The sequence below is a fragment of the Electrona antarctica genome (assembly GCF_951216825.1).
Source record: "Electrona antarctica genome assembly, chromosome: 7".
In the NCBI taxonomy this organism is placed as follows: domain Eukaryota; kingdom Metazoa; phylum Chordata; class Actinopteri; order Myctophiformes; family Myctophidae; genus Electrona; species Electrona antarctica.
Window position 1 is genome coordinate 33,397,356 of NC_136812.1, and position 72,089 is coordinate 33,469,444.

Genomic DNA, 72,089 nt, shown 5'->3' on the forward strand with positions numbered 1-72,089 from the left:
TGACACCCATCCCAGCAGGCAGCACTGGCCCCCAGAACGGCAAGGCGGTGAGAGGTACGCTTCACATAACCACAGCAGAGGACAGGCAGAGGGGGGGGGGTGTCCAAGGGCAAAGTCACAGGCCACCCTTCTATCACTGATAGTGCAAAACACCTGGAAGAGTGTTCTCTCATAGCAGAAAATAGCGTCTGTCAATGCAAAAGCACCACAGGGCTCCGCGTCAGCATGGGGCTGACAAGCATGCGCTTTGGAGGTGAAAGTTCCATTTTGGGGTTTTCACCTTTGGAGCGGTATATGTACAGAGCCAGCTCAATAGGCAATCTTCCACTTTCCGGAGATACATTGGCTCGGATAGAACCCAGCGACCACCTCATACCGTATGGACTCGATAGGATGCTTCAAGATTTGAGCATTGCATGTTCTTTCTACAGCCAACCCAAGGCCAGCATATGGCGTGGAACACAGTGGCACAGAGTGAAGACAAGGCATAGAGAGCGAGAGGCAGGTTCTAGGCATGAGCTGGCATCCCTGTAGAGGAGCCCCGTAATTAGCAAGGCTAATGAAGAACAGGACTGAGACTAATGTCACCGCTGACCCCCGGAGCCCTCTTGGCAAAGCGAGAGGTTGGACTTCAACAGTGCTGTACATGGACCTACACTATAGCCATTAACCCTGACCCTGCACTCCCCTCAGGCTTACATCTGGTGCAGTACTGGACCAATACCAACTCTCAGTGGGCAGTAAGACTGAATACCCAGCTTTGGTGGGTAATGAATTGTCTGATAGCCAGCAGAGGAATCCCACCTCCGTTACGTTCGATATGGAGTTTGGTGCTATCTTTCCTGTAGCCTATTAGTATTTGTTAACTGGTGCAAGTACAAGTCTTTTCGTGTGTTTTGGTAACAGGTTGTACTCACTGAAGTCCCACTAGAATTAATTGGAGAGAGCATCTGAAACATCCTCAACTGTAGTCTTCACTTTATGTCTGCAAAACTATCCCGTCAGTCAAATAAATTGGTGTGTATATAGAGCATTGTCAGTCATAATGTGTTTACATGCACCAGCATTTAGAATGTTTTTTTTTTTTGCAGGTCCTCAGCCCAATTATGCAAGGTATAAATGATAAGATAATGATAAATGGCAAATAAGTCTGCAGAAAATGATTACAATTCACTTTGGAGATGAGGCTTTGGGGCTAGCTTTTAGAACTGGTTTTCTTGGGGGTAGCAAAGCAGTTGGAGATGAGAAAGGGGGGAAAACTTTTAAATAATATCAATCCTAGTCATTGAAGAAATCAGGTCAGATTTTCTCATTAATACATCACTTTAAAATTAGTTAGTCACTTTCTAATGCTCATAAAAATGCCACCATGCCAAACACTACCAACCAATGATCTGTGTCATACTTTCATCTGGTCCAATTTGGAGTTCTAACACTCCATTCATCGTGAAATCTGAAGGACAGAAAAAGGCAAGTTACACATCATCAAAAGCAGAGGTATAAATTATGCTGAAAGAAAGAAGTTCATAAAGACTCTTGCACTGTAGCACGGTGGGTGGTTATCACCATCTCTTAAACAATGCACATTAGGAGAAAATCCTCTATTCTCTACATTTAAATTTTTAATAGGCTACACGTTGCACTTCAAACGTTTCAAAGGACCAAACACTTTGCCGCCCCACACTTTAAAATCAGAGCACCAGAAACCTCTACAGTCAAAGTTTTTGAGAACCTTGTGCCACTCAAGACTCCAGGTCGTTTGAGAGTTTAATTAACCACATGAACTCTAATGTCACTATTCTTGGCCGAACATTCAGCTAAAAGTGATCACAGTGCAAATCACTGTGATGCATTGAGCTTGTGGATTGGCTAAAAGTAGGCTACAGAACACAGAAATGTACACTGAACTCTAAATGCGTGCGTGCGTGCGTGCGTGCGTGCGTGCGTGCGTGCGTGCTTGTGTGTGGCGTGCATCCCTGCCATGTCTATTTGATTAGATCTGCTTGTGAAGACGAAGAGATAAATATTGCATAAATGAATTTATTGTTTAATGTGAGCAATCAAATTAATTAAGGGGTCCACAGCTGTTGGAGGCCAATGAGGGCATGCATTTTTCAGCGTTACCACTTCGCCCTAAGATTTTACAATAAAATATTTCTGGAGGTCTTGGATGAATTTTTCATGGCTGAGTGGAGGAGATGAAAGGCGAACAGGGGATCCAGGGGACGGGCGCTCTCCGCTGCTGACACACCACAGAGAGGTGCATCAGCTCCAATCTTTATCAAGGACACGCGGCCAACACCATTGTTTTAATTACTCTGCTTGTCAAGCAGCTCACCATCAATAGGGGCTGTGCAATTGAAGGAGCTGGTGCATGTGGTTGGTTGAGGGGGATCACCTGTGTTGGATGCATTTTCACGTCCTCGCCCCTTTTAAAGAGGAAATGATGTAACGGTGATCAAACGGAGCTGGAGTCTGTTAGCACTGATAACACCTCCCAATGCATGCTGCTGCAACAAATATAACCAGAGAAACTCTGTTGTAGCACTGTGGGTAGAGGATAAAAGATGGACTATTTTTCAACTAAAACCGCCATGTTGGTGTCAGTAACACCAGACTCTCTCTTTTATTTTTCAATGCGTCGATTATTCAAACCATTTTTAGATGCATCGCATAGAATTGTGATGAATGGCATGGATTTGCATGCCATTGTCTATACTCACAGTGTAGACTTGCACTAATAAATCAGAAATGTACACAAGTTGTTCACCCCCCACACAATTTCATATTCAGCACGGATGCTGAGGTAACTAATTCAGGAGAGACATCTGTTCTGTGGGCAATGCACCAGCCATATTCCGCCTGGAATAGCATCCATAAACAGCATCCCAATGTTTTGGTCTGCTAGTGCTACTACGAGATGAGGAGTGGAGATCTGTGTTGGGAGGCTGTGGAGATCACTATTTAAAGCCCACTCTGATTATGTTCACAATATCTTGTGTCTGATTTCAAATAACCTCAGTGACCTTAACCTTACTTTGTTGACCGGGGAACCTCAGGGGTCTGTACTTGGCCCCCTCCTTTCCCTCTCTACACCAAATCTCTTTGCCTAAAATAACTTGTACTGTAAATTAACTTAAGTAATGCAGCTGTTTAACAATTATTCAACTCTTGAGAGTGTTAAATTGACCCAAATGGACCCACTTGGTTTCATTTTACACTTTCAAGAGTTAAAGATCTATAAGGGTTCATTTGGTTACCAACTCTCCATCTCAGCCATGGTAAAATCCATGGTAAGCTGGGACCTCGCGTGGCTTATTGCTTTTCTAAAACGGTTCCAAACATATAGCAATATTAACCTCATAAAACTATTCACAAAACTATTCACCGCCCACTTTGTCGAGTGGGCGGTGGCTTCCAGGCGTGTGTGTGTGTGTGTGTGTGTGTGTGTGTGTGTGTGTGTGTGTGTGTGTGTGTGTGTGTGTGTGTGTGTGTGTGTGTGTGTGTGTGCGTGCGTGCGTGCGTGCGTGCGTGCGTGCGTGCGTGCGTGCGTGCGTGCGTGCGTGCGTGCGTGCGTGCGTGCGTGCGTGCGTGCGTGCGTGCGTGCGTGCGTGTCAACAATGGTGGCGGCGGAGCCAATGGAGAGACGGGATGCAGTGTTGCCAGGTCCGCAAATTGTAAGCGAGTTGGAGTGCGTGTAAGTAGTGTGTTGAAAGGTATTTTTTGTGGGCTTTTGAAATATGCGGACTTGGCAAGCCACTCATCAGCAAGACTAACGGTGTCAGTCTGCCGGTCGCAAGTTTCACATATGTATTCATTACACTGTGCAAAAAGCATGAAATACGTTGGTGTATATTACAGGAAACTCCCTTTAAACTTTCCAACAAACTCCGGTAAACTCCCGAATTGTACCTGCTAAACTTGAGGTTTACGGGCAAATCTAGTGCCCATAATTGCCCGTTAACTCCTCTTTTCACGCAGTGTTAACCAGCCGCTTTTGCAAAGCTGCTGGTAAAAACTGAAGAGAACTCTTCTTAGAAGAGTAGCTTAATTAGCACAGAATCCAGTGAGTAATTTCAGTTACAGAGGGGTGGGAGTTTATAAGTTTTACTTCTTCTCACTCCTTTTCGGATATGCTTAGATTTCTTTCTTTCTTTTATTTTTCCTTTTATTTCTTCTTGCTATATTTTAACTATTTATTTTAATTGTTTTTCTTTGTGATGCAAAATGCAAGGAATTGTTTCTGTTTTATTGGCATATTCGAAATAAACATGACAAACAAAAACAAACAAACAAACCTTGAACCTTGAAGCTGCTGCCTCTCATGAACTCTCCCTTCCCATGGCACCCGCAGATGTATACTCCCCAATCCGACACAGTGTCTATCTTTTTATGTCTATAGCATGTACTGATATAGACATAACACTTGTTCGTTCTGTGTCATACTGGTTTCCCATGTGTGACACGCGGGTTGGGATCCAGGAGGTAAAATCTTGTGACCTTGGGAACCGACCCGCTGAAACACTCAGACTATAACCTAACAGACTGGAGCAGGTTCTGCATGTTGCTGCTGGTTGCTGGTAATGTTGTTCGGAGATCTATATTGAACAGAGAGGCAGCTTACTATAATGGACAGCTTCGCTCAGCACTTTGGAGAACCAATTGTTTAATTCTTGTATATTCTCACCGATCAATGTGTTCACTTCAAAGCGATGGGAAAACGCTCGCATCCAAAGTAGATTGATCAGTTCTAATACAAGTCATTAACATACAAGTTGTTAACAAGTGAGGCCTCTGTACTGTATCTAGAAATCAAGAGGGTCGTCAATAAAGCCAGTTTAGGACTTTTAACATCTTAAAACCTTGAGCACACAGTCACACTCCTCCACTCAAGAATCGGATCAACCTCTTTAAAACGTTCCCTCGATCTCTTGCCGTTCGCTCTCTCACTCTCTCTCGCTCTCTCGCTTACTCTTGCACCCTTAAAGGACTAGAAATACTTTGTTGTGCATGGTGATCTGCACTGAAAATAGCAGATCTACAAGCCCGATCGATCTACAGCTTATAGATCTGCTGTATTGGTGCGTGACACCGGCGCGCAACAAAGTATAAACCTGGCCTTACTCAACACTGCCACTTAGCTTGAAGGCTGTGCTTAAGGCATGCACTGGTGTACTTTACTTATGATAAATTTATAAGCCAAACTGTGTGTGTGTGTGTGTGTGTGTGTGTGTGTGTGTGTGTGTGTGTGTGTGTGTGTGTGTGTGTGTGTGTGTGTGTGTGTGTGTGTGTGTGTGTGTGTGTGTGTGTGTGTGTGTGTGTGCGTGCGTGCGTGCCTGTCTTGGGGGGGGGGGGGGGGGGGGGGGCTTGCGTATTACACCTTGCAAATAGCTTGGGTTCACTTTACCAAGCTGTTGGCGTATCCTTTTCATCAACAAAAATAACTCTTGATAAAGCAGTAAAAGCATTCTTGGAAAGTGAAAAACGCCATTTGAGCGGACGGAGCGAGGGGTGGGAGTGAGTGGACGGCGCGAGGGGTGGAGCGGACAGAGCGAGGGGTGGGAGTGAGTGGACGGAGCGAGGGGTGGGAGTGGGAGTGAAAACAGTAACAAATCAGCCTCAGACTTTGATAGCCAACAACCTCCCGCCCATCGCCCATCCCCACTTCCCCCGCCTTTCTCCACCCATGCCACATAACTACCACTGGGGCACAAACCCCCCTCCAAAAAAAAAAGAAAAAAGAGCTAAATCAAGGCTTTGAAAAACATACAGTGTCTTTAATAATTCATGCTTCCGTGGGTTTGAATAGCCTCTTTAGCGTAGAAATATGCAGTCTCCTGATATAAGATCAGTCCCTGAGGGGGATCCCTCTCCGTGTTCTTTATGGGGCTATACTGCAGTGTGCCCTTTCTTACCAACAATATGGGATGCTGCTTAAGATGCAAGCACCTGCCTGATTTCACCAGAACACGTCCCGTATGGAGCCCTGCGTCATGCAGGAACAGCAGCGTTTTCTTCCTAAAGACAGCATTTCCCTATTTTCTACATTAAGAAAGAAAGTAGAGGTCTAAACCTGCCTTAGCACACAATGAATCCACAAATTAAGTGCAAAGTTTTGCAGCAAGGCAATTATTGCTGTTGACTAGCATCTTTACTGGGGTTGTAGACTAACACAGGATTGTAAATATTTAACCATCTTTGCACCCAACACACATTCATATTTCATCAGTTTTCTTGCAGTTTATTCTCAAAGCAAAGTGTTGGACTGCATAATTATTTCAGTTTAGCATTTTCTTCCGACCTATTACTTTCATAAATACATGAATTTGAGTTATAGCTCCTCAGAGGGCTAATTTAAGAAAAAGGCTTGCATTAATTAATACGGAACTGAAGAAAATCCCTACGTGAAGCCTGATTAATACTTTGTCATGTTGCATACCAAAAATTGCTGAACTACAGACTCACAACAAGTCATCCTCGACACGTTGTGAGCTTGTAGATTTGCTATTTTCGGTGTGCAATGCCGTCATGTGACGAAGTAAGAATCGGGCTTAAGTAAGCTGTTGGTGGATATCAATGATGGTATTCACCTTCAAAGGAAATGGGGACACACATGGAAGGATGCAGTGATTCGAGTCGATAGTGTTGACTCTTGAGGCGAGCTGGTACGGTCCATATCTCTCAGCGGACGCCTCCAGAGAACAATGTCTCCATCATTCAGAGAGCAGTGTGAGCTCAGTTGCGTTCAGGCCTCTGGAAACTACTCCCAAGTTGTAGTTCTTCTTTTTTTTTTTACAATGACCTCAGTGGTCATTTGAAGGACTTTAAAAGACGGTAATATGGTGCTTTGCCATGGGAAAAAAAGACTATGTTGAAATATTAATCAGAGTTTCTCTTTGTCTACTTCAAATAGCACAGTGTATGTGACTTTAAATCTTTTTGTTTTGTATCCCTCCCTTTGTGTGTACGTCCGTTCTTCTCACAACCCATGCTTGGAATAATGAAATAAATATCGAACTGTTTAATATTTTAGTGCCATCCAGGAGTAAAGTGGAAATGTTTTTCTGCCAGACCTTGTTTTTTTTCCCCCTCTTCTCTTCACAAATGCATTGTGTGCAGCGGCCGGCCCAATCCATCACTCTGCGTCTGGCGGGAGAAAAAGCACTTTCCCAGGGTGTGTGTTTTTTAGTTCTGCCAGCGCTGCTGTTTCAGTGGGCACCCGGGAGACCTCACTGATGGACACTCTGGTCATCACAGGCTGGGAGCTGGGGGACTCCTTGCTGCATCCCCTCCCCCGCCGCCCCCCCCGCCCCGTACTGTTCCACCTCACCTCAGGTTTTCACCAGCACCTTGCTTTGTCCCAGCAGTGTTGTCGTTGCACACTTCCTCTCTGACAGTGATGACTGTCGTACGTGGCTGAATTCTCCCACGCGGATATCTGGCCATGGGAGACCAGAGGCACGTGGGGCTTTGCGCTTTCCTGCCGACTCCGAGTGTCATGAGCAATGAAGCGCAGATTAGTAAGTGCAAAGCTAATTGGACTGTAATGGGTGACTATTATCACTGACAGGTGGCAGTCACGGCAGATAACAGATAACAGATGATAATGTGGGTTAAGCCTGATTTATACTTATTTGCGCTGGTGTGTTGCCCACCGAAAATATGAGATCTACAAGCTCACAGGGCATTGCGCTGTGACACTTTGTGAGCTTGTAGATTGCCTGTTTTTGGTGCGCGACATCCTCACACAACTAAGTATAACTCAGGCTTTAGGGAGCGCTCTGAGAAACATCATGATATGTAGAAGTAAGGAAGGAGGGGGCTCTCATTAAGGTGCTCAGAACAATTACACAGAAAAAATCTATTCAAATTGAAGCGTGCTCCACTTTTACAACCGACAAACTGAGATTTGATTTCCAAAATGCTTTCTCGTTTTCCTCTACACAAAGAAGCCGGCGGGGGAGAAGGTGCTATCGCTGAAGAGAAGTGGGCTGGAAGGCAAATCTAGGTGAATGCGTATGTTCTCCGAGTGCCCCTGGGTCTTCCATGGGTAGGTAGGATCTGACAAAGAGATCTGTACAGGAAAAGAATCCTCCACTCTGCTTGAGCATGGGAAATTAAGCCAAGATAAAGATTCTATCTTAAACACTCCCCCCCCCCCCCTCTCTATCTCTCTCTCTCTCTCTAGCTCTCTCTCTCTCTCTCTCTCTCTCTCTCTCTCTCTCTCTCTCTCTCTCTCTCTCTCTCCGCAGTGGCAGAAGAAATTATCCACTGTACCATTAGATAAGCCCAAACAACCCTCTCCATAAGACCTCCAGTTTCCCATACACTGCAGTCCCAGCTTAGTGTCCCTCGGGTGTTTGTTCAAAAGGAAAACTCTTCGGTGCCTCCGGGGGATGTTTAACTCATTGCAATGGCAAGTATTTAGAGAAAGCTCAACAAGTTTGAGGGCTGTCAGAGTGAGTATCCAACTGTCAGACAACATTGTGTCTCAGAGGACCCCGATGTGAGGTAATGACGAATTGCATCATTTTGACAAACCCACCATCGATTAGAACTATAGGGCAGACGGCGAGGTGTTTTGTTTTAATTTGAAACACTGGTGCTAAGTGCATTAAATGATGCTGATTAACTAAGATTACGGCTGCAGTGGAAATGTGTTTTCTGTTTTGATATCAAGCGTAAATTGCGGCAGAGCAAACAGCCTTTTGAGTAGCTGATGAATAATTGAAAGTCAGTGGAGGATACATCAATGAAGTGGTAATGAACAATTTTTTTGTGTGTGAAATATCTGATACTGAAGTCTGTCACTCTTCAAACAGCCTGGAACGTCTTGCTTTGGGGTTAAAGCTTGCTGTACATCAAACACATCTGATCAACTGATAGTTATAACAAAAGCAAAACAATAAGAGCTACAAGATTCCAGGATTTCATTCAAAAAAAGAAAAGAAAAAACATCATTCGTAGTACAACTCAATAAATGTATTGATATTGGTCCATGCAAAATGAAATATCCCATTACAGTGGATTATTACTTATAATTCCCTGTCTTGGGGCTCTCACAGAAATCATTTCAATACTAAGGTTATGGTGCCCTCTATCTTTTACTCAGAGTAACAGAAATCATCACTGGAGAAAGATTGTGATCACCTGAACTGCTTCTTAAATATATGAGCATTATTATTTTGTATTTATTTATTTTAGCAACACCAGTATAGTGTATGGTAATTGTTCATTTGTTTGATTCACTGCCAAAATGCTAAGGACAACAGTGCAAACATTCCATTTTTATTCACACATAAAACACTTGTTTCCACCAACCTAATGCAATGTATTTATTTATCTATTTTTTCTGTTGTAAATAATGTATTATTTATTACGTGTGCAAGAAGTGGTCCATCATATTTGAATTTTTATTTACATCGGTTTCTGCAGGTCGCCGCCTTCAGGCTAAAACAGTGTCTTTTGTTTTAGCTTTTTCTAGAACTGTTGTGGCATGTTGTGTCCACCCGGAGTACCGTTGACCTTCTGTGAGGCAGCTATCTACTTAAAGAAGTCCATTTTCAAGGCCTGTCTTGCTCAAATCAAAACTCCATTATAGATTTTACCTCCAGGGGAACCCAGGGCTCACAAGGTCCTTGGCAATTTTACCTGAGGAAGAAGCTAAAAGGATTGGAATCTCAGAGGTTTGGTGAAGGGAGAGAGTGTGAGGACGTGAGAGGGTGGGATAAGACACCCAAGGACCTGAGCTCTAATCTTTCTCTGCCCAGCAGGGGGCAAAGCACAGCAAAAATGGAGGTTTAGAGATGGTTCATTGGCCCCAAACATCAGAGCCCACAGGACTAGGAGAAAGCTCTTGAATACAGGTGGAGATGAGTAGACAGCAGGGTTTGTCGTAAGACAGTGTCGCTCGCCGAAAAGAACGATTTACCATTTTAAAAGCACTGTGCACCGACGGGCAGCACAGCCACACAACTGTTATATAGCAGGGGAAGTTGGAATCTGCCCATGTCACAGCGGACAATCAATCAATCAATCAATAAATTTTCCAGTTGTAAAGAAAAAAGAAAAAAGAAACGATCCGGGCACTCAAGGTTTAAAATGAGGAGGATAGCCTTTATTAAATTAAAAAGGCAACTGCCAACATGTTTCGACCTCACCGGTCTTCATCAGGGCAAGAAATGAATACATTTTCCAGTTGATTGATTGATTGAATACTTTATTAGCAGTTTGCAGGAAAACACAGGAAAGTACAGCTCGATACAATGTCTGCTAAGAGGATTTAAACCCCTATGGCTTGGTTCCATTGGGGACCTGTTGTACTCAATTCATTGAAACATGACAAATATATAACACTATGCAAAAATCATATAAACAGTTGAAAATCAAAAATAAATGTATGTACAGTAAACAGTTCGAGGGTAGGGGGGTGGGTGTAGGCTTTTACTTTTTATGGGGGCCAGTTTTGAATTGCAGCCACCCGTTTTAAAGGAGAGTATGGATTTACACTCCTTTAGGAATGTTGGTAGAGCTTTCTACATTGTTGTGGCATAGCAGGAGAACAAATTTAACCCCTTGCTTTAGCAAAATCTGGGTTGAACGTGATCAGTGGAGCTCCTTCTGGTGTAGCGATTGTGGACATAGTAGTTTGACAGTTACATGGGTGTCTTTGTGGTGTAGCGTATCTTGTAGACCAGGCCCATTGCAAGTTGCTGTACTCTGAATCCATTTAACATGTATGAAAGAACAGCACTTCACTCCCACACAACCATTGTGTACTAACAAGACAGACGGAGGCCAAAGATGCAGACAGATCACATCAGGACATCTGTCACTTCACGGCAACAGACTCCTTAATAAGTGACAAGCCTTCCTTCCCCGTGGGCACAGGACACGGGTGTCTCAAAAAGGTGGCAGGGCAAAAACAGCCATCAAAATCACACTGTGCCCTTTTTTTCCCCTTTAAAAAAATACAACATGTCCCAATTACAGCCCATCACTTGTGATCCATGCTCTTGATTATCTTGCTGGGCAGGAGACATCAAAGCTGCCAACTATGGGTGTTGACCATGGGGTTGACACAAGTGTCACAGTTTTAAGCAGGACCCAAGTGCACAAAAGAGTAGGCAGGGATTATGGAAGGAACAGGACACACAGGCACAGGCAGGATGCACCAGGAAGAGATTGAATAATGTCATGCTACTGTGTGATTTTGGGGGAAATAGGGAAACATTCTGTGAAAATTGCCAGATCTGCAAGCTTGTAGATCTGGCTATTTTCAACAATTTGGTGTAGAGGCGAAAAAAATTGGGTACAGACCACTGGACTCTGGTCATGATGAACAATCAATACAGGTGTAACACATGACACAGATGAGGGGGTGGCGGGTGGGTCATGGGGGGAGGGTGACGGTCAACCTTTTATCGATCAGAAGGACTCACTTGAAAAATCTTAAAACGTCCACCCAAATCTTGAAAGCGTTCACCCATCCATCTGACCACTTAACACATAAAGCACCAATAAACGTAAGCTACGTTAATATATACGTAGCTTACGGATATACGTTAATATACTTCATAGTATATATGTACAGCATAGTATAGCATATATGTATAGTTTATATGTATAGTGTCATTATATAGATATGTTCTAGTTACGTTCTTAGCTTACGCATGTTTCTTGATAAATGCATTTTACATATGTGATGCATTCCCATGTTTTTGTTCTTGCTTAATGTAAATCGCTCTGGATTAAGAGCGTCTGCTAAATGCCTAAATTGTAAATTTAGGCATTTAATGGTGTTTCTGGTCAAAACAAGGTTTATTCAACGGCCGATAGCCGGCGCTGTGATAGTCACAGTCAGGTTTTTTCTGCACCCAGCGAGAGATCAACAACCGATCAAGACAACACAAACACACACCATTATGTCATCGTATTAGTAACCAGTGTTAGGTGTAACGGCGCTATTAATAACGGCGTTATGTAACGAGACTGCTTTTGTTGGTAACGGAATAACCTAACGAGTTAGTTTTGCAATTTAGTTAGTTAGTTACTTAGTTACGTTTCCAAAAAAGTTATCTCGTTACTATAATGTGTCCCTGTTCATTTTGTCCTTCTGTGCGATTTATCCTCCCAAGTCCCAACGTGTAATGTGTATACTGTCTATACATCCTGCGTCTACTACATCCTGTACTGTATGTTCACTTAACACGGCAGGCGATAGGCAGATGGAATTTTAAATATCAATCAATAGATTGTGTTCTGGCTTGGATCAATGGAACTGTTACTTATGGGGGTGTGTGGGGTCCTTGATGATCCTCAGGAATTCCCTGAGGATCATCAAGGACTATAGTGGTCAGGAGGTGCACGGACATCCACAAGATGTGTGCTCGAACAAAAAGCTAAAGAGAAGGGGTAGTCTGGGTAGTCTACAATGCTCCCCAAATAATTTATTAGGCTACCAAATAGCTGTAAAAAAAAAAACACATAATCAAGGACCCCACACACCGTCATAACAGTCTGTTCATGCTGTTGCACTCAGGGAAGAGGTATAAGAGCATCAAAGCCAGCACAAGCAGACTAACAAACAGTTTCCTCCCCCAGGCTGTAAGACTGCTAAACAAGTCAAAACTATGAACTTTACCTGCCTAGTATTATACGGCCTTGTATGCTGAATGCTGATCTAGGCTTTTAAAACAGAATATTTTAGATGAGTTTAGTATTGTTATTGTCTCCACGCACACAAGGACACTCCGTCCATGTTTGTGTGTGTGTGTGTGTGTGTGTGTGTGTGTGTGTGTGTGTGTGTGTGTGTGTGTGTGTGTGTCCGTCTGTTACCAGCTAATCTCCGGCACCGTTAACCCGGTCAATGCCAAATTTTGCATACACACTCCCTGGATGCCCCAAATGAACCTCTGCCCCAAATTTTCCAGAACGGCCTGTTATAGCACGACCAGGAGGCCGACTTTTGTAAACACACATTTTTTGATATTACTCCTCCAGATTCTGTCCAAACATCCCGCAAATCGTTACACAGTATCTCGATAGTCATGTGTTCAAGACGGATCTGTCCGATATTTCATATTCCATCCTAATTGGCTAACATTGGTTTCACATTGGCCTGTTATAGCGCCACCAACAGGTGGATTTTTGCAAAACACATTTTTGGAACAAAATGCCTCAAATCATCCAATTGCCATCCAAGGCGTGAGAAGAAATGGCACCCTTTTCACATTGGCCTATTATAGGCCAATATCATTGGCCAACCTGACCCCGAGGGGGCACAGGTCTGCCACATGATGTCATGATGTCATGTGGCAGCCAAGTCTATGGACTTTTTTTGTCTTAGTCATGCCCTTGTGACATACAGAAGCAAACAAAGGCGCCTCTCACTTCACACAAGTGTGATTTTTTTATTTCTGTGTATTGTGGAGCACCCCTAACCTAAGTTTTTCACAGTGCATGTACTTGTACAACCTTGTCACAATAAACCTCTTGAATCTTGAAGTAACGTGTAAGTTCTTTGTTATTGGTACTGTATCACTATGACAACTTTTTTATGTTAAATGTTATATTATCTTTTACATTTTGGTGTATGGCTAATTATTTGGGGGCCACAGATGGGAATCACTGCTATACGCTGAATATCTGCAACAATGACTGGGGACATTTCTTGATTCCAAGGAAACGGAAATAATGATTTGCATCCAACAGAGGCTGCACTCATGGCATGCGGTGTGTTTTTTTCTCTCGGTTGGCCTGACAGCATGGCTCTAACTAACAACCATATACTGTCAGACCAGGTCACAGTCATATGCCCCGTCTGTCTCACCGCCCCTTAGGACCTCATTCATATTCCATGTTCCGTCGTACGATGGTGTTGCACTGCGAAGATTGACGATCTACAGTACAACAAGCTCACAACACAGGTTAGTGAGCTTAGATGTCCACTATGTATGGCATGTGATACCGTTGTACGATAAAGTATAAATTGGGCATAATGTTCTCTGATGTTTTGCTCCAGAAACTTTTTAACTTTAACCTTCTTTAAAAAGTTTTAACCATGTAGGATTCACTGAAATCCTACATGTGTCTAATGTGTATTATTAATATAATAATAATAATAATAATAATAAAAAAAACACACACACACAGTATGTACATTATGTATACTGTATGTCTCTGTACATCTGTCTGTCTGTCTGTACGGCTGTAATGCACATAACTCGAGAACCGTTCCGTTCGCCCCACCAACTTCAAATTTGACACACGCGTTCCACACACCCCCAGGGAGTGCAGTACCTGGTGTCAAGTCTGTCGGACCCACGGTTGTCCAGAACCTAACCTAACCGACAACCTTTCACTGTTTTTCCCACTGTGCCATATTGTATGATCTGATACTGGGTTTTACCAGTTTGTTTGTGCCATGTGCCATAGTGGTGTTGAGGACATAGGCGTATACTGGGCCATTCATTAATTCAGTGCATTGTTTGGGTTTTGTTTGCTGTGATTATTTTCATGACTTTGCGTATTTGTAATGTTTTGATTGGTATATTTGCTGTGTATATTTAGTTCGGAGGACCCAGTATAGGCCACGAAGACTTACTTTATACCACCTGCCCTTGGGCTCAGATTTCCCAGCCATAATAACCCCTCTTCCGTTCTGTATTTAATATATGTTTCTACATGTTGAAACTGGACACTTGTTGTAAACTTGTTACATCAACCTCTGGTTCTGTTCATTCTGAACTTGGGAAACCTTACCTTGTTCAGTTACATTATCCAACATACAACTACATTAGCTTAGCCGTAGGCATGTGATGGTCATGGTCATGGTCAAGCAGCACCATAACATATTTTGTAATCTCAACTAGAATTATTTTGTTTATATTTGCTGTAATATATGTGTGTACTGGAGTCAAATAGTAATCATAATTGGCTTAATCTGGCTTAATTTGATTTTTGCTTTGATTCTCAACAAATTTCATATTGTGGTATTGATACTTTTACTTAAACAAAGCATTTGAGTAGCTACTTCTTCCACCATTGCACCACTGGCCATAGTTGAGAACAGCCAGAAATATTTTGAGTAGATTGTAGTAACAATGCATTACCACATGAGGGCACTACTTGCCAAGATGTATTACTGTGTAATGGATAGAAACTCAGAAGAGTTTCATGTCCACATTAACTGAACATTAATTGCTTCATTGGTATGGTTTTAATTTCCCCACTCAACCTATAACTGAAAATGCATTTTCTGTTTAATAAAGAGCTTGAGAGACATGTCGACTCGTCCTGTTATTGAACACTCTAAAGCTATTTGTACTATCAGAAGTTAATTTAACACTTAACCAAATCAATTATTTTTCTATACCTTTAATTCTGTAAGTGTAAAACTTATGGGTCACTTTTTTTTACATTTTCAGACTTAAATTAACATAACTATCACTTCAGTAATTTAGAATGATTATTTATTGTCTCTCATCAAGCAGCTATAGGTTTGTTGCAAATTTCAAGCTAAACATTTCTACAATAAGTGGGATAATAAGCCTTTGTGCATCACAGATGTGCACGCACGCACGCACGCACACACACACACTCACACTCACTCACTCTCTGCAACCATGCATTATTAGTTAGGAATTGGATTTTCTATATTGAATACACAGCTCCCCTGAAGGTGAAGTACCAAATTGCTTCAATAAATACATCATTGCAGTTAGATATTTTGTTTGCAATACACCGTTCATAGATTTATAAATATTTTTATTCAGTATGGGATACTGAGGCATTTTTAAAAGGATATTTGGAACAATTGAACATTTACATTTGATAAATACAGTGCATCCCTTGTATTATAAAAAAAATACACAGCAAGACATTATTTGTGTTTGACAAGACATGATTATACTCAAAATGTGTGTGTTGCGTAAACTGTGCTTGTACCAAAACGGCAACAGCTAAATAATATAGTGTGCATAGCATAAAGAAAATATTCTTAAAAAAGAAAGTCTTATCATCAAAATAAGTCATTCACATTTTGAGAAAACAATATTTCTTTCCACATAAACAGAGCAAAAATAAATTAGGCTATTAGCATATCCCATATTGTAATAAGATGTGATCTACACAGTATAGGTTCCTCTCCAATATATGATAATTGTAGACCTGCAAATCTGTCACAATAGTGCTAACATTAGTCAGCATCGTTGTTACATTGCTGAAGACCCCATGAAATACTATTAACCCTTGTGAAGTTGTGTCCCTCCCTATTCTGAGAATTTCACTGTAGATGGGCAAATGTCGGCAAAAGATTGTTGTAGACGAAAAAAAGGAAGAGGTCAAGGTCAAGGATAGACCCCTGGGGGACCATGCAAACCAAGTATATAGGATTTAGGTTTAGAGGTCAGTGCAGGTGTGGTGATGTTTGTCAAGACCTGGATGTGGATGTGTGCAGTGATGCCAAAATACACTTAATGGTTATGGAGGCTAAGAACAGTGACTTTAACCTTGAAGACATGTCCCCAGTGCACTGCCATGACCTTTCAAAGAAAATACCAAAGGATGTACCCAAAATGCAGACCGGGTCATCAAAATCTCATTGGTTTACATTGGTTTACAAACTAAAAGCATTACAGTGCAAACTTAAATACCTGACTTTAAATATATGACAGACATACTTTCTGTTTTTGTTTTAACTGAACAGGAAGTTGTCAAACATTTGTACATGCTGACCATTTTCTGATTTCTACTTTGAAATAAAATGACCACAGTGTTACTAGCCTAAAGATATTTTCCTTTTCATTCCAGAAAAGCCAAAAACGAAACATGAGAATGTTTTGTATGTGTTAAGCTTAATGAGCTAACACGCAGAGTTTTAATACTCTAATTGTTCTCAATAATATGCACCAAATAGTGCACACAGACTTTCTGTATAGACCAAAATCTTAATGTTTGTAAACAAACGAGTAGGGGTAAGGTATTTAGGGTGGATTTGTTGCATCCGGTCAGCCTATACTGCAGCAGTAAACAGGAAGCAACTTGAACAACAGATTGGCAATTATGCCAAAATCATGCTGTGTTTGGGGCTGTACAGCCAAATGCTATGAGTGTCATTTATGGATTGAATTAGGCCTAGGGCTTTATCCGTTTTCATGCTTTGAGTCTAAACACACACAGGCATCCCACATACACACACCGAATGCAAAGTGCATTGCCGCTCCTTGCATTCATTCAGTGTTATATGGAGATAATAAACGTGGTCAGCCCTCCGAAGAAAAAAAACAGAAAGAAAATAAGAAACCTGTAAACACACATAAATGCTGGTCATCTTGATATAATAATTTTAAAAAAAAGTTAAATTATTTATGATTATACCATGGATAATACTGCCCCGGTGCAGTGATCAGGCAGCAATGTCAGCATTATCCACCCAGAAGTAAGCTTGTGTTGTGGTGACGTAATGATCTTTTGGTCTATTGAGTGCACAATGTTTTAAGTGCATTTAACTCTACCAGATTGCAGAATGAAACGTCAATGTTCATTTTTTATTTACTCTAACTACTTTAATGCATTAATCATGAGATGGAGCAGGAGGATTCACTCACTGTCAATGAAAAACATTCATTAAGCATTAAACAATTAAATAAAGCAAAAATGTTATGTTTGTGAAAAGATGATACAACAACATTTCCACTACTACAGTATGATGTAAAGACTGTTGTGAATGTAGTGAGATAGTTAATTGTTAATTACATACTCATATCCAAGATGAAATGATTAAAAAAGAAAACACTCAATTTTACAGATTACAGGAGTCACTCGTATTTTTCACACAAGTAGGAAACATGATTTGCTCATCATTAGGGATGACGGGATGTAACAGTATAAAAGTACACAATCTACCCTTTAGTTAAAATGTATTTTGGCCCATTGAAAAAACAAACAAGCATTTGTGTGTTTATTTGAAAGTCTCATTCACTGTAACATTTACACATACCTGTATAAACGCAAATGTTAATTTATACCATGTCTACAATATTACAGGGAATGGATTATAATTTAGTTCTGAATTGTGGTTGACTGATATGGTGGGATACTTTTAAATGTTATACCGTTACATCCCTACTCAACGCTAGCATTAAAACATGGATATAGTATCAAAGTAAAGTACCAGCTGCTATGTGACAGCTACCTGGTATGCACAGTGCTACCACCTCGCCCTGAGCAAAACTTTTCTTTTGCATACTCTAGCATGAAATAATGAAAATAGCTTTTCCTTGATGTACATTTTGTACAATATGAAACTCTTGTCTGAAACCTTTGTGATCCAATATAGGATGTGACTACTGCTGAACCCCTACACTCCATTTGCAATAGTGCCATTGGATTCCTGATTGATGCCCTCCTTCACCTCCTGCGGGAGTGAGTCAAAGAGATGGTCTTCCACAATCAGGCCGTTCCTGCGGAGGAGGTGACACTGGCCAAGCTGGACCGGGAGTCTGTCGAGGCAGTTTACCTTCAGTTCCAGGTGTGTCAGCTGCGTGAGTTGGCCAATTTTCTCAGGAAGGACAGAGATACAGTTGTGGCCAAGGCATAATGTCCTCAGTTTGGTGCACTTGAACAGCTGCTTGGGTACCACCTCAACTTTGTTGCCTGTGATTGCAAAATGATGGAGATTCTGGAGAAAGCCTATCTCCAATGGTATTGCCACTATTGAGTTATGACTTACATCCAGGTACCTTAACTTGAGCATGTTGAATAATGGTGAGGGCAGAGAGTCAAGTTTATTGTGTGACAGATAGAGCGACTCAAGGTTTTTCACATGGCTTATTGACAATGGAATGGTAATGATGTTATTGTGCCAAAGTTTGAGGCAAATCAGCCTTTTGAGATGCTGAAAGCTGATGACCTCTTCAATGGTGCGAAAGTTATTGGACTTCAGATCAAGCTCCTGCAGGTTGGTCAAACTGAAAATGGCATGAGGGATTCGTTCCATGTCACAATTGTGAAGCTCTAGCTCTGCTAGGTTCAACATTTTCTTCAAACTGTTCAACACCACGAGTTTTGTGCCATCATTATGAACCACCAACTTGACCAGGTGAGGAGAGAGATCAGTTATGTTTGTCGGGATCTTTGTTAGGTTGCTCTTGAAATGCAAAATCTTCAGATGCTTGAGGTCTCTGAGAGACTCTAGTCCAATCATTTTGTTGTTTTCAGAGTTCAGATTACCTACTAAATACAGTTCCCTTAAATTCTTCAGCAAGTATACCCAAGTGGGGATCTCAGCAACATCCGTAAATTTTACGTGAAGGCATCGTAGATTGTCGCGAAGAAAAATGAATGCGCTCTGCTCAACTTTAGCAGGACAGTGATACAAGTGCAGCTCCTGGAGATTCGTCATTTGTGAAATCTTCACCGTTATCCTTGCCTCCGGGATCAACTCCAGTTTGAGGATTTCCAAATCAGTGAGGTCAAACACGGCTTCCGGCACTCCAGACAGCATGAAGAGATGAAGCTCCAACTTATCCTGAGTGTTACGGGTAACATGTTGCCGCAGTTTCTCAAAGGACCATTCATGGTTCAAGCTGATCTCCCGTAGCTTGTTTTCACTGACTTCAGAGAGGAAGACGCCAAAACGCTTTGAATACAGCTGATCATACTGATCCACCATGTGCAGGAGGAAAGCAAAGTCATTCTTAACATCGGGAATGTCACTGAAGCTGCTCTCCTCTCTGACTTTTTCAAAGGAATACTCCTTCAGAGGTCGCCGAAAGAGCCAGAACAGTGTGTATATACAGACCATGCCGTAGACACATATGAGAGCAATATAACTGACCAGAAGTTTTTTTAACATGAATGCCATGTTATGGGTGCATTGAAATTTTGTATATCCTGTCAAATGCTTTATTTCTGGTTCACATACATGGTTGAAATCTATGGCAGCGACAAATGTCGTTGTGTAGCACAGGATCAAAATGAACTTCACTGTTTTAATCACAGATTGAGCAACATACAGCTTGTAAATCGTGTCACTGTCCTCTACATGGGTGCGAAATTTCCTCACTTTTTCAAACAGAGCTTTTGCCTGCTCACCATCTTTTCTATCCAATATGGTCATGCATGGAACTTCCCCCACAAGCTTTTCGCTCGAAAACTTGACCTCAGATTTCACAAGCTTTGCCGCGGATTGGTTTGGACTTCCCTCTTCGCTGCTTGTTGAGAAATGCTTTGGTAGGAAGGAAGCACCAGTCAAGCGCTGCTTGTTCTCCTCCGAGTCCTCACATGCGGTCTCTGACAAGGCTTTTGTCGTCCAGGGTGACTCGAAACACTTCCCCAAAATTGAGACAAAATGTTCTATTTTTGAACTTGTCTTTGGATATTTAAACCAGAAGTTGCTGCTGACCATTAATACAATTGTATGGATTAGAGCAAGGTATGGGAAGTATTTGGAGTACCATGGGAGGGCAACATGGTAGCACATCTGATTAATGAAAACATACTGCTGGAAATCCAACTTGGTTCTGACACCTGTTGGGAGTGGCTGCCCAAATGTATCTGATGGTGTGAAGTGGATTTTATGGACAACACTATCTGCCAGGTCATTAGCCATGAGGGGTTGTGCTTTTTCGTGCCTGGCTATGGTTTCTTCCTCCCATGGGCCAGCAGCTTGCTCTGGCCCATCAAAACTCTGCTCCAGGACAGGAAGGCAAGCCACCTGGTCTTTAGTCAATTGCATTGTTCCAGCAAATATCGCCAACATCAGCATGACGATCCCAAGATAATCCATGAAGACGTCCCACCATGGTTTCAGTATTTTATACGTTGGCTGGATATCGTTCAGAGAGGCAACTTCTGTGAGAGTGAACATCCCTGGAAAAGAAAGTTGTTTATTAGATGGTGCAACCCATGTGATTAGTTTATTTTTAGGGACTTCGCCCATATATATATATATATATAACTTTGCATGCAGCAAAGTTCGAGTTCGGATGCGGGCTAGCTTCAGGGAGGGGATAACCTATTTTTGTGAGTGTGACCGTGTGCCCCATCATGATTAGCACTTTCATAACTATATATCTATAGTCATCTAGAGATGTTAAGTTAACAGATAATACAGTGATTAGGAGGACTAACTGAGTGCTGTAGGTATGTATCCGAATACAATCATTGTAGCCTAATGCATTTATTATAGGAAATGTATTTTATATATATATATATATATATATATATATACATACATACATACCGGTATAGATATATTATATATAATCCTCAATTTTCTAAATGTATGTGTTTATAAATATATTTGATTTGAATGTCCCAACTTATCGCAGAACTAAAATACATTTTCTATAATAAATGCATTAGGCTACAATGATTGTATTCGGATACATACCTACAGCACTCAGTTAGTCCTCCTAATCACTGTATTATCTGTTAACTTAACATCTCTAGATGACTATAGATATATTTATGAAAGTGCTAATCATGATGGGGCACACGGTCACACCCACACAAATAGGTTATCCCCTCCCTGAAGCTAGCCCGCATCCGAACTCGAACTTTGCTGCATGCCAATGCCATATACAGTACCTCTCTCTCCCGCCCGCGGCCCGCCCTCCCTGTTTCAGTGTTTCTTTCTCTTTCATTGAAATAAAATAAAATAAAATAAATAAGCAAGAAGCGCTATTAAGTATGCATGACAAAACATTATACGATTCCTGTCCCTCATGTGGGCTGGGCCACGACGATAGCAGCAAAACACAGTGAGTCAACATGTACAGTAGATCTGGCTACACTGACTGCACCCTTCAGCGACACTTTTAATAGCAAAACTATTAAAAGTGCCTTACAGAGTCGAACGTAATCGACGCAAGAAGCACTTAACTACGCAACGCCTACTGATAGATGCACATCTAACAAGGCTGCTTTAGACAATATATAATCCATGAATGATGAACTGATTAGATGTATGTCCACAGTCCACATATAGGCTACAATAATAGGCCTACTGCAGCGATTCGAAGAACTGGAGGCAGAGACATGGATAACAGTTCGAAGCCGTATCTGGATTATACCATTAATAGTACATTCATTGAGACAACATTGAATTGCCATGCTATTTTTTGCGCATTGTTCATAGTGAGGCTTTTAGCTTCGTTGTAGGTTTGTAGCCTAGTTTAGTCAGCTTCCACATGCACTAATGTTGCTGTTGTGATTTGTCTGATCTGTAATATACGTAAATGTAACGTTATAGATAGAAGCCTAAACGTACCTTATCTTGATGCAGGACAGTTATCTCCAGATGAGTGCCAAACAATGTGTCTTCTTGTTCGCCTATATCCCATGATGTTGCGACGACGCCATAATAAAGCCGTCCTTTCTTCTCATCAAGTGAACCGTAGGCCTAATGGCCAGGCTGGTAAGCTGCTTTAGTGCTTCCCCCGCTCCTCTTCAGATGGTCGGGTCCGCTCGAACGAGGCTGCGGAACAATGCAGCCGCCCGCTGCTGCAGAAGACCAGCTGTGGTGGAGCCGAGCGCACAAGCTATTTATGGCCATGTTTTGTCACATATCCAATATAAATCAGCGCATAATTTCATTCATTGCATGCCATTGCCATAGCCTATAGTGCAGGATATCGATAGGGCGATCGGCTAAAACAACCATAACAATGATTTAGCTTTTTTTATGATATAATTATGTTGCTGTTGGTGACCAACACAACATCAATCGAGGATGACCGTCCGTCATCATTAGATTGGAAAGCACTTTGGCTCAACTTTTTTGTTTTTTTCTATCAATTCAACTTGTCTGTAATTGTCAAATCTTATAATCCTATTTACGTATACCGGTACTACTAGTTCAGCACCTGCTCTCTTTCAGCATAGGCTATAGTGTGTGTGTGTGTGTGTGTGTGTGTGTGTGTGTGTGTGTGTCCATGCCCATGCACGCAGTCAGCAAGCTAAGTCTGATATATATATATATTTAATTCTTCATCAATTACCTGAATCAACAACATTCATTTATTTTCTTAAACTGTTTATAAAAATACACAGGTTATTTTTTTCAATACACAATTTGTCTGTACACTCAAGAACTGATGCACAACACCAGCTTACTATTCCCTTTTACCCTATTTTGGCATAAATAGCAGCTTTTTATAACAATTATTTAACCAAGATATTTGTTTTGAGTATTTAATCCTGATCATCCTCACCTCTGAGCAATACAAAAGTTTGTATACAAAAATCTGTCCAATAATATACAGCATTATAGTGGCCAATTTAAGGCAGAGCTGAGGTTCTTCCAAGTTAAAAAGAAAATGGGGTGGGGGGAGTTCGCTTCTCTGAGCGCAGATCTCTGTCTCTGTGTCAGGCCTGCTCGGTATAACTCAGGGCTTTGTCAGTAATGGAGTGGGAAATAGAGTTTGTAAGACACAGTGTGCACCTGTTCCTGGTGCCCCTTATGAAAGCATATGTTGCGTTCACGATAGATGTTTTTGTAACAGATAGGACCCCCACACATTTCTGAAGGCAATTAAAGGTAAATAAAAAACCCTGTTTGAGTCATTGTCACACAAGACCATCTGTGTGTAATTTGGTGGACAGACATTTTGGCAACAAACACTGACACTGATTTGTAGCATTTCTGGCACCCCCTATGGATGGAAGTGAACTCAGTTTTGGAGCAGATTGGAGTGGCCTTTTTTATTTTTTGTAAAGCTCAGGTGCACGAGCAACCTTCCCCTGAGCCCTTCCTGCATGGCCGACCCGGAACCGATCGTGAAACTCACGAGTCACGACGCACCGCCGTCCCACGGTGGGTAGAGCCCCCAGTCTCCCATGTCAGAAAAGTCTAAAATTCTTCAAAAACATCCTCTGGTCGACCGCCGGACCCCATGTGGACCCCCGGTCTGGGGGCCCAGCAGTTTTTCCGGGCTTGTAGATCTTCCATTTTCGGGCGATACCTTCAGCGGAAATCGTGGTGCCATGCCTGGGTCTGTGTGTCGCTCCCCGGGATAACTGCGGCTGAAAACACAGAGGGGCTGTCCGAGAAAGAAATGTGTTTTCAGCAAATCTACCTAGTAACAATTCTACCCAATGATATCTTTTCAATAGACCAATCACAGCTTGGTTTACCGACGGTGACGGCCACTGGTGACGTCACTTGTGTTCCCATGCCCATTGGTGTCGCCATGCCCATCCTCCAGCGCCATCTTTGCCTCCAGTTACTAGTGTCTTGCAATTTCTTGCAAAATGGGCCACTGCTACTTTGGAAGCCAATCAGAATGGCATCTGAAAAATCTGACCAATACGTCTTGATCACATGAAAGGGATAATGTGTAGCCTATTGATTTGTATGAGTTTTGGATAATATCTGTAGCAAAAAGTGTGTTTTGACGGAAATGGTAAATTGCAGAAAATCTTGTCAGGTGGAAATGGGCATGGCCTATAGGGCGAGTTACATCATGATCCAAGGAATCCCTTGATTTATTTTTTTATTTTGTTTTATTTTCTGTTATTTTATTGTGTTATGTTGTATAATTGTGATATGAGTTTGAAATAAAGATCGAATATCCTACCTATGGTTGAAGAGTTATAGGCCAAAACTTGAAGCTGCCTTATAAAGCTCAATGAGGCCAATTTGAAATATTTGTTTCACACCGATCAGTCCAGTGGTGCCAGAGATTAGCCGTTTATAGACATAAACACAGACGGACAGGGTGAAAACATGATCTCCACCTCCCGGGCGTTCCGGCCTGGTGAAGGGCGACTGTGGCTCAAGAGGTAGAGCAGGTCGTCCAATGATCCATGGGTCGGCGGTTCGAATCCCGGCTCCTCCTGTCTACATGTCGAAGTGTCCTTGGGCAAGACACTGAACCCCAAATTGCTCCCGATGTGCTGGTTGGTACCTTGCATGGCTTCCGCCGCAATCGGTGTATGAATGGGTGAATGTAATGCACAATCTATGTAAAGCGCCTTGGATAAAGGCGCTATATAAATGCACCATTTACCATTTACCATTAAAAAAAACCAAAAAAAAACCTGATGATTCTCTCTAAAAAAGTGAAAATGAATACTAAGTTCATAAATAACAATGGCTGACCAAGAGTAAGCGTCCAGCTTAATGAATCCTATATAGATGCTATACATGTAGCTACAAAATACACATATGACTTATTGTCCTCCATTATGGAGTATTATTTAACAACTTACATTTCCATTAATAATAGTCTACAAATAAGGTTGTGTAATTCTGTAATATGATAATCAGCTAACCTAATGCCTATGACTAGGCATCTCACTCTGCCTTCATCATCTCCCTGGTGTCTGAAGGCAACGTCTCAAACAGTACATCTTCCACTATAAGGCCACTACGCTTTAAGGCCCGACAGAAACCAAGCTCGGCAGGCAGAAACTCAAAGTGGTTCCCTTTGAGCTCCAAGTGAGTGAGCAGAACTAGATATGAAATCTTTGGTGATAATAAGGACAACATATTTTTGCCAAGCTTCAGTGTTTTGAGCTTTTTGCAGAAGAAGAGCTCATCTGGAAGATTTTCAATTTTGTTGCAGGCGACAGAGAAATACTGCAGACTCTGAAGGACTCCGATCTCTGGAGGGATGAATCGAATGTCATTGTTGGACATGTCCAGGTAGCGCAGCTTGTTGCATAAGAACAGGTGTGAAGGCAATATCTCAATCTTGTTGTGGCTGAAGTACAGACGCTCTAGGCTGCTGAGCTTTTTGATGTGCTCCGGAATATACATGATGCTGTTGTGCCAAAGCTTGAGGCACGTGAGTTTACGAAGATGCTGGAAGCTCAAAATCTCCTCAATGGAGCGGAGGTTATTTTCTTTCAGGTCCAGCTCCTGCAGGTTTGTGAGACTGAAGACAGCGTGCGGAATGCGTTCCAGATCACAGTGCACAAGCTCCAGCTCTGTCAGATTCACCATTTTCTTCAGATTGTTCAGCATGACGAGTTTAGTGCCATCGTTGTATACGTACAACCGTTGCAAATGGCTTGAAACATCCACAATAGACTGGGGGATCTTGGTGAAATTACTCTTTAGGTACAGTGCCTTCAAACTCTTGAGCTCACGCAATGACTCAAGCACGATATTCTTTGAGGCGTCAGGACTTAGCGATCCAATGAGGTACAGTTCCTCGAGGTTCCGCAGGCAGTACAGCCAATGTGGGAGCTCCTTGCTGTCATCAAACTTCACCCGGAGCACTTTCAGATTCTCCTTGAGGAAAGAGGTAGCCGCTGTGTGCAGCTTGACGCAGCATTGATGGAGGGACAGCTCCTGAAGGTCCTCCAGTTTAGAGATGGATGCAGGGATGGTGACGTTGTTGATGATCTCCAGTTTCAGTGACTGGAGCTCTGTCACCTCAAAGATGGTACAAGGGAGCCCGGAGAGCATGAAAAGCTGAAGCTCCAGCCTGTTGTTGGAGTTTGTCTGCAGTCTCTGGCGCAGCTTTTCCACTGTCCAATCATGGTTGAGATTGAGTTGCTTCAGTTTGTTCTCGCTGACTTCTGACAGGAAAACCGCAAACCTCTTTGAATACAGAGGATCATACTGATCAGTCATGTGCAGCATGAACGCAAAGTCATTCTTTACGTCTGGAATGTCATCAATGCCCGTTTCCTGCCGCACATACTCAAAAGAGTACTCCTTCAGGGAGCGGTAGAACAGCCAGTAGGATGTATAAAGACTTGTGAGTCCGTACACAGCCACAAAGCATAGATAGCAGTAGGAGAGCTTGGAGAAGAGATGGGCCATGGTGTGATTGCATGAGAAATGCTTGTAACCCGTCATGTCCTGGATGTCAACATTGCACATCACAGTGATCTGCACCTCAGACACTAAAACACTGTTATACGCAATAATGAGGAGAAATTTAAGCACCTTGAATACCGTCTGGCGCACATACATAACATAAAGCATGTCACCCTCCTCAACGTGTAAGCGGAACTTCTTAACCTTTTCAAAAAGGGCTTTCGCTTGTTCCCCCTCTTTTTTATCGAGAGCACTCGCTGTGGGTTTGTCAACTACAATCCTGTCTGGGACGGACTTGAGTAACTGTGTCTTGTCTGTACCGGCCTCGCCAGTAGGCACGCTAATGTTGGCACTATTGGCACTGTTCCTTTTGCGGTCCTTTTCTTCAGGGTTTTCTCCGGACACTTCGGACAGGGCCCGCGTGGTCCAGGGAGAGTCAAAGCACTTGGCCAGGATTGAAATGAAATGCTCTATTTTGGAGCTGGAGCCAGGAAACTTGAACCAGAAGTTGCTGCACACCATGAAAATGAGAGTGTGTATGAGAACCAGGTAAGGGAAGTACTTGGCGTACCAATGTAAGGCCTTCTCATAGCACATCTGATTGATGAAACTGTATTGCTGGAGGTCCAAATCTGTTTTCAGGCCTTTCATTTCTTTCAGCAGAGGTAGATAGGACTGCGAGGGCAATACGGCCTCCATCTCAGGTTCTGTGTTCTCTGGAAAAGGGGTGGTTTGGTTTGATGAAGACACTCCCTGAGGAAGGCATATGATCTTGTCTTGCATTACCTAAAATGAAATGAATGCAGATACATTAGGTTAGGTAGGGAGATTAATTCAAATCAACATCACAATTATTTCAAACTGTTGCCTCACTTACATACGTTTAATTTGAAAATAGCAGCTCTACAATCTCGACACATTGTGAGCTTGTAAATCAGTGAAGTGTTGTATAATGCAGGGCTTAAGTGGCTAATCAGAGTAAACAATGTAGTTGTTCATAAAATAAAATAAATACATCGTATGGATTCCTTAATATATACAAATTTGAGTAATCAATGAATCTACATTAGCAAGATTAAGTCAGTTATTGGTTCTACATTTCGGTTTTGATATATTATTTTTCGGTTAATTTGCCCAGCCCTAGAAAGACAGAAAAAGGTACACTGGGATATAACATTATCAGCCACAAGGTGGCATCAGTCAACAACAAAAACTGGTTGTTTGCAACACAGTCACATGTAGGCCTATTTAGTTGTAAAATAGACTGCTGATTATTCTCATTCAAGTACTACAATTAGACTTACAATGACATTTTATTAAACCATTAAGCCATTTTGACTACTTTTATATTTTCTTATACATAACTGACCACAATGTGGGTAAATATTTCTATACATCTCACTAAATACAACCAGGGTTCAGACTACTAAAGCAAAATCTAATTTGCCAAATGAAACCATTCTGCAGCAACATGACGCCATTAATTGAGTGGATAAAGCAGTACTGCAGCAGTGGTGCAAATGAAAATAGCAATGTCAGGTCGGTTCAGGTCTCTCCGGAGCAAAGTAAATCAGCAGAATTTTACAAACTATGGCTTGCTCTATCTCTTTCTGTCTCCTGCTAATTATGTTGGTCAAAAACAGGACATTTGTGTCAAACTGTTTAGCTCTGTGAAATGAGAAACTCTAGCTCCAGGATAATTCCTGGAAATGCGATAATTACACATACATAAACATTATCTGTTGAGTAAATGTTAGGTTTATCAGATGTCTGACATAATTGCACACTGTTTACTGACCAGGATGAACATATCCAAACAGTGGCAAGTTCAGAGTAAACTCTGTGGGCAACAAAGGAGCTCTCCACCATGATGTATATATAGGCTAATGTCACTATGTCAGTAGCTTTGTATGACATTATATTTAGGTGTCATTTTGAGAATGTATGCTGCAGTGTGGCGTGGTGCAGCTGCCAAAACCCCTTCCTTTCTCCCACAGTTGTGTGAAGTTGTGCGGCAGGCCAATGGCCTTTGGAATCCTATGTTTATGAAAAGGGGGGTGGGCGGGTTAAAGTTTCCGCTGGTAAACTGCCGCTACAGTGCAATGAATGCTTGCTACAGTACACTAAGTGCCAGATTTGGTCCACACACACAGGCCCAGTGAATGCAGGGACTCTTACTGGATTGTGGGTGTGTATATATCAAGACTGTGTCAATGAACTGAATATATCAACTCTGGTGTGTTGTGCTGTTAGAAAATCAACAACATATGGATACTTCGGATTGCAGCTTGGCAGACATACTTGGTCTTGGACTAGTTTAAAGTATTTAACTACTTTTGGAGCATGGCTGCGCACCAGCCTGACAGTGTGTCGTGGGTTCGAATCCCAATGACCTTTGCTGCATGTCACTTACTACCTGTCTCTCTCTCCCTGTTTCCGGTCTGTATACTATAAAGGCAGAAAAAGGCACAAAGAAATCTTTAATATTAGCATGCCTAATTTGCGTAGCTGTTTTGTTACACCACGTGACACAATTGTAGCGAACCAACCACTGTCCACTGAAATCTGGGATGTTCATTTTTGCACCCGCAAGGGTCCATTTTGACACAATAGTGTACTTAAAAGTTCTAAAGAATAGGCAGGATGGGTGGAGTAGTTACTAACCTGGAGGGTACAGCCAAACACACCAATCATGAGCATCACTACAGAGAGATAGTCTGTGAAGACGTCCCACCATGGCTTGAGCACTCGCAAAGCTGGCTGCTGATCTGTAAACTGACGGAACTCTGTCACAGGAATCATGATGCCTGTTGGGACACATATTTCAAAAGAGGACCATTAGACTTTCTGGGAACAAAACTGTTTTAGGAATGGGCTGGTCGAACACCCTCTTGCATTGCACAGGGTTAAAATTGTACAAAAGGAACTGGTTTGCTTTGTTTATAAAGTTCTGCAGGGAAATCATGAGTGGTGTATCTCTTTCTTGAGAGGGAAAATATTGACAAAGTCTATAAAATAGTAAAACATTTTACACTGAAGTATTGAATTAAAATGGACTTACAATGCACATAAGCAATGTTGCATTTACATTATTTCACCTTTGATACTTGAGAGGAGTGATATGGATAATATAGTGTAGACCTTTATAGGTCCATTAATTTTAAATCAAGACTGGGGATGTTAAACTACTGCTGGTGATGTTATTTGTATTGTCAAAATATATTGCTTTACAGTATACACAAATGTACAAATTATAATATAAAATAATGTATAAAAATGTCCATCCATCCAGATGCCAACCACCCGTCTGAGAAAACTCATTTCGGCCGCTTGTATCCACGACCTTATTATTTATTTTATATATATTTTTTATCCCATGATTTTGTAACCCATTTTTCACCCCTGTGTGATCCTGGGCTCTACACACCTTCCGCCAACCTAGTCCCCATATATGGGGGACATGGGGAGAGAAACGGACTTGAACTCATGCTTCCTTCATGCCTGAGTGTCCAAGTTGCTCCTTTACACCTGACAGGAGGGAGTTTCCCTGGTTGAACGTAGCGTTGGAAGGAACACGTTATTCCAAACAGTTCCTTTCCCCTCCATCAGGCGCCCCGGCTGGCAGTTTAGAGACCAGGATTATTGCATGTTTTTGTGTGGGTACCTACCCTAGGGGACACGGGGAGAACATGCAAACTCCACACAGAAGGGCCCTTTCGCCAACCCCGCCTCAGGTATGGGCACTGATGACGCAGAGGAGGAAACACACCGCCAGCACCCACAGCGTCCCAAGCGGGAATCGAACCCAGGACCTTCTAGCTGCGAGGCGACAGCACTACCAACTGTGCCACTGTGCCCCCTGCGACCTTATTATTTCAGTGACCATAGGTGAGAGTAGGAACGAAAATTGCTCGTTAGACAGAGAGCTTTCCCTTCTGGCTCAACTCTCTTTTCGTCGCAAAACAGTGTGGTACAGCGACTGCAATTCCGCCTATGCCTCTCCGATTCTCCAGCTGATCTACTATTCAATTCAATTTTAAACTACTCAATTAGCACAATCTAACTCAAACTGAATTGAAACACTATAGGATGAACATTTTCATAGTTATATAAAATGCAGGAGATCATTTGAAAAGAAAAGTAGGCCTACATTACTACAGTTGAAACATACACATACAGTAACAGTACAGTGTGCTGTGGCTCAGAAAAAACCCATTACCTCAATGACAAGAAACTTGGTATGTCTTAAAGTTACAATACAACACAACACATTTTAATGAATAAAGGTTATTTTAACCACTATATATTGTATGTTAAATTGTTAATACAATATATCTCACACATCTGTTGTCAGGTAGTCAATAAAGTTTATCATCACAATAACCTTAGGAGAGGTAGACGGACATAGAACGTATGTATTGCAGTTAACTCAAACTATAGTCATGGTATCAACACAAACTCACAAAGTAAGACTGTTCACCCTGACCTATAGTACCAGTGTTGTTTTTGGCGGCACATTTTGATTTTAGTTTCAGTCAGTCTCTTGAAAAGTTTTCATTTAGTTTTAGTCACATTTTAGTCAGCTGGAATGTTTTAGTGTTTAGTCTAGTTTTAGTCGACTAAATATCATACGATTTTAGTCGACTAAATCTACAGTTGATTTAGTCGACTAAAATGTATTTTGTCAGGCATTGATGCCGTCATAATGACTGATTTTACACTTGCTGAAAATAGCCGATTTACAAGCTCACAACGCGCAACACGTTGTGAGCTTGTAGATCTGCTATTTTCAGCATGCAACCAAGTGTAAAATGACTTATACTGGATCGCTTATGTCCACTAGTCCCCGCCTAACATTTTAGTCTAGTTTGTATTTGTTGACAAAATTGTCAGTATATTTAGTCTTAGTTTTAGTCGCCGTAGCTTAGTTTTCATTTAGTTTCCATTTAGTTTGTCAGTGAAAAAAGGTAGTCGACGAACTTTTTTTTGTGGCTGACAGGAAATGGGGAGAGAGATGGGGGGAAGACAAGGCTGTCAGGATCGGGAGTCGAACCCGCGGCACACTGCCAGACTGGATTACCAGCCAAGGTGCCTGGGCCATTGAGCCATGGCCCAGGCCTCGACGAACATTTTTTGTCATAGTTTTAGTCGACGAAAACAACACTGTATAGCACGTATTATTTATTATGATGTCTCTAAGAAAAGTTCAATAGCATCTTTATCACATACAGTAGTATTTTCACTGATCTATTGTCTATTGTGTGACTATTTTTAGCACGGTAATTTCCACCAGGAATCAACTTAGGGTCTAATCATAATGATGCATGGTTGGTTAAAGCCATCACTAAGTTACAGTATAACACTCTTATTCTCTACCAATATGTGACAGTAGTAGATTGAGAGAATGGTCCTTCAGCCGACTCAGCGCCGTCGCAGCTATGTCCTGAGAGGGACTCCGTTATTGACTATATTAATATACACTATTGCCTTCAAGCTACTGATAAAACTAACTTTTATTGAGTATACTGGATGGTTATGATTTTATTATCTTAGTGGTGTGATCGAATACTGGACAACTCACCCCGGTGCTTGCCCGTTTTTCCTCCCGGAATTTTCCCCAGTGAGGGGGATAACTTTGTAATATGCTATTGGCTGTTTGTATTCTTTTTGGAAAAATATAAAAATATACTCCTGTGGAAAGGCTATATTATTTTACTTATATTGACCCTATAAACAATTTAGTATTATTATTTAGTATATGTAAGGTTTTTCCCACTCAAATGGTCAGATAATCCCCACATAGCCTACAACAACTTCTGTGAACAGACTTCACTGTAGTAGCTTTTCATAAATATATTTGTACTTAGGCTGTCTGCTGTCGTGAAAGTTTATAGTTAGAGAAATTCAAAGTCCAGCTGTCCAGCCTCTCCCACCCCTCACTGGGGAAAATTCCGGGAGGAAAACAGAAAAGGGGTGAGTTGTCTTGTTACCGTGTGATCAATCCAATGCAGATCAGAAGAGATTGTGTACAGTGACTCAACAATAATATGCGTCTCTGCTGTCCCTGTCTTGTTATTGTCACTCTCTGTTTCTGTGCTCACCTTTTGTAATTTGCTTACTACAGTTGATGGTAGTCTATCATGTTTCCAATATCTGTGTCTGGTCCAAGTTAAGTAATTCACTGGCAAACCTGGCACATAAACGTGGTCAAAAGTGTATTGAATGGCCTGGGCCGTGGCTCAGCGGTCCAGGCACCTTGGCCGGTAGCCCGAGTCTGAGTCTGAGTGTGCTGCGGGCTCGACTCCCGATCCCGACGGCCTTTACTGCATGTCACTCCCCCATCTCTCTCCCCCATTTCCTGTCAGTCTATACTGTCTAGACTGTCCCTCTATTAAAAAAATATATAAAATAAAGGTGAAAGCCGCAAAAAAAAACATTACAAAAAAAGTGTATTTAATATAATATAGGCTATTGAATATAGTTTCGCAAATATGACTGCATCAAAACAATAGTATTACTGATAACACTGTAAATATTACAAAGCAAAAAACATTGGGAGTGATGATGGGCAGCTTTGCCCTTTGACTGCCAAGATGACCTTTGATTATTTCATTAGTCTACTTTGTCTTGAAAACCTTGAAAACTTGGAAGAATATAACAATAACTCAGGGGATGTGTAGACAATTGTTTACTGATGGCTTTCATATACTGGTTTATGTTAATACTAGGCCCGGTTGAGCAGTTTTATGGAAATTTGTTCAAAATGTGAAATTATTATTGTGCTCTCTATGTTGTCTTTATAGTGACCAGAGGAAATTACTTCTTTCCACTGGATGAGTCAGCTTGAAGCTGACCAGAGCTGATCCTTTGTGCCCGTCGCGTCGCTGTCTCTTCCTGACAGGAAATGTTGCGAATCTCAGATATCCAAAAACAGACTGTTACTGGTTCACACCCAACCAACCCCAAGGACACAAAACCCTGGCCAAAATAGGCTTATTGAGGTTATGGAAAAACACACTTTGTTACATGCCCCCGTGTCAATTCAATTATTTTAAATATAATTCAATTGACTTCTCCCCAGCTGAAACAAAATGCGCACATCAGTGATCGTCGCACGCCACATCAGCTTCGGCAACTTTGTATACTATGCATGGATGTAGGCTACGGTATAGCTTCCCTTAACGGTGAGGATACATTTAAGGTGCGCTGTATCATCGTTCGCAGTCACAAAATGCTTTACAGTTAATTGTTTATGGTAGCCTACAAAGCCGAGTCTAGTCTATAATATCTAGCACCGTCAATGACAGTATATTTTCTCTGGAGCAGATTGGCAGTTGACAGGCGAATTCTTAAAAATATTAAACCTCTATGGCAACAACAACGTTACATCTCCGCCGAATAAAGGCTATACATCACATGTCGAACAAATGAGCAGCGTGCTCACTGCTCACTGCTGACTGCTCAATGAAGTCTACATCATAATCGTAGTACAGTATATGCTTTCCATTACTTACATGAAGACCGTTGAAGACGTCAGCCAGAGTTGGGAAACGGAGCGGTCTGTTCCCAGGCAGGCAGGGAATAGGGATTCTTAGGGCATGGTATGTCCTCCTTGCGCGGTCCCTTTTCCGTTATGTCCGGATGGCCTTTCTCATTCTCAAATCTCAATCCCTCTGTGTTGGCATGTAGGAGCTGCGCCACCAGGGCGTGGATTTATTCAGTGTGGACCAAACGAGAAACTTTTTTGGTTAAGTAAGTTAAGTTGTTTATGTTTTCAATCTCAGGTGGTCGCCTGAAAAGTTTTGTAAACACGAATTTAGCATGTAACATGTAGGCTATAATAATAATAATAATAATAATAATAATAATAATAATAATAATAAAAACTAGCACTATAGTCACTAGCCACTATACTGGTGGCGCTATAATAGGCCAATGTGAAAAGGGTGCCATTTCTTCTTACGCCTTGGATGGCAATTGGATGATTTCATTTGGTTCCAAAAATGTGTTTTGCACCTGTTGATGGCGCTATAACAGGCCAATGTGAAAAGGGTGGGATATATTCCTCAGCCTTTGATTGATTGATTATTTTATTAGACAATAACAAATGCAAAACAGTACATGGTACAGTCAAAGCACAAATTGGTCCAAAGGGATAGCACAGAAGAAAGACCTTGCTGTCTTGTTTCCATTCGGGTCCCATAGTAGGAAAGTCCGTGAAAGATTTCACGTAAATTGCACGCTGCGTTCATGATTTGAGGCTTTTTGTTCAAAACGGGCCAATCCTGCAAACTTTGAAAGCCAATGTTAGCCAATTAGGATGGAATATGAAATATCGGATAGATCCAGCTTGAACAAATTACTATAGAGATATTGTGTAACGATTTGCGGGATTTTTGGACAGAATGTGGAGGAGTAATATAAAAAAAATGTTTTTCAAAAGTCGGCCTCCTGGTGGCGCTATAACATACCGTTCAGGAAAATTTGGGGCAGAGGTTCATCGTTGGCATGCAGGGAGTGTGTGTTCAAAATTTGGCATCGACCGGGTTAACGGTGCCGGAGATTAGCTGGTAAAAGACGGACGGACACACGGACGGAGTGTAAAACATACTCTCTCCCCATGCCTTCGGCCAGAGATTAGCTGGTAACAGACGGACGGACGGACACACACACGGACACACGGACGGAGTGCAAAACATACTCTCTCCCCATGCCCTCGGCCTGGTGGAGACAATAATAGGCTAGAAACTAGAAAAAGTGCCCATCGGGGCACAGGTCTCCACCAGGATATTAGTTGTGACATAAAATTTGGATTTAGGGCAGGGAGGAGCACCACAGAACAGAACAGAAAGCCTTTGACCGGGTATGGCATGCTGCGCTGTGGGCGACAAAGAGGAAGTAACATCAGCCCTAACCTTGTCAGTGTCATTCAACACCTGTACAACAAAGCTACCAGCGCAGTTATCTACAACGGAGCTATCGGAGACTGGTTCAGGACAACAATTGGAGTGCGCCAAGGATGCCTTCTCTCACCCATGCTCTTTAACATTTTTCTGGAGCGTATAATGACGGATGCCCTGGCAGACCATGAAGGAATGGTCAGTATAGGAGGCAGACCAATCACCAACCAGATAGTGTATACCGATTTGCGAGATGTATGGATGAAATGTGGATGAGTAATGTACAGAAATGTGTTTTGCTAAAATCGGCCTCATGGTGGCGCTATAACAGGCCGTTGTGGAATAATTGGGGCAGAGGTTTGTCATTGGCATCCAGGGAGTGTGTGTGTGCACAGTTTGGCATCGGCCGGGCCAATGGTATCGGAGATTAGCTGTACGCAGACGGACGGACGGACACACACGGATGGAGTGCAAATCATACTCTCCCCATGCTTTTGGCTGATGGAGACGACAATAAATATAGCTCCAAGCAACGTTAAGACGGGACCAAGCTATAAGCCCTTTTAGGCTGCTCAACAGTGCCACTTTAGGTCACCCAGCGGTATTGCAGCTGTTCGTACCCAATACTTACAGACAGACAGACAGACAGACAGACAGACAGACAGACAAGGCATGAGTTATGCTTGTTCAAATTGCCTGTTATCGCGGCTTGCAGCTATATTTGTGTACACATTTTCACGTACTCCCAGCAGAAAATCAGGTTTAAGCAAACTGCTTAAACTTAAACTTTTTCAAACTGCTCAAAATGGAGGAAAATCTGAGGGCAGAGCTGGCTTACTGGTCAAAGTGACAGATGTGTTTCATAAACATGTGAAGCTCCATGTGTATAGTATTAGGCGCAGAAGAAGAATTATCACCAGTAAGACGCCTGAGGTGGAAGCAGACTGATGGGCGAGCGCTGGTGCTTTGGCATGGGGGGGCCAGATCAACATATGGAATGAATTCTGTACTGGCCATACGTATATGGAGTGTGTCTTGAGTGTACAGGGTTTGATGTGGTCAGATCAACATATGGAATGTCAGCTCCATATGGAGATCTAAGGGTGGCATTGGGGGCAGTGTCTTCAGTGTACAGGGTTTGATGAGGGCCCAGGTAGGGCCGGGCCTTAATTTTCGGGCCTGTTGAGAACTGTTTTCGCCGGCTGCCGTGCGCAGCTACACTACTAACTTTGGGGCAGGCCCGTCTAGAGTTTAAATGGACAGGTATCAGTCAAAAGGGAGACATCGAAGAGGAAGGATGGATGGGGAAGGATCAACATATGGAATGTCAGAACAGGTCAGCTCCATATATGGAGATCTAAGGGTTTGAGGTCAGATGTAGAGTTGCTACCACGTGTTAGTGGGACAAGAGGCTGATCTGGTTAGGCTACGTGCTGTTGGGTCCAGAGGCCTCTGGCCGCGGGACCCTGTTATGTAGCCGTTAGCACCACTTTAGTGGGTTATAAATGGTAAATGGTGCATTTATATAGCGCCTTTATCCAAGGCGCTTTACATAGATTACATTCATCCATTCATACACCGATTGCGGCGGAAGCCATGCAAGGTACCAACCAGCACATCGGGAGCAATTTGGGGTTCAGTGTCTTGCCCAAGGACACTTCGACATGTAGACAGGAGGAGCCGGGATTCGAACCGCCGACCCATGGATCATTGGACGACCTGCTCTACCTCCTGAGCCACAGTCGCCCTTGTTGGGGGGGTTTCCCTTGTCTCACTCGTAACATATATAAATATTATGTGAGGGAAGAGTCCTGAGTCAAGACCGAGTCAAATTATGTGCGGGACCAAGACGAGACAGAGTAGGAGTAGGCTACATGAAAATCTGGACTTGAGTAGCCTACTAGTACAACACTAATTATAAAACAAAAAACACAAATATAATTCAAAAATAGTGAAAATAGTTCACATCATGTTGCATTGTGAGCGTTGTGAGCTCCTGCGGCTATTTTAACTATTTGTCATACAAAGAATTATAGCCATCCTGGATTAATCATGCATCCTTATTTTCTTCCTTCACTATCCTTCTGCCTCAGCATTCTAGGGCATTCAGCCAAGCATGGATTAATTCCTTTCTTGACACTGTGCAAATAGTTAAATTATTATGGAAAATATATAAGCTTGATTATGGTTAGTTTAGTAATGAATTCATCATCCATAATTCTTCTTTGATTTCATATTTTATTAATTTATTAAAATATCTCATTAGTTTTTGCATATTACTGCTGTCGGGCAGAAACCATGATATTTTTCAGGAAATGAAGAAAACCTTATACTGTATTTTTAAAACAAACCAAGACTGCCTCATCAAAGTTGGTATTGTGATTTTATATATTGTCAGATTCTTGTTGAGAGGGGATGAAGTTAGCTGATAGTTAGCAGGCATTTTGAGGATCCAATGGAGTTAGCTGTTTTTGTCAGAAGCAGGTTTTAATACTTTTCATTGGTTCAATATTTTTACCAGCGGCTTGAAAAACGCTGGTCTATGAAAGCCCATGAAAAGATCGACATGCTAGTCGACATGCTAGTCTGACGAGAATTCTGACTGGCTGCCTCGTCTCTACGCTTTTAATATGCCATCGTCTAAACGGTCGCGCGAGCAGCGCCACCGCCATGATGCCTCAGAATTATTCTGGCTAACTCATTTCAGCATAACAGTCATTTCAGCGTAACAGCGCAGCGCAGCAAAACAGTGACACCTGCTGATTTAATGGGTAACAGTAACACATTTGAGTCTCAGTCCAGACACTGTAACCCCGGACCCCCACGTAGATTACCGCGGACCCTGCGGCGACCTCCATGGGGACCCCCGTTGGACCCGCCGATGCGCGGACCCCCACGATATTGACACATATGAGAGATGTTCTTTAATAGGCCTACCGTATTTCCTCAAATACATTTCTTCCTTCAATAAAAAGCCGCCCCCCTATTAATTACCGCGGGTGGCGTTGAATTAAGCAATTACAAATCCTCCTTCTTTTATTAGCCGTTTTCTTTTTTTTTAAGTGAGCGTTACGGTACCTTCGCTGCTGTCTGCCTGTCAGCTGTCACATCAGCGTGCAGATGCCGGGCTCGCGCACAACACATTGAACACAACAACAAAGTGAACAAACTACACATTGAAATTACATCTACCCTTAGACAGTGACTAGTGAGTAATGGAGGCAAGCTGTTTGACGCGTTCTGAGCTTGTAGATCAGCCTTTTTTGCAACGAACGTGACTGCACGTTATTTAACCAACACACAGACGTAAAAGGTGTTCAATAGCATTCATTTATGAAAATAATAATAATAATTGTAATAATAATAATAATAATAATAATAATAAATGTAATAATAATAATAATAATAATAATAATAATAATAATAATCATAATTATTATTATTATTATTATTATTATTATTATTATTATAAATTATGGTTGGTTTCTGCTGGACACTTATCCTTCTAAGTGTGCTGTTGTGTTTTGGTACAATTTGTATTCTCAATTTGTGTTATTGTGAATTCCAATGGCAACCCCTCATTCATCCAAATTCACAATTTCAGATCATACGTCATTCCCCTACACACTGCCATGTATGGTTATAGGAGAATGGTCCAAACACTTTCAGTTTTGAAATAGTGTGTGCTTCTTTGAGAGCCTTGCATGTGGGATCATCACTTAGGCGTACAAGGTGGAGCATTCACTGAGTGTTGTGAAAACAATTTCTGCTTCTCTGGAGATCGTGAATGATTTAGAATGAGTTGCCCCATGTGTCTCGAGAAGAACTGCTGTGGTAGGTGGAGAATGAAGTCAAACTGTAATTCGTAACATCTGGCATATGTCACTGAAGTTGTCCTAATGCATTAGGCTAAATCAAATGAGTCTAAAAGATTTGCATTTCATTGATTTATTTATGTGACTCGAAACCATGATCACATGGTATGAAGCACAAACAGAACATTTTCTTAATGTTACTTAAATAGCACTTTATGTAGACATAGCACTCTATAGTGTATACACTTATAGATAGATATTAATTAGATAGATATTCCACTGTTCCACGGTTCTTAAGCTTATGTATGATTCATGATGACTATTGTTATGTATTTGATGTACTACCATGTTTTTTGTACTTTGAGAGCGTCTGCTAAATGCCTAAATTGTAAATTGTTACTTAATATTCTTATTGTGTGTGTGTGTGTGTGTGTGTGTGTGTGTGTGTGTGTGTGTGTGTGTGTGTGTGTGTGTGTGTGTGTGTGTGTGTGTACATTGCTAGGCACGACAGAATTGTTGACCTATTAGCTAAGGACATAAGTTCATATGTTTCATCATCTGCCAAAATGTATAAGCACTCACGTGTTTCAACTGCCATGTTCATGCACAATAATGAAAATGATGCCTTTTCAGATGTCACAGCTAATACACCAGATATTGTTGTTGTTGATGAGGACAGTAGAGAAGTGACCATATTGGAAGTGGCATGTACATTTGACCACAGTCTGGAAGAGGCATTACTTACCAAGGTGCTTAAGTACCAGCGTCTTAAGGATGCTATTATACAACTTGGCTACAGATGTAAACTACTTGTGTTCATATATGGAAGCCTCGGTAATGTCCATAAATCAGTCGTGAGGGGCCTGCAGATTGCAGGCATGCCCAAGCCAAGAGCTAAGGCATCGGCAAAATTCTGTTCAGTGTCTGCAATAATTGGCAGTCGCCATATATGGAGAAGGCGATGCTTTCTGTACCCGTGATCTGTATCCTGAAGCACTTGTTGTAGAGCTTTTTTCCCCAAGTTTGCGCATCCACTATTGTTTATGTTCAAGAAATTTCTTGTAAAATGTGAATGCAAATAAAGATGTTAAATGTGCGTGCGTGTACTTGACATATATATCACATGGTACTGTGGTGCAACAGTATGACAAGAACAAGATGTGATATGAGCAGCAGTAAGCAGTATAGCCTTATTAGCCTAGTATCAATTTCTTACAGGGCCATTGTTTCGTATTGTCCAGTGACCAGCTCCAACTGCAAGGACAGTACTGGTCAAGGGCAGTGGGTGTGTCCTTAAAATGTATTTTGGAATGGGAGGAAAAACCCCACATAAACACAGGGAGAACATGCACCTTAATTCTTGCTGGGATGATACAGTGATAACAACTGAGCCACTATGCCACCTCCTGGCTGTATGCAGATATGAGTCTTATCATTACTGTGCCTTCTGCAAACATAACCACTTTATGGTCTTCCCTGTTGTGTGTATGTCATTCCACAAGAAAATGTTCAAAATATAAAAAATATATATATATGTTTCTCAAATAGGCTTTAAGTGGTTACTTAGCTTAGTCTGTAGAACTGCAGTAGTTGGTGTGTGGATCGAGAGTATAGAGGAGAGGGAGCATGCAGCCTCGCAGTGCCTAGTCTGTTCTGAGTGTTGTTAGATACTTTCCCCCACCTCACATTCTGCTTCCTGTCTGTCAGGAAGTTGGTCCTCCACTGACAGAAAGGTTCAGGCATGGGCTGGAGCTCTGGCACAATGGTGTTAAATGCAAACTCCTTGCATTTGGAAACTCCTTGCAAAGTCCTTGCGTCCCCATTAGAAGGAAGTGCAGGCTTATAGGTAAAGCGTATCATCCACTGACCTATTAGGCCGGAAGGCAAACTGCAGGGGGCCTAGCATAAAGTCTGTGATTGCCTTTAGACTGGAGAAGCCAGCACAAATCTTTCAATCTTCAGTTATGGTACACATCACCAAACCACAACCTCCCAAAATGTTCAGCTGCTGGAGGCATATCATTCATTCCTGCTGACATTGAAGTTGGTGACCCATTTCTAGACAGCTTGGTGTCCTCTGCAGATGTGCCAATGAGCATGACCTTAATATACTGAATATACTATAGCTCAATGTTCGACAAATTATGGAGTCACAGACTTTTCCGTTTACAATTTTTTGCAGACCCCCTTTGCATGAAATGTGCTGACTATAGGCCTATCTGTTCAATGTACGATAATATTGCAGCAAAGAGTGTGCACTGTGGCTGCATTTATCTTTTGTGCTGTCAAATTGAAACTTGACAGAGTGGTTGCTGACACAAGGTGTCAAGGAACAACAACCAATATGTTGAGTGCATCCACACTTATCACTGTTTTTGATTGATTGGCATGGAAATTCAACAAATAGGCTGGGATCTGCACGAAAGGCATTGATGGCCCACTGAAGTGTGTGTGTGTGTGTGTGTGCGTGCGTGCGTGCGTGCGTGCGTGCGTGCGTGCGTGCGTGTGTTATGGAAGTGCAGTGTGTTTAGGCAGAAGGAGTTCAACTTCAACAAACCATGTCTAACCCAGATTCGGCTCAAACAAGGGATTAAATTCATTTCGCTCCTATGCCACCAAAATGTGAAACGTCCTACCAACGAGACTCGCAGTGTATAACAGAGGGAGCCAATGCTGCCTATACTACTAGTGTAGCTATCCGGTCAGTTTTGTCCAACGCGATTACGTGAAACAGCATTTCTGCGCCTGCAGTAGGCTACTACAAAACAAAAACATTGTAGGCTACTTTTGTGTCGCACATGGAAAGCAATTGAAAAAGACCATGCCTATAAAGACAGTTCCCCTGTGCTGCTGTGCATTACTAAAATAATAATAATAATAATAATATGGGGGAAAACAAAGGCAAGGGGGACAACGGAGACAGCCAGCGCCTGTTTCACCTGACACATTATGACTATGTCATAATTTCTTGTTACTTTCTTTATATGATGATTTCCTCTTTTTTTCATAGAAGTGTACATATCTGTATGTCTTTAAATGTTCTGAACTTCTGATGAATTGAAAATGGAGTCTAGCGCTTTTCGGTCTCATCCTCAAAGTAGCAGTTTTTGTATTGACCTGTGCTTTCGTTTGAAATGTACCCATTCTGCATAATACTGTGAAATACAAATTTCAATCAATCAATCAATCAATCAATCGTCCACAAAACATATATTAAATATTTAATATCTATACAATGTAATTTATAAAAATGTAATGTCAAATTTCATTAAACAATGGAAGTTGATACTCAATACCACATTTTATATGGTAGGCTAAACAATTGAAACATATATAAACTGCTATTTTTACTCAAACTAAGCATGTTTTTTCTAGGTTTAATTCACCGCAGGCTTCCATTTCTAGCCATGCGAGGACGCAACACACTCATCGTACATTACAATCATAACGTGTCATGCGCGTCCTCAATATGATTGGACAGGATTGTAGGAGGGGACTATTTGGGTGAGCTCGATTGTTTCATGCGAGTGTCTGCTCTGCCGGATGTAACATAGACACTATTGGCTTTTACAGACAGCAAACGCACATTTTAAACAAACAAAACGCACCCCTTCTTTAACGAAAGGTGTCTTTCAAGAAAGCCAGTACAAGCAACCCGCTGCCCTCACGCTTTCCTCTTCACTGCATGGTATGTAATGTGTTACAAACTGGCACTGACTGCTGGCATACATAGTACATTTGTACTATGTTATGTCACGGAATGTTAAAAACAATCAGATGTCGCTATAGGGAGCTAAAGCATTTAGCATAGCTTGCACTAGCTATCGAAGAGAGTGCAAATGCCGGGTCATTTGGTGTTGGATTCCTCCTCATCTGCAATGGTTATCAAATCGTGTTAATTCATGGTTTGTAGCAGTACTACAAGCAACGTTTGTAGCAGTACAGTACTGTTATCCCTGGTCCAGTGCGTCAGCGAGACTCTCTCACTGACTGGACCAGCGCTACAGTACTGTAGGTAGCTATTTGGTGGACCCTATTGTAAACAAGTGTAATGCTTAATTGGGTCGTCCACTCACAGTTAACAGCCTTTGTATTGAGTTTGTGCTTGAAATGTACTGTTATTCTGCAAACTGTTAATAAATATTTCAATCAATCAATCAAAAACAAATTGCCCTAAAGTGTCGTCAGACGCTTCTTCAATGATGGTCATTTGTTTTACAAACTTCATTATCACATGCTACAGTTATGGCAGTACTTCACTGTAAAATGACAAACGCAGCTCAAGGCTAGATAAATATAGCTGATATGGACAGTGCCAGTCTGACAACATTCAAACAATAAAAAACAACATTTTAATATTTTGTGCAGCATGAATATTACACGGACAGTCCGGAGGTTCTACCAGTTTGCATCTGTGCATGTGAACTGTACAAGCAGGTTTTCTACTTCACACGTAAGTATTAAAGGTATATTCAGTGATTTCACTTAATTCAAATATCACTTATTTTTTTGATTTGTTGTGATAATCCTCCCTACTATAGAGTGTGCTGACCATATAAGGAGTTCCTCCCTGTCCCCAGTTAACCCCTGGGGTCAAAATACCTTAGGTTTTGTTTTTGGCTAGGTGACCCAGTGTGCGTTCATGAAGCCGTCTTTCACAGATGTTTCAGGAAGGGGGCGGAGCTATCTTCGCCTATTCTTTTCTATAGAGGGTATGCGCGTGACATCATCGTACCTGGAAGTTATGTGGGAACACCCACTGAGTGGCAAAGAACTACTTTCTGGCCTTGACAGTCCATACATCCACACAGAAAAGTCCTGTCTGATTGCATTAAACAGTGTTAAACTCACCAACATTGCAGCTGTACGAAAAGCTTGAATTATCCTCTTTCTATCTGCAAAGTTTTTGTTTCATGAAAATCCACCATAGAAACGTTATGAGCTACTTTCTGTCAAGAAATGCCCTGCATTTGATTATTTTTCAGAGTTTGGTGTTTGTTTTCAATAACACAACATTTTGCTGCCTCCTGCATTATGTGACATTTAGAAACGGGTGGCACGCAGGATGGTTGAGTGACAACATGCACTTATACAACACAGTTAGAATGATGAAAATAAATGAAAATATCACAGTGTGTGGGATTCGAACCATCTTCGCAATGAACCAAAAAAAACTTGGGGGGCTGTGCTCTACCCATCACGCTATGATGCACTGACAACTGCCGTAGAAAATGGTGTATTTGATCTTATATTATGTGTGTCTGTCCAGGTGTTAACGTGACTCGTGTTTTTTTTTTAATATAAGCTCCGTTGAACTGATCCAATGAATAGCTGTAGAAACAAGTCAGTGATGTTGGTAGTCACACCATGAAACACAAACTCTTCTGTGCAGTCTGACAAATGCACAATAGCATAATAACGCTTATATTATTTGTTTGAAAACAACGGATCACAGACAGTCACAACTTGACATGTTGCACTGCCTGCTAGACAACAGCAGGTGGTGCTGTTTTATGCTCTGTACAGTTATTCAGCTATGAAGAAGTCCACTTTGCTCGAGAATCGAGATTTGTAATGAAAATATTAATATGCGCTATTGTGCATTTGTCAGACTTCATAGAAGAGTTTGTGTTTCATGGTGTGACTATACCAACATCATTGACTTGTTTCTACAGCCAGTCATTGATCAGTTCAATGGAGCGCTTATATTTGTTAAAAAAACACGAGACACACTAACATGGTCACGTCTGGCTATGCTGTTCCCAACGTTCACACTTGGACAGACACACATAAGATAATACTGCATAATCATTTAATGCATGGTCGGGACCACATGCGACCACCAGTTGAAAACTATGTCCTAAATATGTTCGGTCAGTAAATTTCCAGATATTTTTTATATATGGCCATACTCTGCACTGCTTCAAACTTCAAATCTACTGCATTGTACCCGAAAAACATACACAATTGCAACAACTAGCCATCTCAAGGCCTTGTCCCGAGTTAGAGGCAGAGAACACTTGCATAACACTATATCAGAACACATTCTGATGTTTAAAATCTAGAAATTGACCCTAAACCAAAAAGATCACTCATGATGACTTATTGTCTTTGGTGTTCACACACAGCGTACAATGGCATCACGGCATAAACCCGCCAAACGAATTGAAGGACTGGACAAGAATGTTTGGTAAGTGGAAGTCTAAACATGTAGCTAGCTTTGTCTTGAGTTTAGAGTGTTTGATGATTGATGTTGAACTATTATATGGGACGGCACCCGTGAGTGACTATAGTACTGACTACTGATCACATTGCCTTTGGCAAAAATACTAATAAACAGTGTAAATAAGGAAAAAGTAAAAACTCCCTGTATATGTGCAAGTTCAGATCTATTGGTCAACCCACTGAGAAAAACAATCCATGAGGATAGACTTACATACTTGACAGTTTTGTTCACTCTAGGATGGCTTTGTGTAGGTTCCAAAGTCATGTGAGGTGTGATCAGTACCCTGATATCACATATATTGTTGAGGTGCTTTGTTAATGATATCGATCACAAACGTAGGCCTGTGTGTCCCTGTGTGCTCCACAATTAGTGGTTTGTGTCATTGTCTTTCCAGGGTGGCCTTCACGGCATTGGCAGCAGACCCATCTGTTGTAAATCTGGGCCAAGGCTTCCCAGATATCCCTCCACCTTCTTATGTCACGGAGGCACTAGCCAAGGCTGCATCGGTGGACAAGATGAATCAGTACACAAGAGGCTTTGTAAGTTTCAGAATTGGCATGTGTCTGTGTTTTGGCACGTCACCCTAGTAGTACAGTCACTGGAAGGGGGTATCATGCACCCCCCGGAATTATACTTCTAATCAGTGTTTTCTTATTGGAAAAAATGTGCTGAAAATGATGAGCTATGATAAAAAGTTGTCAAAATGTCCCACCTACCTCAAAACTCCCTTTTAGGTATATGGCTCTGGCGAAATTGTGTAAAGGCAAATATTAATTCACTAAAATTACATAAATAGACATGGTGGTCTGAAATTGGTCATGGAGTATCTTGACACATAGGGGTAAGTAGCAGAACAGGATTTGGTTGGTTGCTACCATTATATTCTTAAATATGACCCACATCATCCTCAGAAACACCAAAAAATATGGTGTCCGCTTGACTAATAACAACAAAGATGGTTATTTTCCAACACATTATGGTGAGTATCACTGCCTCACTTGTATATAGAAAACTTCCCATATCCCCAAGCTTCAATTTGAGCCCAAGATAACCTTTCTATCTTGTAAATTACTCTTTCTGTCGCCAAAATTATGAACTATACCTCAAATCGGTGAAAATTGTACATTCAGTCAGTATCAGCTATACATTTGGAATAAATGAATGAATGACTGAGTTTTAACTCACTCCACATCATGGAATATTTCTTACTTGAATAAGCTATGTTAAAAAGTTTGCAAAGTGTCCCATCTACCATTTTTATGCAAATGAGTGCCTCCATTATCAAATTAATCGATTAATATCTCAGCCAATATTGCACTTAAATGAACAAATAAGGTGTCTAGACCTATGTTTTGAGGGTCGAGGATCTCAGTGAAACTATTCCTAAAGTGACCACATGTGCCCGTGGCATGCTGGTGTACAAATCAGTGCCGATTAAATCAATTCCTCTATCTCGTCGGCTTCTTGTCCATGCTCTCCAGACAGTGTCAAGGAGATCAACCAGTGAGGTTGGTAGGACTGCACCGCAGGACACACTGGATTAAAAAACTCTTTAGTTTCAACCCCCCCTGCCCTTCATCATAGGGTTTTGGTTTTTCCAAAAAAGCTTCATCAGCTCGCTTGTATAAGACACAATGGTTCTCTTCAGAGCAGAGTAGCATGGAGGAAGACGAGCCAGGTCAACTTTAGATTTAGAAATTAGTTTGTCATCTGCTCCCACCACTGTTTCACTGAAGACTCACAATTCAAATAGCTCTATAGCTCAAGCCAAGCCATGTGGCCCATAGGGCAGGAGCCTAACAAGTACACTCCCTGGCATGACTAGTATGTCGCAGGGACTTACCCCAATCCAACCCTTTGGTATTACCCAGCTGGGGATCGAACCCCTGACCATCCAGTCTCAGGGCGGACGCTCTAACTACAAGGCCACTGAGCTGTTGATGATATCCAGGGCCTCTTACGGGTGTGTAACTTTACAGTGTGTACAGAATGGAACCAAATGGACCTGTAAGCCTTGCAGAGCCATGAGGCCCATAGGGCAGGAGCCTATCTCCTGTTTCTGTAGTAGGAGGCAGCTTGATGTACAAGTACACCCCCTGGACATGACGCTAGTATGTATCAGGGACTTACCCCAATCCAACCCTTGATGCTGAGTGCCAAGCAGGGACAAGCAGGGATGTACTGGGTTCCATTTTTCGGAGTCTTTGGTATGACCCGGCCGGGGATCGAACCCCGACCTCCCAGTCTCAAGGCAAACGCTCTGACCACAAGGCCACTGAGCTGTTGATATGCAGGGCCCCTTACGGGTGTGCAACTCTGAATGTACAAATGGAACCAAATGGACCTGTAAGGGTTATGGGGGTCCTTCAAATGTGCCTTGTGCTACACTATATGGAACAGATCCTTAATTAGTATAGTTGGAGCAATTCATCTGTCTGCTGTATGGACAGAGTTGCGAGTCTTCAGTATGGTAAATGGTGCATTTATAAAGCGCCTTTATCCAAGGCGCTTTACATAGACACACACATTCACACACACATTCATACACTGATGGCAGCGGAAACCATGCAAAGCACCAACCTGCACATCGGGAGCTGTTAGGGGTTCAGTGTCTTGCTCAAGGACACTTCGACACTAACTCTGGGGGAGCCCGGGTTTGAACTGGCAACCTTGCGGTTACCATCCAGCCACTCTACCCCTGAGCCACCGCCGCCCCAGTGGACGTCACCCGTGCCAAGTTGCTGCGGACAATGGTGGGGGCAAATGACAAACTCACTTCTTAAATCTAAAGTTGACCTGGCTCGTCTTCCTCCATGCTACTCTGCTCTGAAGAGAACCATCGCCTTATACAAGCGAGCTGATGAAGCTATTGTGGTAAAAACAAAACCATATGAAGGGCAGAGATGGTTGAAAATCCTTGTCATTGGAGACCATGGACAAGACGACAAAGAAGACTGATGAGTTCTATGAACACGATGACTGATTAATGTGACGTTTGTGCATTTTGTTCTTTATGGTGCAGGCTAGGGTGGTCACTGTTTGTACACTGTTTACATTTTTGCCTTTGAGTGTGTATAGTAATAGGATGGAATACTGTTACAGGATTGTGTGACTGTTTGAATTTTGTACTGCATATTGCAGGCCATTCTATAGCGTGTATACTGCCGTATACTATTGTTCATACTAAGAATGTTTTTAGTTTTTGATGTTATGCTACAGTATATTCTAAATTATAAAGCTTGCTTAAATGCACAGCACCTGTCTAGATACCTTATTTGTAAAAGTTATATGCAATATTGGTATCTCTTACTTGGTATAAATGTGACTTTATTGTAATGGCAGCACTGATTTGTACACCAGCATGCCACGGGCACATGTGGTCACTTTAAGAATAGTTTCACTGAGATCCTTGACCGGTTGACCCTCAAAACATAGGTCTAGACACCTTATTTGTTCATTTAAGTGCAATATTGGCTGAGATATAGTGAAAATCGATTGTTTCATAACTCATTTGCATAACAATGGTAGATTGGACACTTTGCCAACTTTTTAACATGGATTATTCAAGAAATATTCCATAATGTGGAGTCAGTTCAAACTCGGTTATTCAATCATTCATTCCAAATGTATAGCTGAAACTGACTGAATATACAATTTTCACCGATTTGAGGTATAGTTCATAATTTTGGCGACAGAAAGAGTAATTTACAAGATAGAAAGGTTATCTTGGGCTCAAATTGAAGCTTGGGGATATGGGAAGTTTTCTATATACAAGTGAGGCAGTGATACTCACCATAATGTGTTGGAAAATAACCATCTTTGTTGTTATTAGTCAAGCGGACACCATATTTTTGTGTGTTTCTGAGGATGATGTGGGTCATATTTAAGAATATAATGGTAGCAACCAACCAAATCCTGTTCTGCTACTTACCCCTATGTGTCAAGATACTCCATGACCAATTTCAGACCACCATGTCTATTTATGTAATTTTAGTGAATTCATATTTGCCTTTACACAATTTCGCCAGAGCCATATACCTAAAAGGGGGTTTTGAGGTAGGTGGGACATTTTGACAACTTTTTATCATAGCTCATCATTTTCAGCACATTTTTTCCAATAAGAAAACACTGATTAGAAGTATAATTCCGGGGGGTGCATGATACCCCCTTCCAGTGACTAGACTATAGCTATATATTTACAAGCTTCAGCACTATATGTGAACATTGCATGTCTATTTTGGGCATTAATCGTTATAGGCACAATCTTTTTCAAAAAGTGTTGTAAATGTTCAAATATTGTGAAAATAGCAGATCTACAATCTCTTAACACCCTGAGCGGCAAGGACGGAGTTCTCCATTCAATCAATTAGTAACGCCCAGCGCTCAGGACGGAGATTGATAAAAGGACGGAGATTTATTTATAGCAAAACCGATCACAGGCTAGGAGCGTCTGTTGCGCAACATTCAATGTTATTTTCCGGTGGGACGTCATCAAAAATGTTCCTCCCCATTTTGTCGAATCTAAATCATAACGTCCAATTCTAAGCAAAGATTATGTGTTAGACGGCCCATCGTGGTCCCGTCGCTAGTCGCGTTAGAATTAATCATACCTCCCGTTGTTGTCGATCGCATCAGGAGTGTTTTGCTGTTTCTAGCTACTTCAGCTACACCCGGGATAGCGCCTGGTCCGTCGCTAAATGTGCTCCACTGCTATAAATCGCTGGGCGCTCTGATTTAATGGATTAAATAACCCCGGGCGTTCGGGGTGTTAACATGTCGCAAGTTTTGAGCTTGCAGATCGGCTATTGTTGTTATTTATGGAACTAATTATACACGGCTTAATTGGCTAATGAACATTTGCAACATAAAATTTATTTCAGCAGAGCATGCCAAACATACTAGATATAGCTAATATCTAGACAGAAGATATAGCTAATAGGTGGTGAAATGCTATTTCCATTACCTACTCCTATTATTTCTTCATCCTTTCAATGCATAGGGACATCCATCTTTGGTGAAAGCCCTTTCTCAGGTTTATGGGAAAGTCTACGGCCATGCGATTGATCCTCTCAAAGAAATACTGGTCACAGTAGGCGGCTATGGTTCCTTATTTAGTACCATGCAAGGCCTGGTGGAAGAGGGAGATGAGGTAAGGAGATTTTCTCTATTAGTGGGACATGCAAACCTCAAGGACGTTTGCTGATGTGACTGATATGCATTTTATTTATTGTTGGTTTCATTGCATTTTTATCAGGACTCGGACATGCGCATAAATAAACTTATCTGTTGCCTACTGTCAATCTCTTCCTCAAGGTCATTATAGTTGAACCTTTCTTCGACTGCTATGTACCCATGGTGCGGATGGCCGGGGCTACTCCTGTGTTGATACCGCTGCGCCTTGTGAGTCATAGCTAATGATGTTGCTTTTTGTTTATTTATCTACAGTAGTATATATGTTGTACACACAGTTACTATTCCTATTGTGCTGGCAGAAGTGATTACCAGCTCCAGGGAACATGCAACTCTATATTCACTGAAGATGTTTTTCTGATCTCTGTCTATTAGAAGTCTGATAAAGGGAAAGACGTATCAAGTGCTGACTGGGTTCTTGACCCAGATGAGCTAGCCAGTAAATTCAACTCTAAGACAAAAGCCATTATCATCAACACCCCCAACAATCCAATCGGAAAGGTACGTTAGCGTCACAATTCTTATGAGCACAGTTTTTCATTCACAAATCTCTTCCAGATGTGTTTAACAATGTTAAGGATTTCTGAACAAGTTATTTTATCATTTTAGACGGACAACTGTATTTATCTATGCTTGTTTCCTTCATGCATTCACCAAGTGTAATTTTGGAGAAGAAAACTTGGTGTTTAGTTACCTGTAACCTAGGCACTAGGCAGATAAAGTTGTGGCCTTATGTTGCTGCCATGTGTTGTCAATACAGATGGCTGCTAAAAAGATTTTTGTGGGGTTTACAGTATGAACGTGTGAGAAAGCATTGATGTCAAGAACAGGGTGTAGCTCAGTACATAAGCTGTATGCCATGTGGTTTTTTCATAACCAGCCCGCCCTGCCATGGGAGCCAGCCTGCACCACCCCGCCCCGCAAAAAAATATATTATTCAACGACCCGCCCGCCCTGCGGCCCGCGAAAACCAAAAGTAGCCTAACGACCGGCTTTTCAACACCCAGCAAGTCCAGTCCATTCAATTGCTTTGGAGAGAGAGAGCGGAGGGAGGGGGCAGGGACGTGGAGAGGGAATTTGAAGGGCAGGGGCTGGAATTCGAAAAGGCACCTTTATTTTTCTTTTACATTTCTACCCAGATTTAGAGGAATATCTAATTTTAAACACTAGGAAATGACCCAACCAGTCTGCCCTGTAGCCCAAATTACTGGTTATCAAAGTAAAATGAGCAGTTGCTTGCTTTGCTGTTATTCATATTAAGGATCGCATAACCGCATTCCTGTCGGTCAGAAAGTTTGTGTGGTCGAAAATTGTGAAATGACACTGGACTACTGTATGAAAAACACCAGTGCAGGTCGCTCGTTATGAGAGAGGGAGAGATACGAGAGAGAGAGGTGATGTCATCCCTCTTTCCTGTGTGAGACACTTACACTTACACATACGTGACACTATCTGTCTCGGACCGGTTCACTTCACTCGTTTGGATTGTGCGCGCACTGCAGCAGTGTAGTTCTCCGCTCGAAATGAATGAATCTCATGTGCACATTTTAGTTTTGATTGTGTATACTTCAACTTTGTTGCGCTGTGACGGTACGGCACACCCAAAATAGCTCACAACGCGTCGCCTGCGACGCGTTGTGAGCTTGTAGATCTGTTATAATTATGTGTGTGCACACTGTGCATGACTGCACAGCACCGTGCTCAATTAAGAAAGATTTGGTGCAGATGTGCTCATTGCGCTGATGACGGTCAGGTTCAGAGCCTCAGAACGGGGAGGGCACTTTTCTCCAATGGTCAAAAAGCAGGGGCTAAAGCGCCCTTTCATAAGCAACACATTGATGAACAACAGAACAAGCTGATGGTTTCAGCAGGAGGAGTAGGCCCCCCCTCCCTTTTTTGGGAGGGGTGGCCCGCCCCGTCCGCCGCACGATAATTGCGCTGAAAACCTTGACCTGCAGGCAACGGGCTAATGCCTTGGGTCAGACGGGATGTTCCATTACATTGATTGCATTGTAAATGTAAGTTGCCTAGTCGAGTGCTAATTATCTCTCATACTTTGAAATCTGAACTATTGTCTTTGCCTTATTGCTTTTCCCAAATACCGAATTTCTTTGACAACAGTTATTCTATTTCAGATATTCAATAGAGATGAGCTGCAGATGATTGCTGACCTGTGTATTAAACATGACACACTATGCTTCAGTGATGAGGTGTATGAGTGGCTCATCTACAAGGGACACCAACATATCAAAATAGGTACATTTTCAGCAGTACTGGTGATAGCACTGCACGATCAGTTGTGTATTATTGCAAGGGTTTTTTCACGGGTTGAGAACCCCTGTATTATTGTACATTACAGCAATGCCATAATCAGTGATGATTTAAAAAAAATAAAAATAAAAATCACACCAATGTGAATGTCTATTTGCTCAGACACTGACGTACCATTCTCCATTCATTGTTAATGGAAATGTAATGTTTGTAAGACAAAAATAGACACATTGGAAGCAAAAAAAGTGCAATAAAATGTTGCTCAAAACTATGAGTAAAGTAACATAATGTATTTATTCAACATTCAACAGCCACTCTGCCAGGGATGTGGGATAGAACGATTACAATCAGCAGTGCTGGCAAAACATTCAGTGTTACAGGCTGGAAGGTATGCAGCTTTATTATTATTATTATTATTATTATTGTTATTGTTATATTAATCAAGTCAGTAATTTTCTGAAATGTGTCTTCCAGCTGGGCTGGTCTATAGGGCCAGAGCACCTGATAAAGCATCTTCAAACTGTCATGCAGAACACTCTGTATACCTGTTCTACACCTTTACAGGTAACTACCAACTGTACCCACTTTCCAACTAGACTAGCAACATTTATTTAGACTTATTGATTTATCAATGATTATCGATAACTGTAATATCTAGGCTAGGGTCTTCTGGTGCTGTTCTTGTTTGTTTTGTGAACCGATTCATGATACAAACAGCTAGATTGTAGGCATGATACTCAACATCTGGTTGTACACAAACCTTCCCCCCCAAAAAATCCAAACGCTGATACATTGCAATTGTGAGTAGCTAACATCTTCCTGGCACGGCACCTTGGTTCTCTGTTTGCCTCAGGGCCATTCTGCTGCCAATGACCTCTCCTTCCTATTCAAACAGTTGCAATTGTGTCTGTTCTGTTTTCGGTGTGCAAGTATCACATGGACTAAACTAACACTGCTCACTTAATCTATTATGAAATGCCAGAACACCAATAAACTGGACAGGAATCTACGATTTAAGCCCTTAATATCTTTAATCCATAGGGGTCTAATCTAATCTGATCAACAGAACACTATGTAAAATATTTTTTCATGCATTAGTGATGTCTCAACAAAGCTTATTATTTTCCCCTGATCTTGATCTGTTTTATTTAATATTGATAAACTGCCGATACTAGTCCCGATCCAATATTTATTTATATTACTAGATTATAGCTGCACAGTGGATAAGAAGCCTACATAAGTAGAACCATTCCAACTTACATAAGATATGCTTGGCAGTTTTGCAGACATTACAAGTGGCTGTTGGGCTACTTTCATTTTCAATCACTAAATTGTTATTTTAAAGTTTGACATGCTCTTTCTGCAGTGCTCCATATTTGTACTTAAAATATTTCAAGACATTGCTGTCTTTTGTTAGTTTTGATTTATTTTAGTTTTGGTGCAAGCTTTGTAAATGCAATGGTAGAATTAATTAATTAATGTCCTTGTCCTTGTTGTCACTGTTACATTTGTTAGCATTTGATAAGTTTCTAACGTAAAGTGACCTACGAAAAAGTAGGTGCAGGTCGACTTGAATTCAAATGTAATTTTAATAACAAAAGTATATTATGTATTGATCATTTTGTCCTGATTGAGCAATTCTTAAAATATGCTCATTGTCCCAACCTTGTATCCTCAAGTACTCTGTGTCTCAGAGAAGAAGCCAAAAGTTACTAGTTTAGACTCACTGGATATGGTTTGTACTATGCAGGAGGCTGTGGCACAGGGTTTGCTCAGAGACTTTGAGCTGATGGGTCAGCCTGAGTGCTACTTCACCTCACTGGCAACGGAATTGGAAGGCAAGAGAGACCGCATGGCTGCCATCCTGCGAGAGTCTGGTATGACTCCCATCATCCCAGAGGGAGGTTACTTCATGATCGTGGATGTCACCGTTCTCAGTGAGTCACTACTTCCAGGCCAATGTGGGCAATTGTACGTGGACATTTTGGACAACTGTGTGAACGAACGGGTGATCTGGCTGTGTCCAGTTGATTTAGTAATTCTTAAACACTTAATACAAATTCTGCAGAAAAACGGAATTGAGACAGCTTTCGGCTTCGATGAGCCTTCCAGCGAGACTACGTGTGTTACCTGCAAAAGCCTTACCATAGTTGGACTGTCTTTGTCATCTCTTGCAAATAAAACAAAACACTCATTGGACCCCAAGAGCACAAATATTTACACATAAGATAGTACAGAGCAGTACAGTCTGACCTAATTTACACATCCTACCTGGGTTATCTTATCATGAATATTAAATGGCAATACCCCTGCCAAAAAACTAACAAACACGTGTTAAGTGAGCGGTACAACGTGTGTGTGTGTGTGTGTGTGTGTGTGTGTGTGTGTGTGTGTGTGTGTGTGTGTGTGTGTGTGTGTGTGTGTGTGTGTGTGTGTGTGTGTGTGTGTGTGTGTGTGTGTGTGTGTGTGTGTGTGTGTGTGTGTGTGTGTGTGTGTGTGTGTGCGTGCGTTGGTGAGGTATTGCAGCTGCCCGTGCTCAGACAGACATAGCTGCGTAATTGAGCGTAGGCACCGCTAAAAAAACACATTGAATTCCAAGACATCTCTTTGTTTTTAGATCAGGATCTGTCACATATGGGAGATGATGAGGCTTACGATTACAAGTTTGTGAAGTGGATGATCAAAGAAAAGGTAAGGGACCAAGTTCAGTTCATTTACATTCTGTAGCTGTTAGGCCTCTGCCGTTGTGTTGCACAGGAGATGTCTCATAAAAATAGTTTTTGTACTGAGTTTTAGGAGTCAGTTGTACCTCTTCACTGCTGCTGTACTTACTGTATATGTATTCATGGTAGAAACTGGCAGCCATTCCAGTAACGGCATTCTGTGGAGAAGATTCCAAGAAGCAGTTTGAGAAATACATTCGCTTCTGCTTCATAAAGGTAAATGTAGTAGTAGTACTAGTAGTAATAATAATAATTTATTGAGGAACACAGGTTAGTTCTCTTGACTTATCACTGTTTTCTTTTCTGTCTCTTAACAGCAAGACAGCACGCTTGATGCTGCAGAGACCATCTTGAAAAACTGGAATAAAGTTTAATTGGTAGTGACGTGTATCTGCAGGGACCCCATTCAGACTGAAACTGTGATTTTGGGCTTTACTAAAATATGGACTGTCTTGACTTGACGATATGATTTTTAGGTGTTGATTTGATATGTTTAGCAAGTATTGCAATTATGTACATTTTCTGAATCAATATTACAACTTTTGGTGGTTTGCGTTTACTTCTTAAATACTGTAGTAGAGTCAGTGACAGAGCACTCAGTGAGTGCTCTGTCACAAGTAAATGGTTTAATAAGATTAGCAGTGCATCTGTACAGGGTTTTAACAATGTTAGGCTATATTGAATAATGCTCATGTGCTCATGTGCATTTGAAAAGCGGCATTTGGGGCAAATTGAAACAAATGTGTGTTTCATCGTCGTTGTACGCACTTTGAACACAACCAAATACTGTGCCTTATTGTGCAGACATATCAATTCTGCACTCGTGCAGGCTCTGTAGCCCACCCCCCTGTATGGGTCCAAACCTGGCTCTGTAGCCCACCCCCCTGTATGGGTCCAAACCTGGCTCTGTAGCCCACCCCCCTGTATATGGGTCCAAACCTGGCTCTGTAGCCCACCCCCCTGTATATGGGTCCAAACCTGGCTCTGTAGCCCACCCCCCTGTATATGGGTCCAAACCTGGCTCTGTAGCCCACCCCCCTGTATGGGTCCAAACCTGGCTCTGTAGCCCACCCCCCTGTATATGGGTCCAAACCTGGCTCTGTAGCCCACCCCCCTGTATATGGGTCCAAACCTGGCTCTGTAGCCCACCCCCCTGTATATGGGTCCAAACCTGGCTCTGTAGCCCACCCCCCTGTATGGGTCCAAACCTGGTGGTCGTGCAGGCTCTGTAGCCCACCCCCCTGTATATGGGTCCAAACCTGGTGGTGTCTGCTGCTTGGGTGGAGGCTGAACAGAGAGCACAACCGATTTAACCCTACATACTTTGGTGTCCCCTAGGGGTCTGTCTTCGTCTGAAGTAGTCGATGCACAAGCTCTGAGTTTGTAGATGTTTGTAGAATGTTTGCCAGAATAGGGATTCTCGGATACATGTGGTTCACTGAGCTCAATCTAATTGGAGCAGTGCTAAATTTGGTAAGGAATAGGTGAGGAATGTGTCAGTTAACTTTTCATTAAAAACTCTCATTGTTTGGCTATGGAGACTGAAATTAACATGTAATATTGTCACAAAAAGAAATGGGATTGGATGAAAGGGCAAGAGAATTAATGAAAACTAGTGATATCATTAAAGCTGTCTATTCGATAAACGCCCAACCTAACTTATCGTTCATCACATTGTTTGAATAAAACATTGCATTTATAAATGCTGCATGCCTCCATTTTATGAATGAGTAATGTGGGAGGGGCCTGAATGAGTTGGCTCTGGAGGTAGAGCGGCCACTTACCAAAGTGGAAGGTTCCCATGCAGTTCGAACCTGGGCTGCCCCAGAGTTTGGTGTCAAAGTGTCCTTGAGCAAGACACTGAACCCCTAAGCACGTTTGTGCCCTGCATGGTTTCCTCTGCCGTCGGGGTGAATGTAATACACAAAGCACCTTGGATAAAGGTGCTATATAAATGCACCATTTACCATTTACTATGTAATGACAGAATAAATTAACCTGGGAGAAACTGGTGATATGTAATATTGAAACACGTCCATGCTCTTCCCTGGACAGCAAGATGGAGATGTTCCTCTGCCTCCTGCAGCTTGTCGCGCTGGTATAGGGTACAGGGAGGATATTGGATGATCATTTCCTGTTGATGCCTGTTATTTTTCATTCATGTCCTTTTCTTCTTTGCATTTGATGGGACTATTTCACGAGATTCATGACTGCACAGCTCTAATAGATTTCTCTTCCGTGCAGTTTGTTCTTGGTGTGTCAAACCCTCCTCTCTCCACAGCAGTCAGAACTGTCAAAAAGCCTGACACATGTCCTGTCTCCTCTTCCGCAGCAGCGGTATGTAATACTCACTGTGGAGCTGACATCACAGCACTGTAGGCTACATCATGCCCTAGTGATTGGTACTATCATAGAAAGTAGGCATCATCGTAGTCGCTGATGTGCAGCTTTCTTGTTTTAGCCGGCAGAGGTGTGACAGGACTTGTAACGTGTATAGACAGCCTGAAGCCTAGCAAGTCAGATGTAATTGTCACATTTGACCCGTGAATGACTTCTCAGGTATACCGTTGCAACTGTGCAGCTTTATTAACAAGGCTGTGGATCAAAACGTCTGTTATTTTTGCAAATTTGCACAGAACTTACAGTAGCCTCAACATTTATGCTCCATCACACGTAATGCAACACAACACGTTGAGATCTGATATTTTAAGTTTGCGACAACATTGTAGAAATCAGACAACGGTAAATGTCCAATATTACATTTTTGTTTTTTTGTTTTTTTTTACTGCATCTGATGCTGAAAAACATGAAACACAAACAAAATCTAAAATGTATCGGAGTAGAGTTTAGAAACAGAATAACCAATTAAATAAACATCATATTTTTCTTTTCTTTAAAAAACGTTTACATTCAAAATAAAGAAAATGTGGCATATGATTTCACAGACTATCATCAACATGTTCCAGTTTCAATTTGTGGTGACATTAGCTAAAATACTGGCCCTGTCTAGTATAGACTGATTTCAGATGCACTGAACGTACCTACAATAGTATAACATGGTGGTCAATAAGGCAAAACGGGGAGTGAATGGAAAGTAAGGCTTTATATATATTCATAGTAGTGGATGGGTGTCACACACCAAAAATAGCCAATCTACAAGCTGACATGATGGAACAATGGAAACAAGTCCCCTGGAGCTTTTTGACTGTACTACCGTACTGTTAACAAACCTGTTAAATCGGCACTGTGTCACTTTTCTTGTTATTTCACTTTCAAACGTGTCTGAATCAAGACATTTAAATAACCCCAAATATGTTTGAAAGTGAAATCCCTTTAATACAATATGGGCTCCATTTTCATTCGATCATTCTAAATACACTGTTTGGGGATTTAGCAGTGTGGAAGGGGTGTTCCCTCACTAAAGTTGGTATTTTGGTTACCTGTCTAAATCCCTAAAACACCTCCGTTACCCATTAAATTATGCACATACATACATAGGTACATACATACATGTGGTTTGGGCGTTACAATAATTAAACCAATCAAGAGATCCCTTATCCGTTGCCCGTTATGCCCAGTTCTATATTGCTTCATAGCCTTACAGTCTATAGCCCATGGAAGATGTGTTGCCTTGAAGTCTCACTTCAAACTGAACGAGCAAATGGAATCGTGCACACTGCACAATGCCTGGCACAAATAACTTTGACTATACAATTAAACACAATGGACACAAGGAAGTGGCAGGCACTCACTTCTGCTGATTATAGGAACATTACAAAGAGATGCAATAGAATAGGAGAATAAGGAGAGATGAAGCAGCCTACTCCGTGGACATCTCCATTGCAGCCAGGCACGCGGTGCGCACCGCTCTACCAAACTATATGGCATGCGGCTTACGGGTGCTTTTAAACTCCACTATCGCCTTCCCAAATGTGTGTGACAAAAATAGCAATTAAGGGGAAAGCGTGCCAACACGCCCATGACCACACCTCTAGGCGCAAATACCGGTGTCGGCAAAATAGATAGCGGGTGTCGCTGGACCAAAATACCATTAAGGGACAGAGCAAGCTCCTATACTCGTAATTTCCGGGCAGCGGCTGACTTGCAGGCCGCGTCGCGGGTAACGGCGGCGACAAAAATGGAGCCCTATATCTTATAGAATAAGGGTGTTTGTATTTTGACTCCCTGCTTTTCTCTTTCTAGACATTTAGAGTGTGTCAAATGTCATGTGCCTAGACACAGGGGGCTCCATTTAGAGTGTCAAATGTCATGTGCCTAGACACAGGGGGCTCCATTTAGAGTGTGTCAAATGTCATGTGCCTAGACACAGGGGGCTCCATTTAGAGTGTCTAATGTCATGTGCCTAGACACAGGGGGCTCCATTTCCGTCACCGCTAAACCCCTTATCCCTAAACTTCTTTGCCTTTTTGTTGTATTTTGAAAAGCATTTTTGAATAGTTCAACTAGCCAATCTACATTGACACGTTGTGAGCTTGTAGACTGGCCATTTTAACTATTCAAAAATGTTTTGCAAAATAGTAAAAAAAAGGCAAAGACGTTTAGGGATAAGGGGTTTAACGGTGACAAAAATGGAGCCCAGGATCTGACACGAATTTGGACATGATGGTCAAGATTCTATTTATCCCCTGAGCAAGCAGGCAGGCTCTATTAGCTCAATGATACAAATGTCAGCACTTAACCGGGATCATATCCGGGGTAGAAGAGGAAAGTTACCTACATTTTTAGTATTAAATCAATTCAATCAATCACACCACATTGAAGTGTGGCGTGAATTTGTAGATCTTCTCATGGATCATGAGTAGGTGAATCAAAATATAAGGCAAAATAACACGAGTGAACAGGACAATTCTTAATGTTTGGCTACTTTGTTTTGTTCTTGACTCTGGTGACAGATGGAGTGGGAGATATTCTTACTGGGGCTCCAGCCAAGAAGGAGGAACGGGCCAACTTTACAGCATATTCCTGAGACGCTCTCCAGCACCTTCTGACAGCTCATTAGTCTCACTTCCAAGGTACTGGCGCACAACAAATGCTGATGCCTAGAAGACGCATGCTTTTGAAGCAAAGCTGTCTTTGAAATGGTGCTTTATTCCACCACTTGTATATGACAGAGAGGTACAGTTGTGCTATGTGTGGTGTGTGTGTGTGTGTGTGTGTGTGTGGGGGGGGGTGTATACAAATACAATATATATACAATTCATAACCTAATATGTCATGTCAAGTGTTTCCACCATTTTTTGAAAAGTGGCCCAACCAATCCTAGCGTTGGGTCTAAACAAGTGAGAAATCATTTTGGATCGTAGAGGGACATGTTAAGATTGGCTAGTAAACATGGCACTGTTCATTGTCAAATGTTGCCAAATATGTTTATATATTCATGAGTGATGCCAGGAAATTAAAACCGATCCATCAGTATCAATAGTTTACTGCAAACTTGACAGTACAACATATTAGTTGTAATTGCCAGTATTAATATATGTCAAGTATTGACTATTGCTATATTGCTATTGAACTAGAAAGAGTTCTGGGCAGGGTGGTTTGAAGTAGGACAATCACAGTGAAGGACAATCACATAATCAGAATCTGTTCATTTGCATTGCTCATGTACGTAGCTAATATATCAAATAGGAAGCGGGGAAATATACGTCAGATTAAAGAAAATAATCTGACTTGTGTGAAGTGAGGGGTGCCTGGTAATGTTTGTTTAGGTGCTGTAAACAAACATTAAGTCCATAGACTTGACTACCACATGACGACATAACTATAACTAAAAATACATCGCATGGATGCACCTGGGACGTATCCTCAGTGATGTATCCCAAGGTCATCAGGGTTTCGGGTCTACCAACATCATAGGCGACCCAGCCGTGGTTGATCAAATCCAGATTTACGTCCCAGTAGCTACCCTCAATCAGTCCATCAGGGAATGAGCAAGGCCACACAATCCGTTGCTCCGGACTGGGAGAACCGGATTCTGGCACGTGGCAGGACTAGGCTCTGTGGGTTGACTCCTGTCCGGGCCCCTCCTATGTCTCACCAGGTCCACTCCTGCTCTCACCAGTTTTGATTAACTTAAAGCAAAGAAATATAGCTATTTCTGGTTTCGGTGTGATTATTACATAGACAAAAGGTTGCATGATTTATAGGATGATAATAATTCCTGGACTTGTAAACATACACAGAGTATGTGAGAAGCTTTCAAAGTTGACTAAAAGTCAAAAAAATGCAGCAATTTGCTGATTTTCACCTCATTTTTGCATAATGTATGCTAATTAGGAAAGGTTCTATGACTTCGCAATGGTAACAGATTAATTTCTGGACATCAAACAAACATGGACTTAGACTCTTAGATCACCTTTATAAGTTACCTAGAAGCAAAGTTATTGCCATTTTCTGTTTTTGTCAATTAATTAGCTAATTATGATAATTAGACATGCTAAACCCAACAGAAACAATTGGAGACATGTTTTTTTTTTTGAATTCTGGGAACCCCAAGAATCAAGATATACCAGTCTCCAAAATCACGGAAAGTGATTGGCTCCCCTACTAAACTGTAACCCTCTTTATCAACTAGCCGGCCTAACCCAATCTCAAGATTATAGCAACATCATTACAAACCAGTTGAACACTTATAACTATAACTATGTTAAATGCATTAACTATGTTGACATTAACTCTTTTACCACTGAGATCGTCTTTTGACGCCTCCTGGTCCAAACGCCTATTTTAATATAAATTGATTACGGTTCACAACTGTGTTCTCTACGCGTTCGTAACAATCCGGTTCCGGTGCGATTAAAAGTTTAAAGTTTAAAATTACAAGTTTATCCTCAGCCTCTTGTTGCATAAATGACCTAAAGTAAATATTTCCAAGCACCCAAACTGTGTCCTGATGGGTTTAAATGTTTAAAACGAATACAAATGTTAAATAATCAATGTTTTTGTGGTTTTGCAAGTGGTTGAAGCACACCCATTTTATGCTTTTTAATAGGCCTGATGCACCGCTCGTGGTCAAGTCGGTCTGAACAAGAGTTGCCTGGTAAGTAACGATGCTGATCAGACTTTGAGAAACATTGGTATAAAATAATTAAACAATTTTGTTGTGAATTCACCCCTCATATAGAACATTGTGGTCTTCATTTTGACCACTTGAGGGAGACAGAGTACACGACACAACAAACCTCACATTTTCTATAGCCCTGTATTTCATGTCCCTGTCTGGCATTCAGTTATAGCCAATTATGGCCATTCCTTTTATACTGTTCAGGGAAGGTCAATCAATCTTATTTTATTGGGTTAGGAATGGGCACATTCTAAAATGTACACATACAACTGAACTCATGGATCTCAAATGTTTTTCTAAATTGTATTGTAAAATGTCATATCTAGACCATATCCTAACCTAAACATTGAGTGTCATAATAAAGACCAGGGTTTGAGACATATTGATGCTCTGAATACAGCCATAACCACCTTAAATACATTTTTCAAATATTATTTTAAAAACTTTTGGAACATAGCAGATCTACCAGCTCTCAACGCATTGCAATTATGCATTGTGAGCTTGGATATCAGTTATTTTAGCTATATTATGCTAGTGAATGAATTTTAGTGCCTTACAAATGACATACCTCCTGTTAAATAGGCTTGCACGTTCTACCTAATATAATAAGTATGACAATGTCACTTCAATGCAGGTAAAAAAGTGTCTCAAATAATTTGAGATCTGACAGTTTACGAGGGAAGATTATTCCTAAATGGGATGGACATACAGTACTTAAGCCCCATATACTTCGTTGTATGACAAATAGAGAGCTGCTACAACGTTTCAGAAATGTTTTACCTGTGTTTACATGTATTCCCCAGAATTGAGACGTACGCTAGGGTCCATGTGGTTAAACTATGACAATGTTTACTTCTGGGTTGTGGAGGGGTGTGAAGGTCCACTATTCGCGATCCCCACCAGCCAACATGCCACACTGTACGGATAAACATCCACATGCTAAAACTCTGTGAACTGTGAACCTGTAAATGTATGCATCGTATATACATACATATATACATGCACGTTGATAACGTCACGGAAACGTGAACCCAGGTGTACTGTATGCATAACCAAGAACAATTGCAGATTGTGTCAGACACTGCTCTATTTGCGTACTTATGTACGTTAGTACCCCCCCCCCCCCCCCCGCAACGGAAACTCATGAATGTGGAATGTTGACACCTGCTTTGCCGCTCTGCTACGTTGATACCTCAATCTGCATGACTTTACCTGCAAATGCTAAGCTACAGTACCAGCCCATAACCTGATGAAGTGTGTCTTTGGCTGTCCTTCACGTTTTACTGAATTAAAACATGGACGGTGGGTCACCCTGCTGTAAATCTCTTGAGCAGATGGCGGGAGTCATGTTTATCAAATATGCTACTGTATCCTGTGCAGATGCATTATTAGAGTAGAGGCACCGAGTTTGGAGCACTCGGTGACATACATGATGTCTTACGCACAGGGACACTGTCTCCTGAGAAGATGGCCTGGTGTCTCGGTTACAAGAAGCCTTTTGTCTCCTTGTCTGCGGATGCCATCACCTCTGCTCTCTCTCTCTCTTCCTCGCGCACTTGGAACAGCCACGCGTGATCTACGTGTGGCTAAGCTCCAGCAGCATGTACTGTGCACTGTAATAGTTGACGGTTCGGAAGATGAATCTCCCTAACTGCGTGAAATGACTTGCTCGTAATGTGGTCTAAAAGCCAGTATAGCAAGCCGCACCAAAACTGTGGGTCAGTAGTTGGATGCGATTATATATGTTGCTTTAATTAGACATTTTCAGAGGGCGACATCCCTTTGGATTAGTCTGATAAATGGCATAATACCATCATAAATGTATGTTTATTACGGTGATTGTGTTAATCGTTCCAATGTCATGATCCTGTTGTGAGGGAAGAATTAGGTTGTTATTGCCTTTAAAGCTAGGCCACATGTCACTGTATTACACTGTACGACCTGTAGGGGGCTATGTTGCACACCACTGTATAGTGACACATAGCCTATTGCCTTGTGGCAGCATACTCCTAACCTAACTCCTTCACTACAGCATACTCCTAACCTAACTCCTTCACTACAGCATACTCCTAACCTAACTCCTTCACTACAGCATACTCCTAACTAACTCCTTCACTACAGCATACTCCTAGCCTAACTCCTTCACTACAGCATAGTCCTAACCTAACTCCTTCACTACAGCATAGTCCTAACCTAACTCCTTCACTACAGCATACTCCTAACCTAACTCCTTCACTACAGCATACTCCTAACCTAACTCCTTCACTACAGCATACTCCTAACCTAACTCCTTCACTACGGCATAGGCTACTCCTAACTAACTCCTTCACTACAGCATACTCCTAACCTAACTCCTTCACTAAAGCATACTCCTAACCTAACTCCTTCACTACAGCATACTCCTAACCTAACTCCTTCACTACAGCATACTCCTAACCTAACTCCTTCACTAAAGCATACTCCTAACTAACTCCTTCACTACAGCATACTCCTAACCTAACTCCTTCACTAAAGCATACTCCTAACCTAACTCCTTCACTACAGCATACTCCTAACCTAACTCCTTCACTACAGCATACTCCTAACTAACTCCTTCACTACAGCATACTCCTAACTAACTCCTTCACTACAGCATACTCCTAACTAACTCCTTCACTACAGACCCTTGAAAGGTGCTTTGGTCCAGACTGTAGTGAGGAAACTTGGACTATTATTATACAAGGCTTTTTGAATAAAATATTTGGCTCACTGCCCTGAAAATGCCGTATTGGACGCCAAACTGCAACTGTTTGCATTTAAATAATGTACTGACAACTTTTCGAGGAGGAAAACCGGGGGAAATGATCGATAATAGAGACCTCACTTGGAGGTGGGGGTGGATACTTCATTATAGTGAGGAAGGAGGTTTTGCTTGTGCGGTCCCCGAAATAGATGTTAGCTATTGTTTTCAGAAGCATTCTAAAACAGTTATTTGTATTAAGCTACGTCTCACAGTACAATGTAATATATAGTGGAAATTAGCCTTACAGCTTGATCATAATGAATTACCCATTAGATCAGGAGAACATTTATCACCTTAATTCTACCACGTTGCTTAAAGCCTCATAAAAAAAACTAGTTATGCTCGAGTATAGCCTAGCTGTAAATAGGACTGGGAAATAAATATCTGGGATAATTGTGAGGGTGTACCGTTGCAGCCCCTAACACTGTCCGTTCTCACACCGGCCATATGGCCGTGTGAGCCTGGCTCTCAATGCCAGCCCTGCACTGTGCATACAGGCTAACAGCTTGGTGGACACATAATTAATTTGCCTCGGCGTCTGCCATTTATTTTCCAACCTACATTTTGTTAATTGGACAGAGGAGGTTAAAATCAAATGGATGTCTCTGGGTGTGTTAAGGCCACTAATTGCATGGAACCTGCGAGAGAGCCATCAGTGTGGGCTGCTTGCAGGAATAAACCCGGTTTATACTACAGCGCACAGCAGTGTCGCTCGCCAAAAAGACAACCTACAAGCTTGCAACGAGTCCAATCTGCGACATGTTGTGAGCTTGTAGATCTGCTATTTGTGGCGCACGATAGTACAAAGGAGCATAAATAACACATTACGGCGTCAGGGGTGATATTTGAGCTTGTCGGTGAGTGTGGGGGATATCACACTGAAAACATAATTCACTTCATTCACTCGTGCACTCAGTATGGGTAATACTATGAATCCTCAGGAGAACTTCGCACAATCACTGGCGATCACAACTGAACATTTGATGGCATTAATGTCACTTGCGACGGCCAGCAGGCTCTATACTATGCCTCTTTCCTGGAAAACGGCTTCAAAGAAGAAGCATTCTACAGCTGTGTTCTAGCTCCCATTTCCTTCATAAATGCATGAATAATGTTGGCTCTTTGGATTGTATGTGATGTGTAATCTCAGTTGGCCTGTGTTGTTTATAGCATAATGGATCATGACATAACCAGCCTCTCTCTCTCTCTCACACACACACACACACACACACACACACACACACACACACACACACTCTCTCCTTCTCTTGTGTGATGTGTGTGCGTCATTTTGCCAGTGTTGCCATTTAATTCACTAAGCCATAACTTCTTCCCTGTCCCCATAACCAAAGTTGAACCAGATTTAGAATATGAATTTAATCAAGATAATTGACTATTAAATACAAATGAAATTGGGGTCATGATAGGAAGTGTGTAAATCTAAGTGACACGTCGTGGGTTTTGTAGTTTGTAAACCGTAAAAGATGGAGGTTGTTAATATCTAAATTATCAAAGAAATGGAAGGCGTGCCGCGTGTTAGGAGAGAATCATTTAATGAGAAATGTTGACATGCGTGACATGACTTTGTCATGTGCTCAGCATGTACTCTTTACTAATCACTTACAACCACTTTCAACCAGCTGTTCCCATTTTGGGCATGTCATTATAAGTATAAAATGTTAAAAGTTTTCTAAAATGTAAAAAATAAAAAGAACTACATGTTCACAATGCATTGTATCGCAACATGTTGTGAAGTAAGTAAGTAAGTAGCCTTGCCGAGCCATGAGGCCCATAGGGCAGGAGCCTATCTCCTGTTTCTGTAGCGTGAGGCAGCTTGATGTACAAGTACACCCCCTGGACATGACGCTAGTATGTCACAGGGACTTACCCCCAATCCAACCCTTGATGCTGAGTGTCAAGCAGGGAGGCACTGGGTCCCATTTTTTAGAGTCTTTGGTATGACCCGGCCGGGGATTGAACCCCGACCTCCCAGTCTCAGGGCGGCCACTCTAACCACAAGGCCACTGAGCTGGTTCATGTTGTGAGCTTGTTGCTATATGTTGATAGCTTTGCTAATTTTGAAATAAGGTTAAGTGGTTAACTGTGAAAGGTCATTGAAGTTTGGTGCATGCATGGTGCATAGCTTAAGCGTTTTAGCATAAGAATACAAATGAGTTAAAGTTCAGTTAAATCAACAAACTTCTTCTCAGGTCTGACTTTTGTCCCAACAACTTTTGTGAACTTGACTTAATCTTTTTCTGTGGTTGAGGATCCTAAATCCATCGGCTCATGAGTGCTCAGGCATGGAAGCACCGCTGTAGGGGTTAACGACAATAGAAATGCATGTGGAGGTTTTATTGCACTCATCCAGCAGCGTTCAAGGGGATGATCCTGCTAGATAGTGCCTGCAGCACCAGCTGCGTGGAAGGGGTGCTTGTGCGGTGCCCCGAGAACTGAGCGAAACAGGGCATGCTGTCCGCGGCAGCAATCCCTAGTGTTGTTAATCACCCCCACACCCCTCTCCTTCTCGCTCTCTCTCTCGCTCTCTCTCGCTCTCTCTCTCTCTCTCTCTCTCTCTCTCTCTCTCTCTCTCTCTCTCTCTCTGTCTGCCTGCCTGTGTGTGTGTCTCTCTCTCTCTCTCTCTCTCCCTTCTCTCTTCCCCTGCACTGATTTGCAAGCACAGATTAATCAGAGCATGGGGGCCTTGATGAAATTTTGCTGTTATTGTTCCCAATTTTAGCAACATCTTTTATTGTCTTCATCATTCATTTACAGGAGGGGGGAAGGGGGATTGTGTCAATTATGCAAATGATGTTGCACACTTTTGCAGATTACTTCATTCGCATGCCATTGTCGGTGAGAATTTAATTATTAAATATTATTATGCTCATGTTTCCTTCAATTTTCGGGGGCTTTGTTTCAATTTGATCCCTCATGCAGCTGCTCGTCTCTCCGCTCTGAGCCAGAATCAAAGCAGGCTGCCGTGCCAAGGCCAAACAAACTCACCTCAATTTAATGATTTTGAAGTTAGACCCCCTTGTTCTCAAAACTGTGACTGGAGGAAGGCGGGGCACGTTCATTTTAACCAACTGGAATTGAATTTAAGTTTGCTCCAAATTGACTTCAGTTGGGCTGTGCCTAATGATATTTTAATCTCTTTTCTTTAATTCCTGGGAATTTGTTTTTCAAAGGCTTTGTCTGGCAGCAACACAGTCAGGGCTGAATAAAGAATACAGATTGGTGTTAGATCCCAGGGATGATAGTGAAATTAAAGCTTTTGTAGTCAACTGGTTCAGAGGGAATTGAATGTACCCTTGTTAGACAGTTCCATCCACAGTTCTTGTAGCCGTCATTGCCTTGCCTCCTCTGACATGATAAGTGATGCAATTTGACTAGGCCGGGCCAGCTTCTGAGACAGTGTTAATCAATTTACAGTCTCATTGAGCATGCATTTTATAGTTAAAAGGTGTGGCTGTGCTCATTTCCTTTTCGATTGCATAGTTTAGGAGTTTGGAATCCTACAGAAACAATATTTCATAGTCATTTTACAGAATATTTTTTATTTATGTACTACACTATAGTTTGTATGGTGAAGATAAAATATCGGAAAAAAATTGCAACATAGTGGCATTTGAAGACCTGCATGAGAATTCAGTGTTTCTTTGTGCACTTTGCAGCATATCCGCTGCCCTTGCCATTTCGCTGCACCACAGGGGAATAAGAGGTCTAAACTGTGCGACACTCCTTTTCCACAGGTTCTGCAGGACTCCTGAGAGAGCGTTTATCATGTGCCCACATCTTTACTCCCACGACCAGTAATGTTTTATAAACTTGGGCTCTATCAGTGACACACATACTGCAGATTAAAGAGTTGGCTCATGCAGAGTCCAGGCCTATGAAAAGGCATACGACAGCGCTGCGAGACAGGCTCACTGTGAGGGGAGTGGCTTGGTTCATAAGGGGTTGGGTGGGGGAATAACCCGAGGACTACTTTCTCTCTGATTACTCATTGACATTTTCCTGCCTCGTGGCATGCTTGCATTTCTGACAGTTGCTCCCGTGGTGGGGGCATTCACCGGCATGTCCGGCGCCGCCGCGCTCCTCATGTTGGCCGCGGCCATGGCTGGGAGGAACAGCTGTCTGCACTAACGAGGCCGTAACCACACAGACCAGCGAGGCGGCGTTGAACGAGCGGACCAGAGCAGCACTCGCGCTCTGCTCCATAAGGCCCCAGGATACATAAACAATGACTTAATGAGAATGCGTGCCATTACAGTAATTAACACAGCTCATGTCAAGCACTGTCAGCTTTCAAGAGTTTCACTAAGGTCTTGTGTTACACTAAAAGGGCTGGCATGCAATGACCAGAGGCCCTGCCTGGGAACAGTCTGCCTTTACATGGAGTGTAGTAATGGAGTAACCTGATTTAATACAAAAATAATTTAAAAAAAACAATTATGTGGCATGGCCATAAAACATCATTTATTCCGCTAGGCACAAGCAAATCCTTTTTCTCAGACATTATAACATGTTGTTAATATGTAATGTTATTGAATACATGTGTGGCTTTAAATATGCCTGGAAATGTATCGCTGTACACTGCACAGCAACAAATAGTTACCCCTTTGCAGTGTTAAAGGGAATTTCCCCTGCAAGCAACGTTCAGATAATTTGACAGATTAAGGCTTAACTGATTACGTCTCCTTATGTGGATGGCTAAAGTGATCTGTGTACATAAACAGTGGCAGCAGGTAGCTGGAGCCTTGGTCAGAAAGGTGAGTGGGGTTAGGGCTCTATGGAGCATGGTCAGTAGGGTTAGGGTTCCATGCTGGAGCATGGTCAGTAGGGTTAGAGCTCTATGGAGCATGGTCAGTAGGGTTAGAGCTCTATGGAGCATGGTCAGTAGGGTTAGAGCTCTATGGAGCATGGTCAGTAGGGTTAGAGCTCTATGGAGCATGGTCAGTAGGGTTAGAGCTCTATGGAGCATGGTCAGTAGGGTTAGAGCTCTATGGAGCATGGCCAGTAGGGTTAGAGCTCTATGGAGCATGGTCAGTAGGGTTAGGGCTCTATGGAGCATGGTCAGTAGGGTTAGAGCTCTATGGAGCATGGCCAGTAGGGTTAGGGCTCTATGGAGCATGGTCAGTAGGGTTAGGGCTCTATGGAGCATGGTCAGTAGGGTTAGAGCTCCATGCGGAGCATGGTCAGTAGGGTTAGGGCTCCATGCTGGAGCATGGTCACTAGGGTTAGGGCTCTATGGAGCATGGTCAGTAGGGTTAGAGCTCTATGGAGCATGGTCAGTAGGGTTAGGGCTCTATGGAGCATGGTCAGTAGGGTTAGGGCTCTATGGAGCATGGTCAGTAGGGTTAGGGCTCTGGAGCATGGTCAGTAGGGTTAGGGCTCTATAGAGCATGGTCAGTAGGGTAAGAGCTCTATGGAGCATGGTCAGTAGGGTTAGGGCTCTATGGAGCATGGTCAGTAGGGTTAGGGCTCTATGGAGCATGGTCAGTAGGGTTAGGGCTCTATGGAGCATGGTCAGTAGGGTAAGAGCTCTATGGAGCATGGTCAGTAGGGTTAGGGCTCTATGGAGCATGGTCAGTAGGGTTAGAGCTCTATGGAGCATGGTCAGTAGGGTTAGAGTTCTATGGAGCATGGTCAGTAGGGTTAGAGCTCCATGCTGGAGCATGGTCAGTAGGGTTAGGGCTCTATGGAGCATGGTCAGTAGGGTTAGAGCTCCATGCTGGAGCATGCTCAGTAGGAATAGGCCTACACTACAGTACAGTATGTCTCTGGCCTGACTATGTAGAGAGCTACGTATACCTATGAGCTCATTGTGTATTATTGTAGATAATACAAGAGAGACCTAGTGGCATTTCCCTTTAAAGGGAAACTACCTGCCTGGCAGTGCATCACAGGTTCGGGTCGCGGTCCCGATGACCTTTGCTGCGTGTCACCCACCCCCCTGTCTCTCTCCCCATTTCCTGTCACACTACTGTAATCTATCAATAATAAAAAATCAGACCCGTCTGAACTAAGTGGTGCTGTTGGGGTGTCAGACTATATTGGTTATCTGACTAATGGTTGTCTGACTATTGGTTGTCGGGCTATTAGCTGTCGGACTATTGACTGTTGGACTATTGGCTGTCAGACTATTGGCTGTGGGACTATTGGCTGTGGGACTATGTAGTCTGTACTGTACTGTACTGTACTGTACTGTACTGTACTGTACTGTACTGCCTCTCATGCACCTGTACATGTGCTACACTGTAGTCTGTACTGCTCTGTGCTGGTGTTACACTGACACTAAAAACTCAGCGTCCCA

The 72,089-nt window shown here is 42.0% G+C and overlaps 4 protein-coding genes across 5 annotated transcripts in view; 2 read left to right on the forward strand and 2 right to left on the reverse strand.

Moving 5' to 3' along the window:
• Positions 1-15,793: 15,793 nt before the first annotated feature.
• Positions 15,794-22,468, reverse strand: lrrc8db (leucine rich repeat containing 8 VRAC subunit Db). The gene is made up of 2 exons (XM_079506034.1): positions 22,277-22,468; positions 15,794-20,874 (listed from the first exon to the last, which is right to left on the reverse strand). The coding sequence occupies exon 2, from the start codon at positions 20,870-20,872 to the stop codon at positions 18,362-18,364; it is 2,511 nt and encodes an 836-aa protein (XP_079362160.1). The 5' UTR covers positions 20,873-20,874; positions 22,277-22,468; the 3' UTR covers positions 15,794-18,361.
• A 2,592-nt stretch (positions 22,469-25,060) lies between these two features.
• lrrc8c (leucine rich repeat containing 8 VRAC subunit C) lies at positions 25,061-34,410 on the reverse strand. Its single transcript, XM_079506035.1, has 3 exons — positions 34,294-34,410; positions 29,444-29,586; positions 25,061-27,565 (listed from the first exon to the last, which is right to left on the reverse strand). The coding sequence occupies exons 2-3, from the start codon at positions 29,579-29,581 to the stop codon at positions 25,304-25,306; spliced, it is 2,400 nt and encodes a 799-aa protein (XP_079362161.1). The 5' UTR covers positions 29,582-29,586; positions 34,294-34,410; the 3' UTR covers positions 25,061-25,303.
• An 8,628-nt stretch (positions 34,411-43,038) lies between these two features.
• On the forward strand, positions 43,039-56,924 carry LOC306925959 (kynurenine--oxoglutarate transaminase 3). 2 transcript variants are annotated; one of them, XM_079505136.1, is made up of 14 exons: positions 43,039-43,182; positions 43,863-43,947; positions 45,623-45,684; positions 46,115-46,259; positions 50,720-50,869; positions 51,034-51,120; positions 51,286-51,411; positions 53,046-53,166; positions 53,493-53,569; positions 53,656-53,745; positions 54,932-55,118; positions 55,799-55,872; positions 56,034-56,120; positions 56,222-56,924. In XM_079505136.1, exons 2-14 carry the CDS (start codon positions 43,864-43,866, stop codon positions 56,276-56,278), a joined length of 1,347 nt encoding a protein of 448 aa, XP_079361262.1. In that variant the 5' UTR covers positions 43,039-43,182; position 43,863; the 3' UTR covers positions 56,279-56,924. The 2 variants fall into 2 exon arrangements, with proteins under 2 accessions (XP_079361262.1, XP_079361263.1); XM_079505137.1 differs by having other exon boundaries at positions 43,049-43,182; positions 43,863-43,960.
• A 3,899-nt stretch (positions 56,925-60,823) lies between these two features.
• Positions 60,824-72,089, forward strand: part of LOC306926936 (uncharacterized protein) — a 190,678-nt gene continuing 179,412 nt past the window's right edge. The window contains exons 1-2 of the mRNA XM_079506453.1: positions 60,824-60,937; positions 62,917-62,964. Coding sequence (XP_079362579.1) covers positions 62,922-62,964 — 43 coding nt within the window. The 5' untranslated portion in view covers positions 60,824-60,937; positions 62,917-62,921. The remainder of the gene's footprint in view (positions 60,938-62,916; positions 62,965-72,089) is intronic.

Excerpts from the sequence above, each read along its gene's own strand:
- lrrc8db (XM_079506034.1), bottom strand. The coding sequence starts at position 20,872 with ATGTTCACTCTCACAGAAGTTGCCTCTCTGAACGATATCCAGCCAACG.
- lrrc8c (XM_079506035.1), bottom strand. The coding sequence starts at position 29,581 with ATGATTCCTGTGACAGAGTTCCGTCAGTTTACAGATCAGCAGCCAGCT. Across the intron at positions 27,566-29,443 it reads TGTTTGGCTGTACCCTCCAG|GTAATGCAAGACAAGATCAT; the intron begins GTTAGTAACTAC and ends ATTTCATTTTAG.
- LOC306925959 (XM_079505136.1), top strand. The coding sequence starts at position 43,864 with ATGAATATTACACGGACAGTCCGGAGGTTCTACCAGTTTGCATCTGTG. Across the intron at positions 45,685-46,114 it reads GGACTGGACAAGAATGTTTG|GGTGGCCTTCACGGCATTGG; the intron begins GTAAGTGGAAGT and ends TTGTCTTTCCAG. Across the intron at positions 55,119-55,798 it reads CGTGGATGTCACCGTTCTCA|ATCAGGATCTGTCACATATG; the intron begins GTGAGTCACTAC and ends CTTTGTTTTTAG.